At 45.2% G+C, this 72,089-nt stretch overlaps 2 protein-coding genes, 1 long non-coding RNA gene and 1 pseudogene across 6 annotated transcripts; all 4 read right to left on the reverse strand.

The window, feature by feature from the left end:
- Positions 1 to 21,771: 21,771 nt before the first annotated feature.
- Positions 21,772 to 22,351, reverse strand: LOC125555377 (annotated as a pseudogene).
- A 1,136-nt stretch (positions 22,352 to 23,487) lies between these two features.
- On the reverse strand, positions 23,488 to 25,820 carry LOC125556627 (tyrosine-sulfated glycopeptide receptor 1-like). The gene has a single exon (XM_048719314.1). It carries the CDS (start codon positions 24,754 to 24,756, stop codon positions 23,644 to 23,646), a length of 1,113 nt encoding a protein of 370 aa, XP_048575271.1. The 5' UTR covers positions 24,757 to 25,820; the 3' UTR covers positions 23,488 to 23,643.
- Positions 25,821 to 28,248: 2,428 nt separating this feature from the next.
- LOC125510469 (serine/threonine-protein kinase AFC2-like) lies at positions 28,249 to 32,754 on the reverse strand. Of its 3 annotated transcripts, XM_048675657.1 has the most exons (12): positions 32,547 to 32,754; positions 31,516 to 31,705; positions 30,886 to 30,912; positions 30,583 to 30,736; positions 30,400 to 30,448; positions 30,194 to 30,308; positions 29,805 to 29,896; positions 29,501 to 29,636; positions 29,346 to 29,410; positions 29,163 to 29,260; positions 28,947 to 29,049; positions 28,249 to 28,746 (listed from the first exon to the last, which is right to left on the reverse strand). In XM_048675657.1, the coding sequence occupies exons 1-12, from the start codon at positions 32,637 to 32,639 to the stop codon at positions 28,594 to 28,596; spliced, it is 1,275 nt and encodes a 424-aa protein (XP_048531614.1). In that variant the 5' UTR covers positions 32,640 to 32,754; the 3' UTR covers positions 28,249 to 28,593. The 3 variants fall into 3 exon arrangements, with proteins under 3 accessions (XP_048531614.1, XP_048531615.1, XP_048531616.1); XM_048675658.1 differs by lacking the exon at positions 31,516 to 31,705 and having other exon boundaries at positions 32,547 to 32,741; XM_048675659.1 differs by lacking the exons at positions 30,194 to 30,308; positions 30,400 to 30,448; positions 31,516 to 31,705; positions 32,547 to 32,754 and having other exon boundaries at positions 30,886 to 30,918.
- A 1,220-nt stretch (positions 32,755 to 33,974) lies between these two features.
- LOC125510470 lies at positions 33,975 to 39,230 on the reverse strand. Of its 2 annotated transcripts, XR_007284633.1 has the most exons (4): positions 38,975 to 39,230; positions 36,244 to 38,341; positions 35,718 to 36,123; positions 33,975 to 34,288 (listed from the first exon to the last, which is right to left on the reverse strand). It is a non-coding gene; the product is annotated as an uncharacterized LOC125510470 (long non-coding RNA). The 2 variants fall into 2 exon arrangements; XR_007284632.1 differs by having other exon boundaries at positions 33,975 to 36,123.
- Between the last annotated feature and the right edge of the window lie 32,859 nt (positions 39,231 to 72,089).

The raw sequence follows: 72,089 nt of genomic DNA on the forward strand, positions 1-72,089 counted from the left end.
TTTCTTTTTTCGTAAATGAGCGGATTCGTTTAAGATCCATGAAGGTTTTCTTCAAAACCCATGAACCTTTTTTCCAAAATCAATGAACTTTTATTCAAATTTGTGAATACTTTTTTTCAAAAAATGACGAATCTTTTTCAAATTTTTGAACTTTTCAAAAAAGATTGATGAATGTTTTTAAAGAAATCAATGAACTTTTTCAAATTTGATGATTATTTTTCAAATTCAATGAAATTTTTCAAATCGATTAACTTTTTCCAAATTGATGAACTTTTTTAAGTTCGTGAACTTTTTTAAAAATTGATAAACTTTTTTGCAAAAATCAATGAACTTTTTTTTTCAAATTTGATGAACTTTTCACGTTTGTGAATTTTTTTTTCAAAAATCAATGAACATTTTTTTTTCAAATTTGATGAATTTATTCAAGTTTGTGAACTTTTTTTTAAAATTGATGAACTTTTCTTCAAAAATGATGAACTTTTTCAAATCCATGAACTTCTTTTTGTCCAAAATCAATGAATATTTTTTCAAAATTCACCGACTTTTATCAAATCTGTGATCTTTTCCAAATTTTGAAAAGTTAGCCCGGTCAACTGCGACGATAAGGTCCAATGGTGAACTTTGTTTTCTAGGGAACGGGTCCAATGGTGAACTTGAATCCCGCAAGAATCGAACAAGCGAGTGATTTGGTATTTTTGTCGAGCGATCAAGCCAGCGATCGATTTGTGCTAAATGTGCCAGCCCAAAATGACCTTCACCTGAGCGCCACTAGGCCGAACTGGCACATAAAGCGCTGAACAGGAGCTCCACGGGAACGACAGCGGCGATATGCAGAGATGATCAGGGACAGTATATGGGTGGTTCTTCTCTGCTAATTTATGGCATGCAGGATCCGGCCACACTAGAGATCATTGCGTGTCGGGAGGCATTGGCGCTGGCTGAGGACCTGGGAGTCCAGAATATTGTCATCTCGTCAGATGCAAAACAAGCAGTACAAGATCTGAACAAAGCAAGCAGAGGCCGCGATGGGGCTATCATCGAGAAGATACACGCTAGAGCTTCTAACTTTACTTGCTCTTTTATGTTTGAAAGTCGGTCGGTCAATGTAGAGGCACACAAACTTGCTAGATTTTCTCTTTTTCTTGATCAGGGGCGCCATCTTTGGCTTGTCCAACCCCATGATTCGAATTGTATCCCACACGTTGTGGTTTATGATCAATAAAGCTTTTGCTTTACCGCTCAAAAAAAAGGAGCTCCCTTAGAGCATCTCCAATAGATGGGAAAAAAATCCTATGCGACCCGGGTCGCATACTCCTCCTCGTGAGACCATCTCCATCAGCTGACACGTGGAAAACTGAATCTCAAAGCAATCGAATCACTAATCCCCCATCCCGCTTCCTTCCCCACTATCGCTCCCGCCGTCGCCGCCGCCGCAATTTTTCTGTTTCTCCCGGCTCCATCGCCACCGCAACTCTTCTGCTTCATGATTTTAGCCGTTGTTCATGCACCGGCCGGCAGCTTGCGCTAGGCGTTTTGATCCGTGACAGGAGGGCACCTAGATCACTGCCGCTTCCACAACGTTGAGAAAGGGCACGAGATGCGACTCCCCTGTGGAGATGTCGCCGCCGTCACTACCGCTCATCCCCTTGCTCAGGCCATCTACTGGCACCATGGAGAGAGGTCTCAGCCATCACAAGTTTGGGGAGGAACTGCTATCAGAGTAACCGGGAGTCCGTCGTGCCGTGATTAGAGACGAGAGGAAGAGAGACGGGAGAGGATGAGCGAAGCGCCGGTGGTTCAGTGAAACAGAAAAGTTACGGCGGCGGCTACGGGAACGACGCTGGAGAAGGAAGCTGGATAGGGGATGAGTGGTTTGATTGCTTTGAGATTTGATTTTCCACGCATCAGCTGGTGGAGATGGTCTCACGAGGAGGAGTGTGCGACCCGGGTCGCATAGGATTTTTAACTTGAATATGGGAGGACTTGAATTCCGTGATCTTGAAATTTTTAACTTAGCTCTTTTGTCCAGGCAAGCATGGAGTCTCCTACATAGCCCTGATTCGTTGAGCGGAAGGATTTTGAAAGCAATTTTATTTCCCGAAGTGTGTGATACTACAAGCCGAGTTGGGACCTCACCAATCACAAATTTGGCGTGCAACCATTGATGGTAGAGATATATTGCAGCAGGGAGTCATAAGGAGAATAGGCACCGGAGAGAGAACACTCATATGGAAGCATAATTGGATTCCCAGGGGAGATATACCTCGTCCTATCACATCTATAGTGGCAGATCCACCGACTTATGTTTTTTGAGAGATATACCTCGTCCTATCACATCTATAGTGGCAGATCCACCGACTTATGTTTCTGAATTGACTGAGCCGACTGCCTCGGCATGGAAGGAGGATCTAATTCGATTTGTTTTCATACCCATTGATGCGGAAGCGGTACTCAAAATACCTCTTTGTATGAGGAGGGTGGACAATTTTGGGCCTGCAGCAGGGAAACACATGGTATTTTCAGTGTTTGGTCAGAATACAGGATACCAAATTAAATAGAGAAGAAAGCAATGGATGGACCTCCTTATGGCGAACGCAGGTCCCAACCAAAATACGCATCTTCCTCTGGCGCCTTGGTCAGAAGTCTATACCGACGGGTGAGCATCTTCACCACGGCAACATGGCAACATTGCCGGCATGCCCTTTCTACGGCGTTGTCGACTCGTGGCAGCATGCCTTGCTTGATTTTGTGATGTCCCACTATGTGTGGGCGCTTCCTCAGAGACACTAGTGGAGAAAATGTGTATGGACAGGAACCCGAAGGCCAGAGATTGGTTATTTCACATGCCTGTTACGTTATGGGCAGATGGGGATCTAGGAAAAAGGTGTTGCACGAGGAGATATTCCAGAATCTGTTCCATACTGATGTCGGGAACGCAGTAATTTCAAAATTTTCCTACGCACACGCAAGATCATGGTGATGCATAGCAACGAGAGGGGAGAGTGTTGTCTACGTACCCACGCAGACCGACTGCGGAAGCGTTGACGCAACGTAGAGGAAGTAGTCGTACGTCTTCCCGATCCGACCGATCCAAGCACCGTTACTCCGGCACCTCCGAGTTCTTAGCACACGTACAGCTCGATGACGATCCCCGGGCTCCGATCCAGCAAAGCGTCGGGGAGGAGTTTCGTCAGCACGATGGCGTGGTGACGATCTTGATGTTCTACCGTCGCAGGGCTTCGCCTAAGCACCGCTACAATATGATCGAGGTGGAATATGGTGGCAGGGGGCACCGCACACGGCTAAGGAACGATCTCAAGGATCAACTTGTGTGTCTAGAGGTGCCCCCTGTCCCCGTATATAAAGGATCCAAGGGGGAGGGGGCGGCCGGCCAGGAGGAGGGCGCAGGAGGAGTCCTACTCCTACCGAGAGTAGGACTCCCCCCCCCAATCATAGTTGGAATAGGATTCCCCGAGGGGGAAAGAGAGAGAGGGGGGCCGGCCACCTCTCCTTGTCCTAATAGGACTAGGGGAGGGGGGAGGCGCGCGGCCCACCTTGGGCTGCCCCTTTTCTCCTTTCCACTAAAGCCCACTAAGGCCCATATAGCTCCCGGGGGGTTCCGGTAACCTCCCGGTACTCCGGTAAAATCTCGATTTCACCCGGAACACTTCCGATATCCAAACATAGGCTTCCAATATATCAATCTTTATGTCTCGACCATTTCGAGACTCCTCGTCATGTCCGTGATCACATCCAGGACTCCGAACTAACTTCGGTACATCAAAATGCATAAACTCATAATAACTGTCATCGTAACGTTAAGCGTGCGGACCCTACGGTTCGAGAACAATGCAGACATGACTGAGACACATCTCCGGTCAATAACCAATAGCGGGACCTGGATGCCCATATTGGCTCCTACATATTCTACGAAGATCTTTATCGGTCAGACCGCATAACAACATACGTCGTTCCCTTTGTCATCGGTATGTTACTTGCCCGAGATTCGATCGTCGGTATCCAATACCTAGTTCAATCTCGTTACCGGCAAGTCTCTTTACTCGTTCCGTAATACATCATCTCACAACTAACATATTAGTTGTAGTGCTTGCAAGGCTTATGTGATGTGCATTACCGAGAGGGCCCAGAGATACCTCTCCGACAATCGGAGTGACAAATCCTAATCTCGAAATACGCCAACCCAACACGTACCTTTGGAGACACCTGTAATGCTCCTTTATAATCACCCAGTTACGTTGTGACGTTTGGTAGCACCCAAAGTGTTCCTCCGGCAAACGGGAGTTGCATAATCTCATAGTCATAGGAACATGTATAAGTCATGAAGAAAGCAATAGCAACATACTAAACGATCGGGTGCTAAGCTAATGGAATGAGTCATGTCAATCAGATCATTCAACTAATGATGTGACCTCGTTAATCAAATAACAACACTTTGTTCATGGTTAGGAAACATAACCATCTTTGATTAACGAGCTAGTCAAGTAGAGGCATACTAATGAGCACTCTGTGTTTGTCTATGTATTCACACATGTATTATGTTTCCGGTTAATACAATTCTAGCATGAATAATAAACCTTTATCATGATTATAAGGAAATAAATAATAACTTTATTATTGCCTCTAGGGCATATTTCCTTCAGTCTCCCACTTGCACTAGAGTCAATAATCTAGATTACACCGTAATGATTCTAACACCCATGGAGCCTTGGTGCTGATCATGTTTGGCTCGTGGTAGAGGCTTAGTCAACGGGTCTGCAACATTCAGATCCGTATGTATCTTGCAAATCTCTATGTCTCCCACCTGGACTAGATCCCGGATGGAATTGAAGTGTCTCTTGATGTGCTTGGTTCTCTTGTGAAATCTGGATTCCTTTGCCAAGGCAATTGCACCAGTATTGTCACAAAAGATTTTCATTGGACCCGATGCACTAGGTATGACACCTAGATCGGATATGAACTCCTTCATCCAGACTCCTTCGTTCGCTGCTTCCGAAGCAGCTATGTACTCCGCTTCACATGTAGATCCCGCTACGACGCTTTGTTTAGAACTGCACCAACTGACAGCTCCACCGTTTAATGTAAACACGTATCCGGTTTGCGATTTAGAATCATCCGGATCAGTGTCAAAGCTTGCATCAACGTAACCATTTACGACGAGCTCTTTGTCACCTCCATATATGAGAAACATATCCTTAGTCCTTTTCAGGTATTTCAGGATGTTCTTGACCGCTGTCCAGTGATCCACTCCTGGATTACTTTGGTACCTCCCTGCTAGACTTATAGCAAGGCACACATCGGGTCTGGTACACAGCATTGCATACATGATAGATCCTATGGCTGATGCATAAGGAACATCTTTCATATTCTCTCTATCTTCTGCAGTGGTCGGGCATTGAGTCTCACTCAACTTCACACCTTATAACACAGGCAAGAATCCTTTCTTTGCTTGATCCATTTTGAACTTCTTCAAAATCTTGTCAAGGTATGTGCTCTATGAAAGTCCAATTAAGCGTCTTGATCTATCTCTATAGATCTTTATGCCTAATATGTAAGCAGCTTCACCGAGGTCTTTCATTGAAAAACTCTTATTCAAGTATCCCTTTATGCTATCCAGAAATTCTATATCATTTCCAATTAGTAATATGTCATCCACATATAATATCAGAAATGCTACAGAGCTCCCACTCACTTTCTTGTAAATACAGGCTTCTCCGAAAGTCTGTATAAAACCAAATGCTTTGATCACACTATCAAAGCATTTATTCCAACTCCGAGAGGCTTGTACCAGTCCATAAATGGATCGCTGGAGCTTGCACACTTTGTTAGCTCCCTTTGGATCGACAAAACCTTCTGGTTGCATCATATACAACTCTTCTTCCAGAAATCCATTCAGGAATGCAGTTTTGACATCCATCTGCCAAATTTCATAATTATAAAATGCGGCAATTGCTAACATGATTCGGACAGACTTAAGCATTGCTACAGGTGAGAAGGTCTCATCGTAGTCAACCCCTTGAACTTGTCGAAAACCTTTTGCGACAAGTCGAGATTTGTAGACAGTAACATTACCGTCAGCGTCAGTCTTCTTCTTGAAGATCCATTTATTCTCAATTGCTTGCCGATCATCGGGCAAGTCAACCAAAGTCCATACTTTGTTCTCATACATGGATCCCATCTCAGATTTCATGGCTTCAAGCCATTTTGCGGAATCTGGGCTCACCATCGCTTCTTCATAGTTCGTAGGTTCATCATGATCTAGTAGCATGACTTCCAGAACAAGATTACCGTACCACTCTGGCGCGGATCTTACTCTGGTTGATCTACGAGGTTCAGTAGTATCTTGGTCTGAAGTTTCATGATCATTATCATTAGCTTCCACACTAACTGGTGTAGGTGTCACTGGAACAGTTTTCTGTGATGTACTACTTTCCAGTAAGGGAGCAGGTACAGTTACCTCGTCAAGTTCTACTTTCCTCCCACTCACTTCTTTCGAGAGAAACTCCTTCTCTAGAAAGTTTCCGAATTTAGCAACAAAAGTCTTGCCTTCGGATCTGTGATAGAAGGTGTATCCAATAGTTTCCTTTGGATATCCTATGAAGACACATTTCTCCGATTTGGGTTCGAGCTTATCAGGTTGAAGCTTTTTCACATAAGCATGGCAGCCCCAAACTTTCAGAAATGACAACTTTGGTTTCTTGCCAAACCATAGTTCATAAGGCGTCGTCTCAACGGATTTTGATGGTGCCCTATTTAACGTGAATGCGGCCGTCTCTAGAGCGTATCCCCAAAACGATAGCGGTAAATCAGTAAGAGACATCATAGATCGCACCATATCTAGTAAAGTACGATTACGACGTTCGGACACACCATTACGCTGTGGTGTTCCGGGTGGCGTGAGTTGCGAAACTATTCCACAATTTTTCAAATGTACACCAAACTCATAACTCAAATATTCTCCTCCACGATCAGATCGTAGAAACTTTATTTTCTTGTTACGATGATTTTCAACTTCACTCTGAAATTCCTTGAACTTTTCAAATGTTTCAGACTTATGTTTCATTAAGTAGATATACCCATATCTGCTTAAATCATCTGTGAAGGTGAGAAAATAACGATATCCACCACGAGCCTCAATATTCATTGGACCACATACATCTGTATGTATGATTTCCAACAAATCTGTTGCTCTCTCCATAGTACCGGAGAACGGTGTTTTGGTCATCTTGCCCATGAGGCACGGTTCACAAGTACCAAGTGATTCATAATCAAGTGGTTCCAAAAGTCCATCAGAATGGAGTTTCTTCATGCGCTTTATACCGATATGACCTAAACGGCAGTGCCACAAATAAGTTGCACTCTCATTATCAACTCTGCATCTTTTGGCTTCAACATTATGAATATGTGTGTTACTACTATCGAGATTCAACAAGAATAGACCACTCTTCAAGGGTGCATGACCATAAAAGATATTACTCATATAAATAGAACAACCATTATTCTGTGATTTAAATGAATAACCGTCTCGGATCAAACAAGATCCAGATATAATGTTCATGCTTAACGCTGGCAGCAAATAACAATTATTTAGGTCTAATACTAATCCCGAAGGTAGATGTAGAGGTAGCGTGCCGACCGCGATCACATCGACTTTGGAACCGTTTCCCACGCGCATCGTCACCTCGTCCTTAGCCAATCTTCGCTTAATCCGTAGTCCCTGTTTCGAGTTGCAAATATTAGCAACAGAACCAGTATCAAATACCTAGGTGCTACTGCGAGCATTAGTAAGGTACACATCAATAACATGTATATCACATATACCTTTGTTCACCTTGCCATCCTTCTTATCCGCCAAATACTTGGGGCAGTTCCGCTTCCAGTGACCAGTCTGCTTGCAATAGAAGCACTCAGTTTCAGGCTTAGGTCCAGGTTTGGGTTTCTTCTCTTGAGTAGCAACTTGCTTGCCGTTCTTTTTGAAGTTCCCCTTCTTCTTCCCTTTTCCCTTTTTCTTGAAACTAGTGGTCTTGTTGACCATCAACACTTGATGCTCCTTCTTGATTTCTACCTCCGCAGCTTTCAGCATTGCGAAGAGCTCGGGAATAGTCTTGTTCATCCCTTGCATATTATATTTCATCACGAAGCTCTTGTAGCTTGGTGGCAGTGATTGGAGAATTCTGTCAATGACGCAATCATCTGGAAGATTAACTCCCAATTGAATCAAGTGATTATTATACCCAGACATTTTGAGTATATGCTCACTGACAGAACTGTTCTCCTCCATCTTGCAGCTATAGAACTTATTGGAGACTTCATATCTCTCAATCCGGGCATTTGCTTGAAATATTAACTTCAACTCCTGGAACATCTCATATGCTCCATGACGTTCAAAACGTCGTTGAAGTCCCGATTCTAAGCCGTAAAGCATGGCACACTGAACTATCGAGTAGTCATCAGCTTTGCTCTGCCAGACGTTCATAACATCTGGTGTTCCTCCAGCAGCAGGCCTGGCACCTAGCGGTGCTTTCAGGACGTAATTCTTCTGTGCAGCAATGAGGATAATCCTCAAGTTACGGACCTAGTCCGTGTAATTGCTACCATCATCTTTCAACTTTGCTTTCTCAAGGAACGCATTAAAATTCAACGGAACAACAGCACGAGCCATCTATCTACAATCAACATAAACAAGCAAGATACTATCAGGGACTAAGTTCATGATAAATTTAAGTTCAATTAATCATATTACTTAAGAACTCCCACTTAGATAGACATCCCTCTAATCCTCTAAGTGATCACGTGATCCAAATCAACTAAACCATGTCCGATCATCACGTGAGATGGAGTAGTTTCATTGGTGAACATCACTATGTTGATCATATCTACTATATGATTCACGCTCGACCTTTCGGTCTCCGTGTTCCGAGGCCATATCTGTATATGCTTGGCTCGTCAAGTATAACCTGAGTATTCCGCGTGTGCAACTGTTTTGCACCCGTTGTATTTGAACGTAGAGCCTATCACACCCGATCATCACGTGGTGTCTCAGCACGAAGAACTTTCGCAACGGTGCATACTCAGGGAGAACACTTCTTGATAATTTAGTGAGAGATCATCTTATAATGCTACCGTCAATCAAAGCAAGATAAGATGCATAAAAGATAAACATCACATGCAATCAATATAAGTGATATGATATGGCCATCATCATCTTGTGCCTGTGATCTCCATCTCCGAAGCACCGTCATGATCACCATCATCACCGGCGTGACACCTTGATCTCCATCGTAGCATCGTTGTCGTCTCGCCAAGCTTATGCTTCTACGACTATCACTACCGCTTAGTAATAAAGTAAAGCATTACATCGCGATTGCATTGCATACAATAAAGCGACAACCATATGGCTCCTGCCAGTTGCCGATAACTCGGTTACAAAACATGATCATCTCATACAATAAAATTTAGCATCATGTCTTGGCCATATCACATCACAACATGCCCTGCAAAAACAAGTTAGACGTCCTCTACTTTGTTGTTGCAAGTTTTACGTGGCTGCTACGGGCTTAAGTAAGAACCAATCTCACCTACGCATCAAAACCACAACGATAGTTTATCAAATAGACTCCGTTTTAACCTTCGCAAGGACCGGGCGTAGCCACACTCGGTTCAACTAAAGTTGGAGAGACAGTCGCCCGCAAGCCACCTATGTGCAAAGCACGTCGGGAGAACCGGTCTCGCGTAAGCGTACGCGTAATGTTGGTCCAGGTCGTCTCGTCCAACAATACCGCCGAACCAAAGTATGACATGCTGGTAGGCAGTATGACTTATATCGCCCACAACTCACTTGTGTTCTACTCATGCATATAACATCAAACCATAAAACCTAGGCTCGGATGCCACTGTTGGGAACGCAGTAATTTCAAAATTTTCCTACGCACACGCAAGATCATGGTGATGCATAGCAACGAGAGGGGAGAGTGTTGTCTACGTACCCATGCAGACCGACTGCGGAAGCGTTGATGCAACGTAGAGGAAGTAGTCGTACGTCTTCCCGATCCGACCGATCCAAGCACCGTTACTCCGGCACCTCCGAGTTCTTAGCACACGTACAGCTCGATGACGATCCCCGTGCTCCGATCCAGCAAAGCGTCGGGGAGGAGTTTCGTCAGCACGACGGCGTGGTGACGATCTTGATGTTCTACCGTCGCAGGGCTTCGCCTAAGCACCGCTACAATATGATCGAGGTGGAATATGGTGGCAGGGGGCACCGCACACGGCTAAGGAACGATCTCAAGGATCAACTTGTGTGTCTAGAGGTGCCCCCCTGCCCCCGTATATAAAGGATCCAAGGGGGAGGGGGCGGCCGGCCAGGAGGAGGGCGCAGGAGGAGTCCTACTCCTACCGGGAGTAGGACTCCCCCCCAATCCTAGTTGGAATAGGATTCCCTGAGGGGGAAAGAGAGAGAGGGGGGCCGGCCACCTCTCCTTGTCCTAATAGGACTAGGGGAGGGGGGAGGCGCGCGGCCCACCTTGGGCTGCCCCTTTTCTCCTTTCCACTAAAGCCCACTAAGGCCCATATAGCTCCCGGGGGGTTCCGGTAACCTCCCGGTACTCCGGTAAAATCTCGATTTCACCCGGAACACTTCCGATATCCAAACATAGGCTTACAATATATCAATCTTTATGTCTTGACCATTTCGAGACTCCTCGTCATGTCCATGATCACATTCGGGACTCCGAACTAACTTCGGTACATCAAAATGCATAAACTCATAATAACTGTCATCGTAACGTTAAGCGTGCGGACCCTATGGTTCGAGAACAATGCAGACATGACTGAGACACATCTCCGGTCAATAACCAATAGCGGGACCTGGATGCCCATATTGGCTCCTACATATTCTACGAAGATCTTTATCGGTCAGACCGCATAACAACATACGTTGTTCCCTTTGTCATCGGTATGTTAGTTGCCCGAGATTCGATCGTCGGTATCTCAATACCTAGTTCAATATCGTTACCGGCAAGTCTCTTTACTCGTTCCGTAATACATCATCTCGCAACTAACTCATTAGTTGCAATGCTTGCAAGGCTTATGTGATGTGCATTACCGAGAGGGCCCAGAGATACCTCTCCGACAATCGGAGTGACAAATCCTAATCTTGAAATACGCCAACCCAACATGTACCTTTGGAGAGACCTGTAGTACTCCTTTATAATCATCCAGTTACGTTGTGACGTTTGGTAGCACCCAAAGTGTTCCTCCGGTAAACGGGAGTTGCATAATCTCATAGTCATAGGAACATGTATAAGTCATGAAGAAAGCAATAGCAACATACTAAACGATCGGGTGCTAAGCTAATGGAATGGGTCATGTCAATCAGATCATTCAACTAATGATGTGACCTCGTTAATCAAATAACAACACTTTGTTCATGGTTAGGAAACATAACCATCTTTGATTAACGAGCTAGTCAAGTAGAGGCATACTAGTGACACTCTGTTTGTCTATGTATTCACACATGTATTATGTTTCCGGTTAATACAATTCTAGCATGAATAATAAACATTTATCATGATATAAGGAAATAAATAATAACTTTATTATTGCCTCTAGGGCATATTTCCTTCAACTGATGGTTTTGTTAAAACTTTCATTTCTAAACTCCAAGTACTTCACAAACCAGCAGTGACTACATACGGTAATGCTCAGGCTAGGGCGAATCACTTGATTGCATCACCCCAAGACACATTTAAAATCAATGTTGGCGCTGCCCTTTTGTGTAATGGGTCAGTTGCAGTAGTGGCCGACGTATACAAGGATAGCAGTGGAATTTACATTGGAGCTTCAGCTATTACTCTAGTGGGAATTTCTTGTTGGAAATATTAGCACTTTTCCGATTAGACTTATGCACGAGTAAACAGTAAGCATGGCATAAAAGGTATGCATCTCATAGCGATACCTAAGCATATTAGCACGTACAGAACGTAGAATCGAACCATCTATGAGCAGCACATATACGGCTAGCATAAGTACAAGTAAACGAGGGATGAACAGATCATACCCTCCGGTTGGCCAGGCCAACGCGGCGGCGGCAGTAGCAGCCTCGGCGTCATCCGTGGGCTTCTTCTTGGAGGCGGCGTCGTCGGCCATGGTGTCGATGCAGGGGAAGTAGTGGAAGCAGAGGCGGCCGAAGTTGGGGACGGATCGGGAGCAGTCGAGACGCTCCCCAAAAACCTTATTTTAGGCACTTTTCGATTCAAGGCTTTGCTGCTACTCTGAAACCGGAAAAGTTTACCGGGACGCATTGGCAGACTAGGACCACCTTGTGGCTCACAGTGATGAACGTGTTCTGGGTTGGTGGTGTGTCCCTCACAGAAACGATTGCTCCTGAACAGGAGAAGGCGTTTAGGGAGGCAACCACAATCTTTCTGGGAGCAGTTCTGAGTGTGATTGGAGGCAAGTTGGTTGACGCCTATATTCATATGGGCGTTGCCAAAAACTTGTGGGATGCGCTCGAAGTCAAATTCGGCGCAACTGATGCTGGCAGTGAGCTGTATGCCATGGAGCAGTTCCATGATTACAGGATGGTTGATAACCGTTCTGTATTGGACCAGGCTCATGAGATACAGTGCATTGCTAAGGAGCTGGAGCTCCTGAAGTGTGAGTTACCGGACAAGTTTGTCGCGGGTTGCATTATTGCAAAACTCCCTCCTAGTTGGAGGAACTTTGCTACTTCTCTCAAGCACTTGAGACGTGAATTCTCTGTTGAGGATGTCATTGGTCATCTCAGTGTTGAGCAGAACTCGAGAGCAAAGGACTCGCACGTGAAAGGGGCAGAGGGTTCTTCTAGCGCCAATGTGGTGCAGAAGAACTTCCACAAGTTCAAGGGAAAGAACTCTGTCCAGTAGAATACTACCTTTAAGAAGAAGGGTAAGAAGAAAGACAAAAGAGAGATGGCTGCTTTACTTGTGGTTCAGATGAACATTGGGCGAACAAGTGCCCATACAAGTATAAGAAGCTAGCACAGGACTCCAAGTCTGTGAATGTCACTCTGAGCAACAATGATGCGGCATCTGGGTATGGTAATCTGTTTACCATACTTTCAGTCTGTCAGTCCACCGATTGGTGGATTGACACTGGGGCCAATATTCATGTGTGTGCTGATGTGTCTTTGTTTTCTTCTTACCAGGTCGCACGAGATTGTTCCATCCTGATGGGGAATGGCTCGCATGCTTTTGTTCATGGTGTTGGCATGGTAGATCTGAAGTTTACTTCGGGAAAGATCGTGCAACTGAAGAACGTGCAGCATGTCCTGGCCATAAAGAAGAATCTCGTTAGTGGCTCCCTTCTATGTAAAGAAGGGTTTAAGTTAGTATTTGAGTCTAACAAAGTAGTTGTATCTCGGTATGGACTATTTGTTGAAAAAGGGTATGATTGTGGTGGTTTGTTCCTCCTTTCCCTAGAGGATTTCTGTAATAAAGTCGTGAACCAAATTCATTCTAATGTGAACGAATCTGAGGTTTGGCATTCACGTCTTTGTCACATAAATTTCGGTTGTATGACGCGGCTAGCTAAAATGGATTTAATCCCGAGTTTCACTTTAGCCAAAGGCTCTAAGTGCCATGCGTGTGTGCAAGCTAAGCAACCTCGTAAGCCTCACAAGCCTGCGAAGGAGAGACACCTGGCACCATTAGAGCTCATACATTCAGATCTCTGTGAGATGAATGGTGTGTTGACTAAAGGTGGAAAGAAATACTTCATGACTCTGATTGATGATTCCACTAGATTCTGCTATGTGTATTTGTTAAATACTAAGGATGAGGCTCTACACTACTTTAATGTCTATAAGGCTGAAGTTGAGAACCAACTTGAGAAGAAAATAAAACGAGTCCGGTCTGATCGTGGTGGAGAGTACCTTTCTAATGAGTTTGATTTATTCTGTGCGGAACATGGTATTATTCATGAGAGGACGCCTCCCTACTCACCCAGTCAAACGGGGTTGCCAAACGGAAAAACCGTACTCTAACTGATTTGGTTAACGCCATGTTAGATACATCGGGTTTATCCAAGGCATGGTCGGGGGAGGCTGTATTGACATCTTGTCATGTCCTGAATAAAGTTCCCACAAAGGATAATGAGACTACTCCCTATGAGCAATGGGAAAAGAAAAGAACTACACTCTCTTACTTGCGCACTTGGGGCTGTTTGGCGAAAGTCAATGTGCCGATAATCAAAAAGCGCAAGTTGGGACCAAAGACCGTGGACTGTGTTTTTCTTGGCTATGCCAAGCATAGCGTTGGCTATAGATTTCTAGTGGTGAAATTTGAGGTACCTGACCAGAAGGTCGGTACAATTATAGAGTCTAGGGATGCTACATTCTTTGAGGATATTTTCCACATGAGAGATATGCAAAGCAATTCTAGACTGGAATCTGATAAGACTCCTGAACTTGCTATTCCGATGGAATATTATGAACATAAAAATGATAAGAGTTCCACGGAGGATGACGAGGAAGCTCCTGTTAGGAGCAAGAGACAGAGGACTGCAAAGTCCTTTGGTGATGATTTCCTCGTGTACCTCGTGGATGATGATACTCCCAGCTCCATTTCAGAAGCTTATGCATCTCCGGATGCTGACTACTGGAAGGATGCGGTCCGTAGTGAGATGGATTCCATCTTGGCTAACGGGACATGGGAGATCACTGATCGTCCTTATGGTTGTCGACCATTAGGATGTAAGTGGGTGTTCAAAAGGAAGCTTAGGCCCGATGGTACTGTTGAGAAGTACAAGGCTAGGCTTGTGGCCAAGGGTTATACCCAGAAAGAAGAAGATGATTTCTTTGACACTTATTCACCTGTGGCTAGACTGACAACCATTTGAGTGTTACTCGCTTTGGCTGCCTCGCATGGTCTTCTCGTTCATCAGATGGACGTTAAGACGGCTTTCCTTAACGGAGAGCTAGACGAGGAAATTTACATGCAACAGCCGGATGGCTTTGTAGTAAATGGTCAGGAAAGAAAGGTGTGTAAGCTAGTGAAATCTTTGTATGGCCTGAAACAAGCTCCTAAGCAATGGCATGAGAAGTTCAACACTACTCGGACATATGCTGGCTTTGTTGTGAACGAAGCTGACAAATGTGTATACTATCGCTATGGTGGGGGCGAAAGAGTTATACTGTGTCTGTATGTCGATGACATACTGATATTTGGGACCCACCTCAAGGTCATTGAGGAGGTCAAGTCTTTTCTATCTCACAACTTTGAGATGAAGGACCTGGGTGTGGCTGATGTTATCCTGAACATCAAGCTACTGAGAAATTCTGAGGGTGGAATTACACTTTTGCAATCTCACTATGTTGAGAAGATTTTGAGCCGTTTTGGATATTCGGACTGCAAACCTTCTGCAACACCATATGATCCTAGCGTGCGGATTCGAAAGTTCGAAGCCACGGCTGTAGATCAATTGAGATATTCTCAAGTGGTTGGTTCACTGATGTACCTAGCATGTGCTACTCGTCCTGACATCTCATTTGCTGTGTGAAAACTGAGCCGGTTTGTTTCCAATCCGGGAGATGTGCATTGGCATGTTGTAGAGCGAGTGATGCGTTATTTGCAAGGTACTGCGAACTATGGAATTCACTATTCTGGGTACCCGACGGTACTTGAGGGGTATAGTGATTCGAATTGGATATCTGATGCTGATGAGATGAAAGCCACAAGTGTACATGTGTTCACACTTGGTGGTGGTGTTGTTTCCTGGAAGTCTTGCAAGCAGACGATCTTAACCAGATCAACCATGGAAGCAGAACTCACAGCATTAGACACATCATGCGTCGAAGCAGAATGACTTCGAGAGTTGTTGATGGATTTGCCGGTGGTTGATAAACCAGTGCCGGCTGTCCTTATGAACTGTGACAATCAAACAGTGATTGCCAAGGCTAAGAGTTCAAAGGACAACATGAAATCCACAAAGCACATAAGAAGAAGATTGAAATCTGTCAGAAAATCAAGAAACTCCGGAGTAATAGCGTTGGATTAATCCAGACGGCTAAGAATCTGGCAGACCCTTTTACGAAAGGGCTATCACGGATTGTGATAGAAAATGCATCGAGGGAGATGGGTATGAGACCCGCGTAAGTAGCCATGGGGGTAACCCAACCTATGTGATCGGAGATCCCGTGAATTAGGACCTGGGAAAACAATCCAGCGGTCAACTGAGGAGAGTATCCTTAATAAACCCACTCCGTTGGAGATGCAGTAATACTCTCAATTCTGTAAGGCGGGCTGACTTTTTTCTTAATGTGTTCCAAAGATTATGTAAGCAAGATGCTAACCTACAGAGCATTCTTTGGAGGAACACACCTATGTGAGTCCGACTGCTGGTCACAGTCTATGAGATTGGGTAATCTCTAGTAAGCTCATGAGAAGGTACGGAGTATGACTAATAGGCTCCACCCGTGAGGTTTAGCCTTCGGCAGCCATGTATCAGCTAACAATAGGTGAAACTTCTGCACGCCAAACTGACAATTCAAGGCATAGTCCATTTTTCAGTTGTGAAGAAGTCTAATCCTGTTGCTCTAGGTGGAAGTTCAACTTAACAGTCTCGACTGTAAATTCTGGTATATCAAACATTGTTTGGAACAGTTGACAAACTTATGTGCCTCGAGATCTGGTGGGGATTGTTCGATTACGGATGGGCTTAGGCCCATATAAGACACTAATCCCTGGTTAATCTCTAAGGCCCATGCATGTGTACGGCAAGTGGTGGGAAGTGTGGGAAGTTTAGTCCCATACTGCTACAATAAGAAGAGTGAGACCCCTTTATAAGGGTTGCGCTACCACTTGCCATTGGGAGCTTGGGAAGAGGAGTGGTACACGCGTGCTCCTCCTCCTCCGCCGCTCGCCTCGCCTCGCCTCATCACGACGCGTGCGCACCGCGGGTTGCGGGAGTGAGACGAGCCGAAGCTTATTTTTGCCGCTCAGGAATGGTTAATTAATTGTTAATTAATTAACGAGTCGCTTACGGAAGCGCCACTGTCCAAGACGTTGGACCGTGGGTTGTTCGCGGACTCGGTCGTGGGCCTGGCCCAGGCCCATCTACCCGACGGCCTATATAAGAAGGCACTGGCCGGTGGAGTGAACCCTAACTCAGTTCACTCACTCCCTCTCGTACAACCCTAGCCGTCAGCTACTGTTCCTCTCTCTGTGTTGCTTCTGGCGATCCCATCCCGACGACCGCGTGCACGGTTGGTCGGGAAAGCAGGTGCCTCCAGAACCCTGTCGTTCGAGATCCTGCCCGGGAGAACGGCAATAAGGTTTTTGGGGAGCGTCTCGACACGACTGCTCCCGATCCGTCCCCAACTTCGTCCGCCTCTGCTTCCACTACTTCCCCTGCATCGACACCATGGCCGACGACGCCGCCTCCAAGAAGAAGGCCACAGACGACGCCGAGGCTGCTGCTGCCGCCGCCGCGTTGGCCTAGCCAACCGGAGGGTATGATCTGTTCATCCCTCGACTCGTACTTATGCTAGCCGTATATGTGCTGCTCATAGTTGGTTCGATTCTATGTTCTGTACGTGCTAGTATGCTTAGGTATCGCTATGAGATACATACCTTTTATGCCATGCTTACTGTTTACTCGTGCATAAGTCTAATCGGAAAAGTGCTAATATTTCCAACATTTCTAACCCTACAACACTCGAAGCACTTGCAGTCCGAGAAGCGATGGCCCTGGTTGATGACCTATATGAAAGGAGAATTTATGTTGCTTCAGACTGCAAGATCATCATCGCTGACATCAAGCAGAAGAGTGAGGCAGTTTGTGGCGCTATTGTCTGAGAAATTATTGATCGTTCTAGTCTTTGTACTAATTGCTCTTTTAGCTATGAATTTAGAAACTCGAATATCGAGGCTCATAATTTAGCGAAGCATGGTCTCTCACTGGGAGTTGGCCGTCATGCGTGGTTAGGCAACCCTGATGATCTTATTCTCGCTCTTGTACATTATGCCGAGTTAATAAAAGGCTTTGCGAGATTGTCTCAACAAAATAGATGATGTAGACATAAAAATAACCAAAATTTACATCGGGAAGGACCAAAAACGCCCCTCCAACAGATGATGTAGATGCAAAAAAAAAATCTTAGGTTTTACTCTAGATGTTAAATACATCACCAAGTGATGCAAATTTACATCACTTGGGCCTCCCAAGAAAATCCAAAGCAAAGTGTGACAAGCCTCAACCGCTGTCTGGAAGGCTCTCGCTGACTTCTCGATCCCCTTTCTGCTGCCGCCGTAGCCAACCGATTTCGGCCAACTCCGGCGTCTCCCTCTCGATGTCACCTCCCGTTGCGGCGACCCTTGTATCCCACCTTGTCACGGGCAACCACCTCCTTGGCCTCAAGCATGTCTTTACCTCCGCCGTCTTCCTGATGGCGAAGAGCACTCATGCTTCTCCCCTCCCTGAGGTTGCACTCGAGGCCCTCTTCTCCTCCCTCATCACGTCAGGCTCCACTTCCCCGGCGTTGGCCCTCGTAAACATCGTACCTATGATTACCAAACCCTCCAACATATGGTCAAATCACATCACAAATATATTGAAAAGGAAAATAAGTTCAATGGGATAAATTTGAAAGTTTACAAACATACAACCAAAATATATTCTGGAAAATGACTATTCTCAAGATCTTCATCAAAAGAAGGGCAAAAATCTAGTGCGGTAAAAGATCGATAAACTCATTCGCACTTAGTAAATATCGGAGACCTCTAGCAATCTCGTAATTATCCCAAAATATCATTAGTCTATACTTGTACTGCTACTAGTTAATATTTTTTTAACAATACTAATTAATTAGTTGACCTTCTCTAGTGAAAGTAATTTTTTTTTTGAAACGGAGGCAAAAGCTTTGCCTCATCTCATTAATAAAGAAGAAGAGAGTTGCCCGGTTAATTAACGGAAAACTGGGCAAAAACCGTTACAACATGCCCACACAGGACAAACAGGGCGACCTGGCCACCCGCACAAGAACGCACACACGCCGCCGAGGAGAAAAGTGCCGTCAAGGTTGCAACCCGGCGTCATCGTCATCACACCTCCGCGAGGGCGACTCCGACTCCACCATCGACGACCACCGAAGAAGCCCCCATCGCAAACAAGCGTCGAGGCCTGCGTCGGCCGATGCCAAACAATCATCCACACGCGCCGGCGACCAGACGACTCCGACTCTATTGACGAGCATCGCAGGGGAAAAGCGATGGGCTTGCGCCGAGCCAGCGCCAGAGCTGACCACCCGTCTCGTGTCATCGTCACCGCAAGGGACCCTCCTCAGCAGCTCCGACTTCAGGAAGACAAAGCAGGGCACAGCGACCCCTCGAACACGCAGGAAGAGACCGACTACCAAGACCCATCATCAAGCCTGCTCCGCTCGAAACTGCCATCGTTGCCACACAAGAAGTCGTGCAAATATCCACATCGCCGGACGGGCACCAGCCGACCGCAATGTCGCGAGCGTCCAGCCCATGGAGCGCGCAAACGGGAACCAAAACTCTTCAAGGCGACGCCCCCAAGGGGGAAGCGACGATGACGACGCCGTCGCCCGACCCGGCCGGGCCTTAGGCTTTCACCCGAAGAGCAAGGTCCGAGGGTGGCGGACACGGGGCTCCACGACGGCGCCTCCAAGGAGATGAAACGACGCCCACGGACGCCGACGCCGCCGGCCGGTAGGAACCCGGCAAAACTTTCGCCCGGAGCACCTGTCACCACCGGCACCCCCACGCACAGCACCTCCACTGGCCCACCCACCTCCACGAAGACGCCGCGCCAGCAACCCTCGGAGCAAGGTTGTCAGAATCGCGATCCTGTTATATGATTCTACGACTTTACGATCCAAACTAACCCCTATGATTCTACGATTTTAGTTCATAGAATCTACGTTTTTACGATCCTGATAGTGAAGATTCTATGATTTGCGATCCTACCATCGGAGCTCCGATCCGATTCAAAATCGCGATTCTGACAACCTTGCCTCGGAGAGCCACCACAACCCACTCCTCACCGGCAGCCAGAGTAGCACCGGCAAGCCAGATCTGGCCGCCTGCCAGATCCACATTCCCCCAAGCCAGACCGCATCCAGTACGCAGCCACCACGCAGACGAGTACACGCCCACGAGTAGGGGCAGGAGAGCCGCCACCCCTCCGCACCCGCGTCGGCCGGGCCCAGAAGCACGAGATCCGTGCCGGGAGCCGCCACCGCTGCACACTGGGAGCTGCCGCCACAGCACAAAGGGGCGTCCACAGAGGAGCACCACCAGGACGCCAATGTTGCAGGGCCGCCGAAGCCGCCGGGCTGCCCACGAGCAGGGGAAGGAGGGCCGCCACCCCTCCTCACCCGCGCTGGCCGGATCCGGCAACGCAAGCGCGAGATCCACGCAGGGAGCCACCGGCGCCGCACATGGGGAGCCGCTATGGCATCGCCGCCTAGCCGGGGGGAAAGAGCGCCTCCCACCACCGCGGAACCTTGTCGCTGCGCAGCGAACGCCCCGCCGCCGCCGTCCGCAGCGCGGGCTTAGCCCGGCCGCATCTTCTGGCGGTGGCGAGGGGGGGAGAGGGGTGCGGCGCCAGCCGACCGGAGAGAAGGGGATCCCCCGAGTCGCCTGGGGACGACGCGGGGGTCGGGGCTGTGCAACTGACTTAACAACAAAAGAATATTCTAGTGAAAGTATCATAGCTAGTATCATGCAATGTCAATTAGGCATGAAGCTGACATGGCATATCATTAAGTGAAGAGAGGGACACTTGTAGTATCATAATATGATACCATAGCATAGCATGTAAATGGAGAAACCTAGTATCTATATATTGTCCACATCTTCATATTAGGGTTATAGAAACAATTAAATAAGATACTCACTCTATAATATTGTGCATTATGAAGGTAGTATCACATGCATGATACTAGTTTTGGAGCACCACTGTGCGTCTCTTTGGGCATCTCCAACGCTCGGCGCTAAAGGAGGGCGCGAGGAAAATTTTCCCGCCCAAGCTACAGTTGCATCGTTAGGCCTTGTACAATGGGAGGTGCTTAGAGAAAATAAACCAGACTTTTTTTAAGCACCGGTGCTTATTTGTACAGGATATACGCTTAACTAAGCGTCTCTCCTTTAGAAATAGGCACCGATGCTTCAGAAAAACCCGATTTATTTTTCTAAGCATCTCTCTAAGCACCTCCCATTGTATAAGGCCTTAACTCTCCCGGCGTCGGGGTTGACATCTACTCAAAATATAGCAACGAGTGCTTAGCATTATTGTTTCCTGAGCCGTATTAAGCGTTGGTGGTTAGCGCCCTTTTTTTGCGGTTGCGCATTGGTTAGCGCCTTGCATTGCATTGGAAGAGATAACTCTTATGGCCTTTTCAATTTTCTGAAATTATTTTTTTCTTTTTTAAGCGCCTGGATAAGTGCTCACCATTGTAGATGCCCTTAGAGCATCTTCAATAGATGGTTTAAAATTTGAAGGTCCAAAATTAGAGATGTAAAATTTGAACCGTCAAAAAGTGCGTTTTGGAGCTTCGAAAAAAGCTCAACCCCAACAAATGATCCAAATTGATGGTCCAAAAGAGCAACTTCAATAGACGGTCCAAAATGAAGATGTAAATTTTTCAAAATGACAAACTACTAGTCCATTCAACATAGTTCAAACATCAAATTCAACATAGTTTCATACATGAACTTCAACTACTACTTATTCAAACTACTAGATAAACTACTCCTCATCGTCGGAGCTGCGGAACTGCGCCCAGAATTCCTCCTTCTCCGGGTCATCACACCCCTCCTCCTCCTCTGAGAAGTCTGCCCAGTCCTCCTCGGAAGAGGACTCGATGGGGATCACCGTCGAGGGACCGGCCTCGTCCTCCTTCTTCGCCCCTTCTTCTTCTGCTTCGCCTCACGCTTCCAGTAGTACTCCAGCTCGGCCTGGACGTACTCCGGATGCTCCCGAGGAAAACTTGGCATCGCCTCCTCATCAGTCTCGCCGGCACTGACGACAACCGTCGGCTTCTTCGTCGTCGTCTTCTTCGTCGGGATCTCCTTCATCTTGATGCCCTACGGCACAAGCATCTCTGTTTCCGCCCGACTCTCAATCTCTGGGAGTTGAGGTGCTCCCGAGGCCTCTCGGCATGCCACACCGCCACATCGTAGGCACGCGCGGCCACGTGGTAGGAGGGGTACGTGCCGATCCACCAACGCCTCCCGGCGTCGGAGAACTCCACTCCAAAGTTACCGGAGGGCTTCTGCCTCATGCCGAAGAAGGCCGACTTGCCCTTCGGCGTCTTCTTCGGTGCCATCGGAGAGCGGTGAGAGCGGTGGAGCGGCGGCGTTGCGGCCGGGGCGGTGGCGGACGGAGCCGGTCGGGGCGAAACTGAGGGGCGGTGGCGGACGGAGCCGGGCAGGGCGGCGGTGGCGGACGGAGCCGGGGCGGGTCGGAGCTACGGCGGGCGGGCCGGGGCCAGGCGGAGCTGCGGCGGGTCGGAGCTAAGGCAGGTCGAAGCTGCGGCGGACGGGGCGGCGGCGTGCGCTGCGGCCGTGGCAGGATCCGCGGCAGGCGGGCGGCGGGACGGCGTGGAAACAGCGGCGGGGGCGGGGCGGGGCCGGATCTGATGCGGGCAGCGTGCGGCGGGGTGTGGAGGCGGCAGGGCGGCGGCGGACGGGCGGGAGGTCGCGGGCGGGCGAACGGGAAAGGAAAGGAACTGGCGGTTGGGCGTTCGCGGGCGGCAGCTGGTTTTGGACCAGGTGCACCTCGTGATGTAAATTTGCACCGCGATGTGTTGTATTTTACATCACGAGAGGCCGCAGTCTATTTTTTTTACATATGAACCGTCTGTTGGAGCTGCATTTTTGGCTTGAGACAATCCAAAATTTAGTTACTTTTACATTTTGAACCATCTATTGAGGATGCTCTTAGCGTGCTTGTTGATGAAGGCGGCCACGCAGTTGTCCCTGATGATGCGGTGCTTGATATGACGGGAGTGGCTTCGACCTGCAGTTTGAGGCTGCTGCTGTGGAGGCAGCATTTGTCCGCAGCAGCTCTGAAGCTCATATGATGGATGGATATTAATATTGTTGGGAGTTTTCTCTTGTATCTATTCATTGGTTACTATTCTCTTCATCCTGAATTACTTGTGGCAGAAATAGATATAAATGGATGTATTTAAAACTAAAGTAAGTCTAGATACATCTAGGTAATTTGGAACAGAGAGAGTACGTACATGTGAGAATAATATGGAATGAGTGTAGTGTACTGCATTGCATGAAACAATAGAGATATGGCAGGCTGGCATGGATTTGCAGCAAAGCATAACCCAGGGAAAAGGACATGTGTTCTCAGCCTACGTGTAAGTAAAGTATCCTGTGAGATGAGTCAGGGGCATGTAGAGGGAATGGACACATCTCCTTTTCCTTTTACGTACCCACATACATACATAAGTTTTGGATATGTCATACAAGCTATTAAAACTCCTGATACATCAGTTTTGCCCTGAATACATGAGTCTCGTTATTTATTCTTTATCATACCCAAAAGTACATCTTCTGGCAACATGGACAGACGGATGCTGCAGCGCGTGTACAGTCATTAACCTCAGGTTACGACTTTGTTGTGCCCAGTCACGAAATGGTTCTTACCGGACACGGTATTGTGGCTCCCAGATACAACATTGTTGCTACCAGACACGATATTTTTGCTCCCACCTACGTCATTGTGGGTCCCGGATACAATATTGTGTTTTCCAATCACGACATGATGGCTCCCAGACGCGGCATGGTTGCTCCCAGATACGACATGGTTATCCCCAGTTACGACATGGTTATTACCATATACGACCTGGTAGCTCCCGGATACGGCGTTGTTATTCCCAAATATGATAGTGTTGTCGTTCCCAGCCACAACGTTGTTGCTCCCAGATTTGACAATGTTGTTGGTCCCAGCTATGACATTTGGGGCATGATTAAGTTGTCGGCGAAGTGTGCTTCTTCCGCCATGCTTCAGATACAATGACATGTTAGTGAAACTGATACCTGGTGAACACCCAGAGGTGTTGAGGCCCTTAGAACTCTTGGGTACCTCGCCAACCAATGTATTGTTGGAGAGATCCAAGTAGCAAAGGTGATCAAGCCTACCAATCCACGACGGGATGGTGCCGACCAGTTGGTTGTGGGACAAGTCAAGGACCTCCAAGTTCTTGCATTGAGATAACCATCCCGGAACCCTGCCCTTGAGAGCACAATCACCAAGGTCGAACATCACGAGGCTCTTGAACCCAATAAAGCCATCGCCTGGTAGCTCCTCGCCGCCGAAATTCTTGGTGAGAATTAACGTGGTGAGGTTCTGGCACCCACGCAGCATGGTGAGCGCCCCTGAGATGTTGTGCAAGCTGTTGTAGCCGAGGTCGAGTTCCTCCAGCCACGCGAGGCCTGCGAGGGAGGCTCCTGGGATGGACCCCACAAGGCCATGTCCAGGAAGGCACAACGACGTGACGCGGCCGTTGGCGGCGTCACAACCCACACCATCCCAGGCGCAGCACATGGCGCCGGACCACGCGGCGCGAAGGAGAACGGCCCCCCTGCTAAGGTTCCCGGCGAAGCCCCACAGCGCGTGTAGGTCATCGGAGTGGCACGAGGTCGCGCGCGCCTCAGGCAAGAGAACCGCCAAGAAGAGGAGGAGCAGCAGGCAGCATTTCACCATGGGATTCATTCAGCTCTAGTGAGTGATTCACAGGCGCTCTTGGTGTACAAACTGCTTGGGTGTTGCATCTATCGTTATTTATAGTTTCTACAACATGTGCGTTGTTGCAACTAGTAGAGAGTGAGTGGCCACCCCACGAACAAGCAAGTGCCTGCCATTGATTTGATTTTGATCTGTGTCTGTCGACTGGGCTGAAATTCGTGGGCGCCAACTCCTCCTCCTCGTCATCTATCTTTTACTTTACTTCCCATCAATCAAAAAGTGAAAGAAAAAAACCGTATACTTTACTTGTCGACAGAGAGCACCTGGCCTTCTTATAGTGCTCAGGCTTCTTGTCTTCTTTTTCCTTTTGTCGACACTTGTTTTCCACCCACATGATGTATCTTGTCAAACTTTGCTGAAGCATCCGGGGATAAAATACGTTTGAATTCCTCCAAATTCCTTGTTGAATGGATGCACCTCATCTTACTTTTCTCTAGCAAAGTGGAAATGTATCTCAATGTATATATGTCCAAGGGAAGGGATCCTATGCTATGCTCTTCATATTCGCCCTCTGTACTTGCCAAACTGACTGGTTGATTTTACTCTTGGTTTATATCCTTGAGCACTTCTGCCAGTTGTAGGCCCGCTCTCTTCATATGTGGAGAACATGTCTGGATAATATTCTAGAGCCCACGTCATCTACAAATAGCACACATGATCATTGATCAGTGTCAACAACCAGGGTCAATCTTTATTTGCAAAGCAGAGTTACAACTTAAAGAAACATAAAGTGCTGTTCCTCAAGACATGACAACCAGGGTCATAGTTGGCTGGCCTTTTACTGGACACCTCCTTTACACAGAACAGTTTGCAACAATGCTAATAACTAGCTAGCGCTTAAAAAATCCATGGATTCAACCCAACTATGATTGTTTACCAGTGGTAACCATCTTGACCCTTTTTGGCAGGCTGGTAATAGCATTCGTTTTATATTGTGGACACAAAAACAACCCTGGCCACACACAAAACAGTAGAAATATGCATTCTTTTTTTCTTTTCTTTTTGAGGTGAGAAATATGCATTCTGTTGGGTGGCTTCCGTGACTAAACCTGATTTTCAACACCTTTGAACAAAGTCGTGGTATAAATAAAGAGAATGAAAGAAAATATCTGAATATGACAACTAAAACATAGTGAAAGTGCAGTTGAACTACTGTGCTGAATTTGGTTCATAGATCACCCGCAAGATTTAGGATTCTCAAACAGAAAACACCAGAAGATATAGTATTCAGCACAAACTTTGATCTTTTACCATACCATTTCTAGGGGCGTAAACATACACAGCTTCGACGGTTTGTTCGAATTTTCCCCAGCTTCCGCTGTGAGGGAACATACCAGAGTTTGAATACAAGACTCATCTATCTTTTACTTTACTTCCCATCAATCAAAAAAAGAGAGAAAAAACATATACTTCACTTGTCGACAGAGAGCACTTGGCCTTCTTGTAGTGCTCATGCTTCTTGTCTTCTTTTTCCTTTTGTCAACACCTGTTTTCTACCGACAGGATGTATCTTGTCAAACTTTGTCGAAGCGTCCGGCCATAAAATACGTTTGAACTCTCCTCCACTCCTGGCCCACCTAATTTTTTGTTGTTGAGAGCCTTGCCAAGACGCCCGCGTCGCCCCCGCTCGTGCGACTCGGGTGGGGATGAAACCCTAGCCATCGAGGGCTCTCCCTACTTCCCTCCCTCCCTCTGCTGCCGCCGAAGGACGACGCTGGCCTACAGCCCGGGGGGGGGGGGGGGGGGGGGGGGGGGGGGGGGGCGATGGCGATGGCCGGAGGGCTCCCTCTCTCCTGCGCCATGGGGATGGTGCGGAGCCCTGCTGTGTGAGGAGGCGCGGCCGATCTGCCTTGGCGGCGCGGCGAGCGTCCCTGCCTTGACCGCCGGCGGCGCCTCGGGCGTTGATGGCTGCGGGCGCGGCGGCATGCCTTGCTTTGGGCTGCGGCGTTGGCTGCGTTAGGCGGCAACATGGAGGGCCTGGTGGACGTGTCGGCGCAATGAGTGGTCTGGCCTCCTGACAGATCTGATCTGGCCGGTATGGCCTGCTTGCTGCGCGGCGGCTCAGATCAGTTGCAAGTCGTGCACACGATGGTTGATGGAGGTTCATCGAGCGGATCCGGGTGAAAACCTCGTTCTCAGCTTGTTGCCAAGACCGGCGATGGCAGCACTCTTTTGTGTCATTACCTTCTTGAAGGCATCGCTGTGGAGAAGCTTTGGACCTCTATATGCTACCTCCGGGGAAACCCTAAATCGGTAGATCGGATGACGGCAGCCCTCTATGTTGTTTCCTCCTTGGGGGCGTCATTCTTGGAGGTGTACGCGGGCTCGAGGGAGCAGTGGATGGCTTCTTTGGTGGAGCAGTGCCTAATCTTACACATTGATGGCAGCAGATCTCGGCAGCGTGGCGCAGTGGAGACTCGGCGTCCGATGCGCGGAGATGGACTCGCGCGGGAGGAGGACACTGTCTGCGTCATGGTGGCGTCGATGGCAGAGAGGCCTGGCAAGGTCGGTGCGTTATTTTCTGCTCTGGAGATGGATTGGTGGAAGACGGCGGCGATGACACATGAGAGTGCGTCGGACCGGTTTGAGTATGTGGCTTGGTTGGGGCCTCCGGCTTTAGATGTTAGGTTTTGGTGCGATGTTTGTTTGGTATTAGGCTCGGACTATCGATATCCCTTCATCATGTGGATAGGAGTAGCGGTAGTTGTTGCTTAGATGGTGGCTTCAGACTACCCGGTACTACTTCGATGTCCAAGGGAAGGGATCCTATGCTATGCTCTTCATATTCGCCCTTTTGCGTAGAATATGATTTCACTCTTGGTTTATATCCTTGAGCACTTCTGCCAGTTGCAGGCCCGCTCTCTTTTCATATGTGGACAACATGACAGGATCATATTCTAGAGCCACGTCATCTACAAATAGCAAACATGATCATTGATCAGTGTTCAACAACCAGGGTCAATCTTTATCTGCAAAGCAGAGTTAAAACTTGAAGAAATATGAAGTGTTGTTCCTTAAGACATGATAACCAGGGTCGTAGTTGCTGGCCTTTTACTGGACACCTCCTTTACACAGAACAGTTTGCAACAATGCTAATAACTAGCTAGCGCTTTAAAATCCATGGATTCAACCCAACAAATCTTGTGTGTGATTGCCTACCAGTGGTAACCATCTTTACCGTTTTTGGTTGGCTGGTAATACCATTCGTTTATTTTGTGGACACAAAACAACCCTGACCATACAAAAAACAGCAAGTAGGAGATATGCAATCTGTTGAATGGCTTCCGTGACTAAACCTGGGTTTTAACAACCTCAAAAAAGTCATGGTATCATTAAAGATAACGGAAGAAAATATCTGAATATGGCATCTAAGACATAGTGAAAGCGCATTTGAATTTGGTCCATAGACCACCCGCAAGATTTAGGATTCTCAAACAGAAACCACCAGAAGATATAGTATTCAGCACAAACTTTGATCTTTTACCATACCATTTCTAGGGGCGTAAACATACACAGCTTCGACGGTTTGTTTTAATTTGCCCCAGCTTCCGCTGCGAGGGAACATGCCAGAGTTTGAATACAAGACAGTGAGACTTTTGAATTCTCTTTCAGCTATATAGTACATAAAGCCACAACACACGAAGCCTCTTCTGAACTTTTAACTATGGCTACTGCTCCCTGTCCTGTTATATCCAGGGAGATTCAGATACAACTCAAGCTTGTTATTTCCTTGCTGCAAGCCTGCAAATCCTCATAGGTTTCTGTCAGTGTTTGTTTGGGTCAGCCGCGGACATTGTTGCTTGGTCATAGCGACCGCCTTTCACGGTGCCTCCTGAAGAAGCGGTGGCTCAGGGCTTCCTGAGCGGTCAGCCTGGCCGAAGGCTCGTACGCCAGGAGGCCCTGCAGCAGCCCGATCAGGTCCCCAGCAGAGTGATCCACATGCTGCATCACCAGGTTCTGCATTCCCGGATTGGATGAAGGTGGTTATTAAACAATCCGACAAACTTAAGCAAATACCATGTCACTGCAGCAGAGAAACACAAATACATCTTGAATCCAAACAAGGAAACTTAAGAGCCACTGGCACTAGATTTCAGGGCCAGAAAAAAATTGAAATGCCCCAGAAACTAATAGGGAAGCTCGTCCTGTTTGCGTACCTGGAGGCGAGGCAGCTTGAGAACAGCTCTCATGCTCTCCCGTGTCGTTGCACCTTCTGGCCAGTTCAACCTTCCTCTTCTGATGTACTTCTGCGCATGGTGGCTGAATTTACACAAGGCAAAAAGGTCAACCATCAAAACTAATCGCATAGGTGGCAATGGCATTAGATCATAATAGTGGCAATAACACAGGTAGCGGATAATTAATAAACATACTCGGCTCTTTCCAGCATGTGCCGTGGGAGAGGACCTAGAACCCTCTCCATCATTGCCAAGTGCTCCAAGTTTTCATGGGTCTGGAATAATGTCTCACCCTGTAAAACATAAGAGGCCAGTTCAATCATACATGCACATGAACCTTTCCCAAGACAAAGACAGACAAGATATACAAACACATACCGAGCAAAGCTCAACGAGTATACAACCAATGCTCCATATATCACATGGATAGCTCCACCCATGCCCTAACACAAGACCAGGGAAAGTCAGTTCCAGTATTTGATAAACAATCAAAAGTATGTGCACCTAATAGCCAGTCATGTCCAAATTCATACCCAAAATAACCTCAGGAGCACGGTAGTGCCTAGTAGAGACAATGTAGCTACAGTCTTGATGATCATATGCTGTGCTACCAAAGTCGATTAACTTGATCGCACTTGATTTTGGCACCTTCTTTGAGAATGATCCATCCTAGATTTTAAACATTATACAATTAGGAAAAATAATGCAGCATGCTGTATTTAACACAGAACTATACTGAACACGACTTTTATCTGCTTTGGACATGGTGCAAATTTTAAGGAAAAAAATTTCCTGCAACTTAACAGTTATTCGGTGTTATGCAATGGTAATACATACCTTGTTTTCAGCTAACTTAGCATCCTCTGAAGAAACAAGGAGAATGTTCTCTGGTTTTAGATCAGTATGAATTAACTTCAGGCCATGCATAACTGCAATGAGGTAAGATACATATCAAGATACATGACACAGAAGCATATGAACCAAATTATGAGCACCCAAATACACACAAAAGCAGATAGCCTAAAAATCAGGAACAAAAGAGAATAGAAAAATGTATGTGGGTCTACTCATTTTTTTCCGAAAATGACAGAAAGAACCCAGTCCAAGATAAGATATAGAAGAATAAGCGCACTGAGAAAAAGAAAAGCAAACAAATAGAGAATCTTAATAGAAAACAAAGCAAGTACAAAATATATGAGGTTTGCAAAAGTACTGTCTCTACACACATGCGACAGATTCCAAAAGTTGCTCTCCAAGCTCACGAACTAGGTCGATTGGAAATGGGCGGTAGGCAGTTTTCCGCAGAAAGTCATACAAGCTTGGGCCAAGCTTCTCGCAAACCTGTTGAGTCATTGAAATTTATTGACTAACTGGACCCCAAGTCTAACAAACAAGTTGGGGAAATTCTATGAATCAAAGCATATAAACTTACAATACAAATATGGTTACGATAGTCAAACCAGTTCCGTATTTGCACACAGCTGCAAAAACACTCAGGAGTATGTAACTTATTTCTTTAGCAACATGACACGAAAAATAAATACACAATTTACTCCATACCGTACTTATTTATTTAGCTCCTTGTGGAGGTAGAAGAGTTAGATGTATAACTTACTGTTTTCCTGTGGCGTCATTTCTTGCGAGCTTCTGCAGCACATCAATCTCTATCATTGCTGCGTCACTGTATTTGTTTACAGCACGAACAATTTTAATAGCTACCATTTCTTTTCTTTCCCTGTCCCAACATTCCAGCACCTGACCAAAAGTACCTAAACAGACAAAGACATTCCAATATTATTGCAAATATAAAATGGTAGTTACTAGACAATATCAGGTGGATCTGAGCAACATTGGTGTCACAAATTCATTGACTTAAGAATTCACAAAACTATACTCGTGACCATAAGAAAATACTAACCTTCGCCCATCTTTCTGTATATTTTATCTGCAAAAATAGTGAGAAGAGGTATGAGAACAGAGCCTTCCAAGGAGCTCAATAATTTAAGACAATTTGTGCAAACAAAGATAACTAGCATGCACTTTGCAAAAAGACATGTTTGTGTTAACACTAAGAAATAACAGTAACATCATCTGGTGCAGCTACAAAATAGGCCAGCATGTAAAACCTTGTAGACTTCAAACCACCCGAAACCAAGGAAATAAAGTCAAATGTAAAAACCCTACACAAGAAAAGGGGAAATCCAAAAACTATTTGAAAATTCGAAGATGGAAAACGAATTTGAGTTAACGTGAAACTAACTATATCAACCTGTTTTTTTTTGTAAAAGAAGTTAAATCATGGATTTAAAGATATTTGTTGACAGAACATTAGATGAGTAACCAAGGAACATAAGCAGGTACCATATGTCTGCAAAATGAACAAATTCAACATATTGATACATCTCTAGTTTTCTGTAGTGCAGTTTAACCAATGCTAAAACATTTTTTATTAAAAAGGAAAAAGGGAAATGGAAAAAGAAGTTTCCTGCATGCTAAGGGTCACAAACACAGTCATTATACTCAAATAATGATGGTCAAGTGTAATTACAGCGAGAGGTCAAATTCTCTCCAACAGCAAATACATAATGGCCATCTTTATCGTCTTCTCTCCGAGGAGGGGAAGCATTTCGAGCAACACCCTTTGAGAGCAGAGAGAAGCAAGTATAGTCCGGAGGATGTGACGGCAATACCAGGGTGGTCATATCGCCAACTTCTTGCCCACAAAATGTTATCTGAGCCTACACACATCGATCACTCAAGTTTTTCATGCAGAAAAGAAAATATAATACCCATCTGATGTTAATGTTCTCAAGTGGAACACAAAATAAACAAAGCACAGACACAGTAATAAACCTATAGCATTTATAGCATCATGCAAAAATAGCTTACCTGAAAGCACTCGTGTTAACAAAGAAAATGACACTTAGTATGCTACACGCTATTCGTACGCGTAAATTTGAGCCACCGAATATTCTGAAAATGCCACCCATAGTTCTCACCAGATGAAGCGATTTATGTTAGACAATAATAATGTAGAACCACCCAGGTATTTCACATATATTTTAGGCGGTGAACACAGGTGTATCAAGTTAAACATGAATTGTACTAAATTCAACAACATCATGATAAGCTGAAAGTTGTACAAAACTAAGCACCCGAACCCCAAGCAAACAAGGCCCGAGGGAGAACCACAGACAAAAGAAAATTACAGGGGTAATTTGGTCCAACATCCTAATTTGACCGACGATGGCCTGTAACAGCTCTACACAATCGCAGAGCCAACGGTATCTGCAGTTCAATCAATCAATCGCAGCCTAAGCAGGTCTAGCATCAGACACACGACACTCTAAACGTTGGATTCTGCGCCAAAATTCCCGCTAAGCACGACCCGCGCGAGCTAGATCTACACGGACCGCGCCTCGTCCAGCTCATGCTACACCTCTGAACAGACACAAAATGCCCTGATCATGCTAGGGCTAACGAAACCGCGGACGAATTTCGTCGAACCGCGCCCCGAATCGGCGGATCGGGCGAGGGCGGGGTGCGTAGAAGGGAGGGGAAATGGGGGCGTCTGTTTACCTTGGTCGCTGGCGCGACGTCCCATCCGTGCCGGGCCCGCTTGCGGGGGCGGCCGGCGGGCAGATCGGCCGCGGCGGCGCACCTGGTCGCCATTGATGGGTTCGAATTGCGGGGGATTTGGTGGGAGCACGGGAGGAGAGGTGGGGGAAACGCGCCAAAGGGGAAAGTGTGAGGCCGGTTGCTATGTAGGGGGGGGGGGGGGGGGGTTGGGTTGGGTTGGGGGGGGGATCGGATGCTGCCGGGTTTGACTTTTGACCCGACCAGCGGCGCCAAGATTCGTGCCAGGCCTGATGTCAGGGAGTACTTAGGAGCTGTTCGGCAGCCCTCCGGCTCCCTGAAATCTCATAATGTGGAGCTTCTTTTTCTTTGCTCCGTCGTTTTTAGTTACAACTCCATCAACTTCTGAAACGGATTTGGAAAACGGAGAGTTTCTAAACAGGCCCTTACTACAAAGTTGGGAATTTTTGTAAACCTGGTTTTTATGGAATTTGCAGCGTTTAGCCATTTTCCTCAATGGACAATGGCACAAACGGCACAAACTATATCAGGCGCATACGAAACCGACGGAGGGTTTATACAAGTTTTCATCTGACGTGTGCATGTATGCTAGTACATTTGATGTGCCATATTGTGGGTTGAACTTGTCTCTCGTCTTTTGTCGGCATGACAATGAATTTCTTCCTTCGGGACCTAAATCAAAAATACAATTCTAGGCAAAAATGTGATAGTTTTTGTCATGCTTATCACATGCACACGTTATTGGCTTTTTGGCTTGAACTCTAAACATATAATCATATCCAGAATGTTTATCAATTTGCGAGGGTTCCAACAATAATCATGTCCATGCATGGATCGGCGAGACACTCGGAAACTTATGTGATCATTGACGAAATACAGATGCACACCCACCAATTATATACCTTCAAGGACAAGAATGATGAAAGATTTGTTAGTGGAAAGGATGAAGCAAAAAAGTGGTGCCAGCTTCTAAGGGAAGGGGCGGAAATCAGGGAGAAAACACTAGATAACACATATACTCTAGAATTTCCTATTGGTCACAACTAATCTATAAAATCTTACTCTAGAAACTCTATTAGGGTATTTCTTGCATTTGTGGATATATCAAAATTCTTAAATTTAGATGGGATTCTGATTAACTAAGATATTTTTGTACTACCTTTGAGATAAAATAACATAACCCACATGGCTAATAACACTATACTTATACACTTCGTACTTGAAAGCACGAACATTTGGATTGTATAACATCACACTTTGAGTTACAATGTGTGTTGTGGTTATTATTACTAGATCCATGATGGCGCGCGTTGCCGCACCCGTCTATTTTGACAATATAGTGATAATAAGTTCCATAAGTATATAAGGGAGTTCTTGATCACCAAATTGGAAAGTAAAGTCATTTTTATCCGAGACAAAATTTTGCATTACTCATTAGAAATTAGCAAGGTAAAATAATTGGCATCACTTGTCCAATAGTCAACATCCATCAATTCACCATCATAAAATTAGACATACAAAGCAAGAAGATATAACATCATTCATCCACATCACATACTGATATGTGGACTTTACAACCACTGGTAGCAATACTTCCATGACATGTGCTTGTACCTTGGAACTGTGTCCTCCTAATATGGATCTTTTGGTCCTTCCATTACTTGTGCTTGTCAAAGAAATGTGCCTTTCCCAACCTGGATCTTTCGATCAAATACAACCACATCCTACATTAGTACAACACAAATAATTAATATGCAGCAATATGATATAAGAAAGCATGTAGATTTACTGATTATGTATCTTTGATCTTATAATAAAATGAAGATATCTTAGCTTGGGCTGTAACGAAATACACGAAATGTTATACTCATAATTGCATGTAATCGTACACATGGTCAAATAGTTTGCCAACTTTCTACTTTGTGGAATAAGAGGAACGCATAGATTAACTAAATCTCACAAAATGAGGGAGCTCAGCAGCTAGAGAAGAGCACTGTAGCAAAACTTCAGAGTGCCGAAGTTGGTTAAGTCAGAGTCTATCCTAAACAGGCAGAACAAAGAGAGTTATTCCATGGGATAACAACCTAACCAGGAAAGTCAAGAGCTACAAATAGTTCCAATTGTAACATTGTGTCCTCTTGGTACTTCTCACGGAATTAGTAAACTACATTACCCATACGAACGATAAGTCCACTACAAATATAGTAAAAAAGGAGAAATATTCAATTTATTATTGTCATAGATGGTCATGATGATCGAAGCTGGCCAAGCTTCAGAAACGATAAGCTCATAACCTAAAGAATATTATTCTTTACTTATTTTCTCCGAGCCTAAATATTTTCCTAGTACAATAAAAGTAATGTTTAGTGGGCTCAGGCTGCGCTAGCGGGACGAAATCTTAGTCATGGACCCAGGCTCACCTATGAAATAGTCTGCAGTCATGTTAATGGTTCAACTAATTGATGGACAACAGAAAATGAAAAAAACCATAAAACTGCAAGGAAAAGGGCTCACATATGGCTCATAGTAAGTATTGTAACACATATATCAATGGTTATCTCTGCTTAGAAATTTTACCTAGAGGCAGCAGACAAGTGCAGAGTCACAAAAATATGTGATACAAAAAGTTTGAGAATGGTAAGTCAGTAATGGGTAAAGCAACTATGACACCAATTTAAAAGAGTTCTAGATATCAATCGTTACAGTGCTAAACTCACAAATCAGGTAGACTCAAAAAATAAGAAGAAAACAATCTGTAACAATATCTATTGAGTTAAACCTCCCCTCAAATATCCAGTATAAGCATTACTCTTTACAAAAAGAGCTTTCAAGAAGCAATCTATCATCATGTAAGCCAGAGCAATCAACATTTAACATACTATATGTTCCACTGTTATTGACTTTGCCCTATCTCAGAAGTTAAAATTTGACTATTTATTTTGTGCGAATTCATTTATTAAATGGGAAGGAAATGCATGGTGACCAAAAACATGTAGGAAACCTGTAACCACACAACTTTTTTTAAATACCATCAGCGGAAGCTTTCAGGGTTTGATTAGTCGGACACTGGGGGAGCACTTTATGAGGTTTGTAGGTTGAATCCACCGCAAGATGTATAAACCTTATTACTTATAAGCAACTAAAGCCTCTTACCTTTAAGATTATATGTGCCGTCATTTATGACAAAGCTTCATCCAAGCTGAAAGCAAAATTTCCCAAACTACATGGGCACCGCCATCACAATACCTCCGAGAAATTCCAAGTTTTCCCACCTTCCAATTTTTTTCGAAATCTTTTATTTTGCTAGATGAGCAAGATTCCTGTCATCCCATGGAAGGCATTCAAGAATTATGCGAGCCAAATAAAATGTTACGTAAAAAACTTGACTATTTTGGAATGTAAAAATTTAAATTGAGATGCTCACTAACATCATTTTTCAAAGATGGAATTCCACTTTTTTTACCAAATTAGTACAAAGAAAAGAATTAATGTAACACTGGATAACTTAAAAGAGGCACGTAACCATCCTCGTTGTACATCCCAGCTTCTAGTATAGTTGCTGCACAACAAATCAGAGAGTGGATTAGTTACTGTACTAATTTCAAGAGATGAAGAGAGAAATTAAAAATAGTAATGAATGCACAAAATAAATAAGAGAAACACATAGATGTTGGTAAACCTGGTTATACAACTGATTCTTGAATTTTTCTGCATGTGGTTTCCCCTCAGATTTAAATGCATAAGAAACTTGAGCATCAACTCCTGTGACAGAATTGAAGTATTTTCCAAGTACGAACCTTTCATTGTTAAAGCAAACAAAAAATCATATTCTTTTCTTTCTGCTCAATTCTGTAAAAGAGAAAGAACCAATTAAAAAAGTATCACCAACATAAATTTTACACTTCAGAAAACGATCAAACTGTACATAAAAGAATTAAGAGAAATTTGAGTTTATTTGGAATATCTTGAACAAGTAGAAAAAAATGATTAAATAGATACAATGGAACTCACATGATTCAATTGAGTGTATCAGTGATAATTGTCAGGGGCCTTGTATCATGTCAAAGCTCTCGCGTAAAGCAGATATTCTAAGACCTAGCAAGCTGCATGAGAGTGTCTACAGCCATTTCTTTTGGGATGATTCTCGTGTTTTCATCGTCTGAAGCATGGCATTCCCCTGTGGCCTAGGCATATGGCATAAGGGGGAAGGAGAACTGTACCTGTAGGCAAGCGACTACCAACGTGGAGCAAGTGCAGCAGGGCGGCGGCCATCTTGAGATGTACCTGTATGCAAGGACGACCAGCGTGTAGTAAGTGCAGCAGGGCAGAGGCCATCTTGGAACTTGGATGGCAACGCACATGTGGCTGACGACCTACTTGACAAGCAGGAAGAGATTCAGATCGGGTCCGAAGGACCAGAACGGTGAAGTCGGTGCCTAGCCTAGGTTTTCCCCGAGAGGTGTCCGCTGCAACCACATAGTAGCCCTTGCGAGTTCAACCAACGCGCCACGACAGCCGCTTCCAAACCCCTCTCCTTCCCCGCATCGGCTGCCTACATCGCCTCGCCCTGCATCGATCGGTGAAGCCCTACATCGCCTCGCCCCGCATCGATCGGTGAAGCACGCATGGCTTCGTGTCGCTTCGCATCAGGCGATCACTCGCACACGAGGGATTGGAATGAGACTGGGTTGGTCGGTGACGGAGGATGCACAGAAGTAGGAGAGATACACAGACCTGTAGAGGACGGATGGAGGAAGTGACTCCGGCCGCCTCCTTCGCCATGATCTCCTTTTTTCGTGCGAGATTTGGAGGCTCGGTCTAGAAGGGCAGCGATCTGAGTAGCTCCACTCCGCATGATGTGCTTGGCGATCCGTTTGGCCCGCCGTTGACATTTTCACCACACCTCTCTCTATTTCTCTCTGCGGATACGACCACAGCGGCGGCGCACCTGGAGGGATCGGGTGGAGTGGAGGGTGCGGGGAGGGGATTCTTCCTGTTGCATCTTGAGGGTAAAAACGTGAGAAGGAGGATGGCGGCGGCTGGGCGAAGAAGAGGCGTCCTTCCACGGATGGGGATGGGGATTTCGGCAGTGGCTGCGCAACTGAATCCCAGACGAGAGACGAGAGACGAGAGGTCAGGCCGTCAGGGAGTGGGGGCGAGGGGAGGACTGCTCATGCATGTAGTGGGAGCATCGGTCCGGCAGGCCCAAACAACAGCAGATCGCTGATTTTGTTGCGGGAGCATCGGCCCAGTCCGTTTAGGGCTCCCAGCGGGGTGGAAGGTGCATCCAACGGCCAAAAACGCCTAGAAGTGCAGATCCGACGGTTGAGATACTAATAGCCTGAGAGGGCTGGAAAAGTGCTCGGTTGTAATGTTTCTAAATAATATAATTGCAAGTTAATGCATGTACCATCAAAAATTAAAGTTAATATTTAGCGAACAAATGATCTATGAAAAGATAAAAATATTTAGTATAAATAGATGATGGTTTGTTCACCATTTTACCTTCTGCGGTCTTTGATTTGTTGAAGTAGTGTGACCTCACTGGCGAAGCTATGTGGGGACAATTTCGGGATGTGGCCACCCCTTCGTCTTTGGTTCGGGGAGAGCAGGCTGAGCCCTTAGTTTCTCACAGCATCCCCTACTCCCCTCACTCTCCTCCGGTTTTCCCCATGGCAATTGTGGAGTCTTCTTCCTCCTCCCAGCTGCTCCCACTCCCTGAATCCTTGAAAGTGGTGTTTGGCTTGAGGGCGGCGAGGGATTGGCTGGTGATATCCCTAGCCACATGGTTGGAGACAACTTATTTTGCTTGTTTGATTATAAGGATGGGAGATAGAAAAATAGACATGTTTTTTTGTTTGGTTGCATTGATAAAAAGTGGATGGATGGCTACGATTACTTTTTCTTTTTGGAAATAATGAGATTACCTCTTCACACACAAATTTAATTATTATTTCTTTAAAATAATTAATTCTCACATTGACACATGAGTTGTGAAACAATATGACTATATGTATTAAGAAAATAAGCTACATAAATTTGCGTGCATCAATTATATCACACATGTATGAACATATTTGCCAAAGAAATATGATGTCCATTTTACACCTCAAGCTCATAGCCCGACGACTCAAACATATGGACACATCAGGCTTCACTGCTCTAGAACATGCAACCGATGTGAGCAGAAGCACTTTGAGAACGGGATGGCATCGCAGGGGCACCAGTGACCGGCGGTGGAGGAGATCTAGCCGGTGGCCACCACCTCTCATGCAAATTAGCACGGCTCGCCCATCATGCACTGTGGTTCGTTGTTCCCTGCCGCACTAGTTCACCATCTCACAATAGAGAGCTTGGGATAGTGAGAGAGGACCGGAGGAAGGTGAAAGGAGAAGGGAGAGCGGCTGTACCTTGACCGCGTCGCGGCCCAAGATCGAATACACCATCGCCGATCAAAAACATGCCTGCCTTCCCGCGCTCTTTGGCTGGCGCCTCCACCGTGACATGGCTAGCTCTACCCCCACACGCCCTGGAAGCAGTCACCGCCGCTTAAATCCGGCCACCAATCTCGCCCTTGATGTGTCGCCGCCGTGACCTACGCCGCCGCACGAGGCCAGAGAAAGAGATGAGATGGGGAACTTAGATAGGTGAGAGAGAGAGAGAGAGAGAGAGAGAGAGAGAGAGAGAGAGAGAGAGAGAGAGACGAAGAAAACGTTTCGCGAGCGGGGTGGTTGGCTATATCCACCAAATTATCGCGGATGGGCTCAGCCACATTTTAAGAGCATAATCTAGGAATCTTGGCTGCCCATATCCCTAGCCATCTCTCAACCAAACGCTTGGCAACTACCTGAAAAGTGGCTATCCCTAAGTGACCATGGTGGAACCTTTCATGTCTTCTTCCTTCTCATTGTTTCGCCTAAGCAACTGCACTAAGCCGCCTTTAAATCTAAATCCCATGTCCCCATCTTCTTAACTGGTGTGCCCCTTTTTTCTCCTAAATTCTTTCTCAAATCAAGCAATGAACTGAATCTACAGGCTATAGCTACAAATTCGTGGGGGTGGTGATTTTTTTTTTGCAAGTTGCAAGCTGGGAGATCAACTCGAAAAGCCATTGTAATTATGTTGTATAGTATGTCATATGATTCCGAATAGCTGATACAGGCAAAAACTTGCATTTTTCTTCTTGTTGCTTGGTAGTAAATCTGAAAAAATTGCCCCCCTCTCATTTTTGCTTCACGCCCCGCCACCGAGTGACCTTGTAATGTATTCCTACTTACTTGTCGACATCTTATTTGTCGAAGATGCCAAGCTGAAACTTGCTAAATATTTAAGAAAACAATTGTCCATAGTCATAGAATCGAGTTTTGCAAAATACATTGGAGCAACCAGACCGTAAATAAAAGCACCTTGGCCCTTGTGTTGCTCGATCAGGTGAGACTCGCATTCAAATTCATGTCACCTCCAAATCCTACATACTCAGCGACGCTACACACGTACTCAACATCAATGTCAAGAGATCGGTCTGGTTGATCGTATAGAGTACTGGAGCGGAAGGACACATGAATGAGCTAACAACAGAGACATGCCAACTTAGACTATGTGCATGTCCTAATGTTATGAGTTGGGTTATTTATGTACTACCATGCATGCCAAAACTCCACTACTTGATGCATACTTTCACATGTCATCATTACTTCTAGGCATCCGGCGAGAAGTGACAGACAACAACTTAAACAAAGTAAAAAAACAAAGAAGAACAAATTCGTTTGTAAGGAAAAATGAATCATGAGAGTAGATTAACAAATACAAATTTAAAAATAAAAATAATACAATGCAACTATGTGTAACATAACAGAACACAAAAACTTCTAGTTTCTCTAGCCTTCTCATTCCCCATATACCAAGCTAATATACTAAAATAAGAAATAACAACAAACAAAGTTTTCCTAAGGAAGAATGAATTTACTAGCATTGGTAAGAAAATGGAAAGAACTAAAACAAATAATGATGAAATCTGCACACAATTTACACGGAAATTATGCTTTTTATAATATGCAGAAATAAATACTATTCCCTCCGTCCCAAAATTATTATCTTAGATTTGTCTAAATACGGATGTATCTAGTTATACAAGAATTTTGGGACAAAGGGAGTATATAACAGTGAAATTGTTGCAAAAAATAAGTTTTCTAAAAAAATAATGAATTAGTGGCATCGGTATTTGATCCATGTCTTCCGTACTACTCAAAAATAAAATAATGAAGTTTTCTAACAAAATAAAAACTAAAACAAAATCAAATTAATGAATTTTTCTAAAGAAACAATGAATTAGTGACATTGGTATTACCCTTTAAGAAAAAATAAATAAAATAAAAACTAAAACAAAATCAAAATAATGAAGTTTTGTAATGAAGAAGGAATTAGTGCCATTGGTAGAGTTCCCCTCATGCATGGTTGTGATCACATCCATATTATTGGAATTGATCTCAATTTTATTGCAGCCAATCAGGCAATCTACATTCAAACCAAACCTCAAAGAGATAGCCTCCACTGTGAATGCATCATAACACACCTCAAATCTTTCATTTGCAGCTGTAATAAACTTCCCTTTACTGTCTCTAAAACAGCACCAACCAACACCTTGCATCGAAACGGTTGCTGCCATGAATAAGGTATGACGTGGGTTTCTGTGGTGCCGAAAAGCGGAGGCAAATGGCGGCAACTGTGCGGTGGCATGGGATCTTGTGTGTGCCCCAAAATGGGCAGGGGGTTGATATGTCTCCGTCGTATCTACTTTTCCAAACACTTTTGCCCTTGTTTTGGACTCTAACTTGCATGATTTGAATGGAACTAACCCGGACTGACGATGTTTTCAGCAGAATTACCATGGTGTTATTTATGTGCAGAAACAAACGTTCTCGGAATGACCTGAAACTTCATGGAGCAACTTTTTGGAAAATATAAAAAATACCTGCAAAAGATGAAGGCCAGGGGGCCCACCACCTTCCACGAGGGTGGGGGCGCGCACCCCTACCTAGTGGGCCCCCTGGAGCTCCTCCGACTCCAACTCCAACTCTATATATTGTGTTTCGGGGAGAAAAAAACCAGAGAGAAGAATTCATCATGTTTTACGATACGAAGCCGCTGCCAAGCCCTAAAACCTCTTGGGAGGGCTGATCTGGAGTCCGTTCGGGGCTCCGGAGAGGGGAATCCGTCGCCATCGTCATCATCAACCATCCTCCATCACCAATTTCATGGTGCTCACCGCCGTGCGTGAGTAATTCCATCGTAGGCTTGCTGGACGGTGATGGGTTGGATGGGATCTATCATGTAATCGAGTTAATTTTGTTAGGGTTTGATCCCTAGTGTCCACTATGTTCTGAGATTGATATTGCTATGACTTTGCTATGCTTAATGCTTGTCACTAGGGCCCGAGTGCCATGATTTCAGATCTGAACCTATTATGTTTTCATCAATATATGAGAGTTCTTGATCCTATCTTGCAAGTCTATAGTCACCTATTATGTGTTATGATCCATTAACCCCGAAATGACAATAATCGGGATACTTACCGGTGATGACCGTAGTTTGAGGAGTTCATGTATTCACTATGTGTTAATGCTTTGTTCCGGTACTCTATTAAAAGGAGGCCTTAATATCCCTTAGTTTCCGTAAGGACCCCGCTGCCACTGGAGGGTAGGACAAAAGATGTCATGCAAGTTCTTTTTCATAAGCACGTATGACTATATTCGGAATACATGCCTATATTACATTGATGAACTGGAGCTAGTTCGGTGTCACCCTAGGTTATGACTGTTACATGATGAACCGCATCCGACATAATTCTCCATCACCGATCCATTGCCTACGAGCTTTCCATATATTGTTCTTCGCTTATTTACTTTCCCGTTGCTATTGCTATCATCACTACAAAATACCAAAAACATTACTTTTACTACTGTTACCTTTTGCTACCGTTACCACTACTATCATATTACTTTGCTACTAAATACTTTGCTGCAGATACTAAGTTTCCAGGTGTGGTTGAATTGACAACTCAGCTGCTAATACTTGTCCCCTTGTGTCGAATCAATAAATTTGGGTTGAATACTTTACCCTCGAAAACTGTTGCGATCCCCTATACTTGTGGGTTATCAAGACTATTTTCTGGCGCCGTTGCCGGGGAGCATAGCTCTATTCTTTGAGTCACTTGGGATTTATATCTGCTTATCATTATGAAGAACTTGAAAGATCCGAGAACTAAGATTTATCCCTCAACTACGAGGGGAGGTAAGGAACTGTCATCTAGCTCTGCACTTGATTCACCTTCTGTTTTAAGTAAGCTTGTAACACCTAAACCTGCTTCTGCTATTCGTTCTGATATGTTGCATGTTATTGATGATGCCACTTCTGCTATACATGATACTTATGATGAAACTACTTATATGCTTGATACTACTGTGCCACTTGGTGAATTTCTTGATGAACAACTTGCTAGGGCTAGAGAGATTGAAAATATTAAATCTGATAATACTGATGAAATTGATGATGAAGACTTGCCTGTTATTCCTGAGGGTTATGTTTTTGATAAAGAAGCTTCTTTGGCTATTTTAGCTTGCAAAGATAGATACAAACTCAAGAGGTTATTAGCTAAATGGAATAAGCACTACTGGAATCAGCTACTTTGCCATCTGCCAGCTCTTTGCCGTCTGCTAGCTGACGGCAAAGAAGCTCTTTGCCATCAGCTACCAAAAAGCAGACGGCAAAGAACTGGCTAATGGCAAAGACATAATTTGCCATCAGCCAGTTCTTTGCCGTCGGCTAGCAGACGGCAAAGATTCTTTGCCGTCGGCTAGTGGACGGCAAAGAGGGAGGGGGCCCCACTGACGAGCTGCAAAAAAACCTAACGGCCCCCCCCTCTTTGCCGTCCGCTAGCGGACGACAAAGAGCAAAAAGGCGGACGGCAAAGGGGGGCAGACGACAAAGAGGGAGGGCCCCACTAACGTTAACGGCCGCCCCACCCCGCCCCTCTCTCTCTTTCTCTCCCCTCCCCGCCGCCCCGTCGCCCCCCCCGCCGCCGCCCCAGCGCCCCCCGCCCCCCGCCCCCCGCCGCCCCCGGCGCCCCCCGCCCCGTCGCCCCCGCCGCCCCCGCCGCCCTGCCCCTGGGCCGCCGCACGCCCCGGCCCCGGCCCGCGGCCCGGCGCCGCCGCCCCAGGCCGCCCCGCCCCCCTCCTCCGCCGCCCCAGGCCGCACCGCCCCCCTCAGGCCGCCCCGCCCCCCTCCTCCACCCAGGTGAGCTCTCTCTCTCCTTTTTTTTTTTTTTCTGTTTTTTTAGTTTTAGGTTTATGTTTAGTTTAGATTTAGTTTTAGTTTTAGGATTAGTTTTAGGTTTATAGGTTTAGTTTTAGTTTAGTTTTAGGTTTAGATTTAGTTTTTTCCTTTTTCTGTTTTTTTAGTTTTAGGTTTAGGTTTAGTTTAGTTTTAGGAAAGAAGAAGAAGAGAAAAAGAGGAGAGAGAAGAAGAAGAAGAAGGAGGAGGAGAAGAAAAAAGAAGAAGAGGAAGAAGAAGAAGAAAAAAGAGGAGAGGAGGAGAAGAAGAAGAGGAAAAAGGAAAGGAGGAAGAAGAAGAAGAAGAAGAAGGAAAAAAAGGAAGAAAAGGAAGAAGAGGAAGAAGAAGAAAAGGAAAAAAAGGAAAAAAACCCGACCCGACACGGTACCCAGACCCCGACCCGGCACCCGACACGACACCCCGACCCCGAGACCCCGACCCCGACACCCCGACCCCGACCCCGACCCCGACCCCGACGACCCCCTCGACCCCGACACCCCGACCCCCCGAGCCTGACCCGACACCCCGACCCCGAGCCTGACCCGACACCCTGACCCCGACACCACACCCCGACCCCGAAACAACACCCCGACACCGACACGGCACTACCCCGACATCGACACGACACCCCGACCCGACACGGTACCCAGACCCCGACCCGGCACCCCGACACGACAGGCCACCCCGACCCCCGACACCTCCCGAAAAGGTGTTCTTTGGCCTTCCAAAGGCCGACGGGGTCATATATTTGTGAATTACTAGTTAGGTCATATATTTTTCGATTTTGTTATGAAAAACATCATATATAATTGTGTTGATCGTGTAGTTTTAAATGTGTAGTTGTTTCATCGCTGCGAGGTTTGGTGTTCGACGACCTCGTCGTGCGTTTGACGAGCTCTGCCCCTTCGTTCATGGGTGAGCACAAATGACAAGTCCTCCTCCCCCATTAATTATTTGATCTATTCTGATGAAACTTGATAGCTAGCTATATATGTGTCTTGAATCATCAGTATGCGTAATCAATATGTGTCTCCCGTTCGAAAGCGTCATAGTTATAAATATGCATGCATTTGCATATTTATAACCTTGATTCTTTCGAATTGTCCAATGCTATCCATGGACAGCCCGAGTATGTGTAGATTGGGTTCGTTTTCCCATATGCTTTGCTCCGGATCCGACGCATAAATTTCGCCAGTGCCTCCCCTGTTGTTCTCCGGGTACACATCCTCTCTGTTTATTGCAGAGACGTGTATCAGGAGAACAGCGGGGAGGTGCTGCCGAAATTTTGCGTCGGATCCGGGGCATAGCATGGGAAAACGAACCCAAGCTACACATACACGGGTGGGATTAGGACCTATCATTACCTATTAGAGTGTAGGTTGCATGGACGTAATAAAATTGACAAAGTAGATCAACTGATGAATATATACATGGTGAATTACATATATAATTGTTGTGTGTCCAGTAGCTCTAAAAGTCAAGATGAGTGACCGTGCGTGAATGTATACCGGTCACACTGGTCAGAACAAATGGAGCGCTGAATGGTTCACAAAAACCAAGGGGTTTGTGCAAGCCGCATTTGCAAATGGCCAAAAGAAAACCTCGTGCCCCTGTTTCCGATGCGGCAATTGGGAAAAGAAGACAGAGGCTGAAATGGGTAAACACCTGCAGAAGAGTGGTTTTACGCCCGATTATACGGTGTGGACATTTCATGGTGAGTCTGCCCAACGTGACCGAGCTGAGGTGGATCATCGTCGCACCAACGAGCATGGTATCGGGATGGAAAACATGGTGCAAGACTATGATGATGCTCGGGATTCGGACGAGGAGATGGAGGAATCTGCAAAGGCCTTCAATGAAATGTTGGAGTCTTCAAAACGTCCGCTCCACGAGCACACTGAGCTTTGTCAGTTGGATGCCATCTCACAAGTAATGGCTCTGAAGGCTCAGTTCAACTTGGGCAGAGAATGCTATGACGCAATTATGACAGTATTTGGACGCTTTCTACCCAAAGGCCATGTAATGCCTGCAAACCTGTACCAGTCGGACAAAATCCTCCGTGCACTGAAGATGCCCTATGAGAAGATACATGCCTGTGAGAAAGGATGTGCCTTATTTAGGCTTGACTATGCGGACTTGAACTATTGTCCCATTTGCAAGTCTTCTAGGTATATTGTGGTAGACAACGGTATGGGTGAGAAGACACAGACCAAAATCCCCGTTAGTGTTCTTCGGTATATGCCAATCGTACCAAGACTTCAACGTCTTTTCATGGTCGAAGAGACGGCTAGACAGATGACATGGCACAAAACAAGCAAAAGAACCGAACTAGATGCAGATGGGAATCTGATGATGGTACACACATCAGATGGTGTTGCGTGGAAAAAGTTTGATGAATTACATGCTGACAAAGCGGCAGATCCGAGGCATCCTCGAGTCGGCATCAGCACAGATGGGTTCACGGTGTTTGGTATGACGGCAGCCCAATACAGTTGTTGGCCCGTATTTGTCTTTCCACTCAATCTCCCCCCGGACAGATTGTGCAAAGAAAGAACATTTTCCTGACGTTGATAATTCCAGGACCCAACTATCCGGGGAAAAATATGAATGTGTACATGCAGCCGCTTAAGGACGAATTGCAAGAAGCCTGGGATAATGGGTTCAAGACATACGACGCCTTTAGCAAACGGAACTTCATAATGCGTGTCTGGTACATGTACTCGACGCATGACTTGCCGGCGTATGCGCTATTCGTTGGCTGGTGTGTGCATGGAAGGTTCCCATGCCCCACATGCAAGGGAGCTCTTGAGTTTCGTTGGCTTCAGGCCGGTCGCAAGTTTTCTTGCTTCGACATGCATAGACAGTTCCTGGATCCTTGCCATAAGTTCATGAAAGACAAGAAGAACTTCATCAGGGGTAGAGTTGTCAAAAACTCTGCACCACCTACATTGACAGGCCAACAGACCCTGGAACAGTTAAACGCTCTCGAGCCAGATCCACAACGTCCAGGGTACTTCAAGGGGTATAATACTAAGCACGCGTGGACTCACAAAACATGCTTATGGGATCTGCCTTACTTCAAAGACCTCCTTTACCCACACAACATCGACGTGATGCACACTGAGAAGAATATCGCCGAGGCACTTTTTGGTACATTGTTCGGCATAGATGGGAAGTCAAAGGATAATACTAAGGCTAGAGTCGATCTGGAGGCGCTATGTGATAGGCCGTTACAAAACATGAAAGAACCGAAAGGAAAGCAGAACTGGACGAAGCCAAAGGCATGGTTCAATCTTGGAAGGCCAGCTATGAGGGAAATTCTCTTTTGGGTGCAGCAATAGTTGATGTTCCCCGATGGGTATGCAACGAATCTAAAGAGGGGAGCGAATCTTGATAAACTGAAGATATTTGGTCTCAAGAGTTATGATTGGCACATATGGATTGAGCGGGTAATGCCGGTGATGTTGCGTGGCTTCATCCCTGAGGATGAATGGCTAGTACTGGCAGAACTCAGCTATTTCTTCCGTGTTCTTTGTGCGAAAGAACTATCGCCTGGCGTGCTAGAAGAAATGAAAGAGTTGGCCCCGGAGTTGATCTGCAAGTTAGAGAAGATCTTTCCACCGGGCTTCTTTAATCCAATGCAGCATTTGATTTTGCATCTCCCGACCGAGGCAAGATTGGGGGGGCGTGCAAAATCATTGGTGCTACCCAACTGAGAGGATGCAGAAGACGCTTCGAGAAAAATGTAAAAATAAACGTAGAATTGAAGCATCGATGGCTGAGGCATTCATCACAGAGGAGGCGGCAAACTTCGTAACAGCGCACTATGAAGCCAAAAATCGTCATTTGCATAATCCGAAGCCTCGGTACAATGCTGACGAGCCTAAAAAGGGTGGATCCAACCTCAGCCTATTCAAAGGGAATCTCGCACCAGCTAGTGTTTCACATCCAGTATCTTTGGATAACGAAGAATGGCGGACCATTTCGTTGTATATCTTCAACAACCTGATAGAAGTGCGGCCGTACATCGAGTAAGTTCTCGGTACATTGTTTCGCAACTTCTATTTCCTTTGAACTGCTCTTATTCCTGGATATGTCATACAGTCGATACGTTACCATATTCTCGTATGGAGCGGAGATCCAAAAGGATTCCGTCGAAGAGTATGAGCTTCTCGCAAAGCAAGGAGGCGGCTATCCCGGTTTCATCTCTTGGTTCAAACAAACGGTAATTTCTATTAGACAATTTCATTTCATTCACTAATTTGTGCATAATGCAACAATCCTTTCATATTAAACTTGTAGGCTAATTCAGAGTCTATGGATGCCGAATTGAGACAAGTCGCTAATGGTTTTGACTATAAGGTCCGTTCATTTGACAAGTACGACATCAACGGGTATCGCTTTCGTACCTATGGCAAAGAGCTATCTATGGCCGACCGTAAGTCTACAAATTGTTGTGTATCTTCTATCGGCGAAGGAGGTACCAAGTATTATGGGAGAGTTGAAGCAATTTATGAACTTCTGTTCTATGGTGAAAACCCACCGAATGTCGTAGTCTTCAAATTTTATTGGTTTCAGCCGAAGGAGACTAGAAGGACTCATGAACATATAGGGCTAGTTGAAATCAACCAAAGCACCCATTTAGATGTTCCTGATGTCTATATTACGGCTCAACAGGCGACCCAAGTATTCTATCTACCGTGGGCCTGCCAAACTAATCCAAATCTGAAAGGTTGGGATGTCGTTTATGAAGTGCCGCCACGTGCTAGACTTTCTCCCCCAAAGGAAGAGGATTATGAACCTCACATTAACCCAGACACATATGAAGGAGAATTCTTCCAAGAGACATGTCTTTCCAAAAAGCGTTTCAAGAACCGCTATACTTCACCCCAAAACATTGAAGTAGACAGCGACAATGAATCCGACATCACCCCAGAGGAGGAACAAGAAGAGCCGTTACAAGAAGAGGTTACTGCTGCGGATGACCTGTCAATGCTTGACCGATTACGTCAAGGTGGCCTTGCACATGTTGATGCCAATGAACCCTATGAGCCCATCATTGATTATAGTGATGATGATGATGATGATGCATTTATTGATGATACTGATCGAGATTATTAGTAGTGTCAGGTATTCAATTTTTTTATGTTGTACTTGATGATGATACACTTAAGTGATATACATATTATTATTCATGTCGGTACTTTTTTTATGTTGTACTAATTTCGTTTATTCTTTTTCATGGCAGGTGTTGAAAGATGGTGGGGGCTGGCCGGGAGTGCGCCGAGGCCCCTTCTTCGTCGGCGCGTGGTGCGAGGTCTTCCATTCCACACGCACCTCTCCGCCGAGCGTTGCTGGACAGTATGGCGACACCACCGGGCCCTTCTTCGTCGATCGCGATGCCCAGCAGGGGACGAGGTAAAAAGAAGAGAGGAGGTGGAGCACGTGGTCGCGGGAGAGGAGGTAGGGTGACTCTTACGGCGCCTTCCTCGCCGCCGCCCCCAGTTGTTTCACCCGAGCACGTGACTGCTAGGGTGGACTCGTCTGAGGAGGAGGCTGCACGGACTCCGGTCCATGAGCCTTCGGTCCACGGGTCTTCGGCCCACGAGCCTCGAGTCGATGGGCCTTCGACCCATGAGACCCCCGAGGAGCACACATCTGGATGGGGTACCTGGCCTGAGGAGCCGAGTGGCCACGCTGATGATGGTGGGGAGCCGAGTGGCCATGCTGATGATGGCGGGGAGCCGACTGATGAGGAGGGGGAGGAGGGGGGGCAACGTCTACCAGCGTGGTGCTACACGGCTCCTGTCCGTGCCGGCGACCCGCGAGCAGAGGTGGTTGATTTTCCCCGATGGGGAGAGGTAAGTGCATTTAATCTTTTTGTACCTTCTGCATTCACGTTTCTTCAAATAACTGATGTGTTGGCCTTGTCATGCTGCAGGGGTTGGGACCACCATGAAAGTGTCCGTCGGCCCAACTCCGTCCTTGGAGTTCTGATTTGGCAAAACTTCCCGGGGTTTGTCACGTTGCCTGGTGAGGGTCGGCTTCCAGAGGTTGGATTGACTTGGGAGCACTACTTGGCTGCCCCGGCCCCGCCGGGTGAGATTATCGACGGTGTCTTGTGCAAGACGAGGGCAGACATCGTGATCAGAAAGTTCTGGGTAATTGCTCCTTTACACAATTAAAAATCTTCAACTAGCTAGTTATTAATTGTACTAATCAATATTGTCTCATTTGATTGCAGACATTCTACAGGTGTGAGGAGGGATACGAGGAGGAGGCGGATCATGTTATCCACAAGGAGTGCAAGCGCCTACTTCAGAACTTACGTCATGAGGTTTGGGTGCAGGCTGTTCGAGACTACTACGCCGGGCGTGGTATCAAGAAGCCCAAGCAGGAGTGCCGCGATAAGTTCTTGAGTAAGGAGAAGTACATGAAGGTAATTCTTAAGGCCTTGTACTTACTTCCTTCATTTAGTAATTCATAGCCGTAGCGCTCAAGTTTCTATTTGCTAACTTAGGCCCCTCCGAGATGGTGTGCGGATCGGATGGATTGTTGGGAGGTGTTGGTGAAGGAAATATGCCCTAGAGGCAATAATAAAGTTATTATTTATTTCCTTATAATCATGATAAAGGTTTATTATTCATGCTAGAATTGTATTAACCGGAAACATAATACATGTGTGAATACATAGACAAACAAAGTGTCACTAGTATGCCTCTACTTGACTAGCTCGTTAATCGAAGATGGTTATGTTTCCTAACCATAAACAAAAGAGTTGTTATTTGATTAACGGGATCACGTCATTGGGAGAATGATGTGATTGACATGACCCATTCCATTAGCTTAGCACCCGATCGTTTAGTATGTTGCTATTGCTTTCTTCATGACTTATACATGTTCCTATAACTATGAGATTATGCAACTCCCGTTTACCGGAGGAACACTTTCGGTACTACCAAACGTCACAACGTAACTGGGTGATTATAAAGGAGTACTACAGGTGTCTCCAAAGGTACATGTTGGGTTGGCGTATTTCGAGATTAGGTTTTGTCACTCTGATTGTCGGAGAGGTATCTCTGGGCCCTCTCGGTAATGCACATCACATAAGCCTTGCAAGCATTGCAACTAATGAGTTAGTTGCGGGATGATGTATTACAGAACGAGTAAAGAGACTTTCCGGTAACGAGATTGAACTAGGTATTGGATACCGACGATCGAATCTCGGGCAAGTAACATACCGATGACAAAGGGAACAACGTATGTTGTTATGCGGTCTGACCGATAAAGATCTTCGTATAATATGTAGGAGCCAATATGGGCATCCAGGTCCCGCTATTGGTTATTGACCGGAGACGTGTCTCGGTCATGTCTACATTGTTCTCGAACCCGTAGGGTCCGCACGCTTAAGGTTACGATGACAGTTATATTATGAGTTTATGCATTTTGATGTACCGAAGGTTGTTCGGAGTCCTGGATGTGATCACGGACATGACGAGGAGTCTCGAAATGGTCGAGACATAAAGATTGATATATTGGAAGCCTATATTTGGACATCGGAAGTGTTCCGGGTGAAATCGGGATTTTACTGGAGTACCGGGAGGTTACCGGAACCCCCCGGGAGCTATATGGGCCTTAGTGGGCTTTAGTGGAAAGGAGAAAGGGGCAGCCCAAGGTGGTTGTGCGCCTCCCCCCTTCCCCTAGTCCTATTAGGACTAGGAGAGGTGGCCGGCCCCCTCTCTCTCTTTCCCCCCTCAAGGAGTCCTATTCCAACTAGGATTGGGGGGGGGGGGGATCCTACTCCCAGAGGGAGTAGGACTCTCCTGGCGCGCCACACTTGGCCGGCCAGCCTCCCCCCCTCTAGTCCTTTATATACGGAGGCAGGGGCACCCCAGAAACACACAAGTTGATCCACGTGATCTATTCCTTAGCAGTGTGCGGTGCCCCCAGCCACCATAGTCCTCAATAATACTGTAGCGGAGTTTAGGCGAAGCCCTGCTGCTGTAGTACATCAAGATCGTCACCACGCCGTCGTGCTGACGGAACTCTTCCCCGACACTTTGCGAACTCTTCCCCGAACTTTGCTAGATCGGAGTCCGGGGATCGTCATCGAGCTGAACGTGTGCTAAAACTCGGAGGTGCCATAGTTTCGGTGCTTGATCGGTCGGGCCGTGAAGACGTACGACTACATCAACCAAACGCTTCCGTTGTCGATCTACAAGGGTATTAGATCACACTCTCCCCTCTCGTTGCTATGCATCACCATGATCTTGCGTGTGCGTAGGAAATTTTTTGAAATTACTACGTTCCCCAACAGTGGCATCCGAGCCTAGGTTTTATGTGTTGATGTTATATGCACGAGTAGAACACAAGTGAGTTGTGGGCGATATAAGTCATACTGCTTACCAGCATGTCATACTTTGGTTCGGCGGTATTGTTGGATGAAGCGTCCCGGACCGACATTACGCGTACGCTTACGCGAGACCGGTTCTCCCGACGTGCTTTGCACAAAGGTGGCTAGCGGGTGACAGTTTCTCCAACTTTAGTTGAGCCGAGTGTGGCTACGCTCGGTCCTTGCGAAGGTTAAAACAGCACCAACTTGACAAACTATCGTTGTGGTTTTGATGCGTAGGTAAGATTGGTTCTTGCTTAAGCCCGTAGCAGCCACGTAAAACTTGCAACAACAAAGTAGAGGACGTCTAACTTGTTTTTGCAGGGCATGTTGTGATGTGATATGGTCAAAACGTGATGAGATATAAGTTGTTTGTATGAGATGATCATGTTTTGTTAAAGTTATCGGCAACTGGCAAAAGCCTTATGGTTGTCTCTATTATTGCATAAGATGCAAGCGCCAAATAATTGCTTTACTTTATCGCTATGCGATAGCAATAGTTGCAAGAGCAATAGTTGGCGAGACGACCGTGTGACGACACATTGATATAGATCAAGATGATGGAGATCATGGTGTCATGCCGGTGACGATAGAGATCATGACAGTACTTTGGAGATGGAAATCAAAGGCGCAAGATGATGATGGCCATATCATGTCACATATTTTGATTGCATATGATGTTTATCTTTTATACATCTTATTTTTCTTAGTTTGACGGTAGCATTTTAAGATGTCTCTCACTAATTATCAACAAGTCTTCTCCCTGAGTATGCACCGTTGCGAAAGTTCTTTGTGCTGAGACACCACGTGATGATCGGGTGTGATAGGCTCTATGTTCAAATACAACGGGTGCAAAATAGTTGCACACGCGGAATACTCAGGTTAAACTTGACGAGCCTAACATATACAGATATGGCCTCGGAACACGGAGACCGAAAGGTCGAACGTGAATCATATAGTAGATATGATCAACATAGTGATGTTCACCAATGAAACTACTCCATCTCACGTGATGATCGGACATGGTTAGTTGATTTGGATCACGTGATCACTTAGAGGATTAGAGGGATGTCTACTAAGTGGGAGTTCTTAAGTAATATGATTAAATTGAACTTAAATTTATCATGAACTTAGTCCTAGTAGTATTTTGCAAATTAATGTTGTAGATCAATAGCTCGTCGTTGTTGCTTCCCTGTGTTTATTTTGATATGTTCCTAGAGAAAACTTGTGTTGAAAGATGTTAGTAGCAATGATGCAGATTGGATCCGTGATCTGAGGTTATCCTCATTGCTGCATAGAAGAATTATGTCCTTGATGCACTGCTAGGTAACAATCTATTGCAGGAGCAGATGCAGATGTTATGAATGTTTGGCCAGCTCAATATGATGACTACTTGATAGTTTAGTGCACCATGCTTAAACGACTTAGAATCGGGACTTCAAAGACGTTTTGAACGTCATGGACCATATGAGATGTTCCAGGAGTTGAAGTTAATATTTCAAGCAAATACCCGACTTGAGAGATATGAAGTCTCCAACAAGTTCTATAGCTAAAAGATGGAGGAGAATAGCTCAAGTAGTGAGCATGTGCTCACATTGTCTGGGTACTACAATCGCTTGAATCAAGTGGAAGTTAATCTTCCAGATAAAATAGTGATTGACAGAATTCTCTAGTCACCATCACCAAGTTAGTAGAACTCCGTGATGAACTATAATATGCAAGGGATAACGGAAACGATTCCCATGATCTTTGTGATGCTGAAATCGACGAAGGTAGAAATCAAGAAAAACATCAAGTGTTGATGGTAAATAAAACCACTAGTTTCAAGTAAAGGGACAAAGGGAAGAAAGGGGAACTTCAAGAAGACAGCAAGCAAGTTGCTGCTCAAGTGAAGAAGCCCAAGTCTGGTCCTAAGCCTGAGACTAAGTGTTTCTACTGCAAAGGGACTGGTCACTGGAAGCGGAACTACCCCAAGTGATTGGCAGATAAGAAGGATGGCAAAGTGAACATAAGTATATTTGATATACATGTTATTGATGTGTACTTTACTAGTGTTTATAGCAACCCCTCAGTATTTGATACTAGTTCAGTTGCTCATATTAGTAACTCGAAATGGGAGTTGCAGAATAAACAGAGACTAGTTAAGGGTGAAGTGATGATGTGTGTTGGAAGTGGTTCCAAGATTGATATGATCATCATCGCACACTCCCTATACTTTCGGGATTAGTGTTAAACCAAAATAAATGTTATTTGGTGTTTGCGTTGAGCATGAATATGATTTGATCATGTTTATTGCAAAACGGTTATTCATTTAAGTTAGAGAATAATTGTTGTTCTATTTACATGAATAAAACCTTCTATGGTCATACACCCAATGAGAATGGTTCATTGGATCTCGATCGTAGTGATACACATATTCATAATATTGAAACCAAAAGATGCAAAGTTAATAATGATAGTGCAACTTATTTGTGGCACTGCCGTTTAGGTCATATTGGTGTAAAGCGCATGAAGAAACTCCATATTGATGGGCTTTTGGAATCACTTGATTATGAAATCAGTTGATGCTTGCGAACCATGCCTCATGGGCAAGATGACTAAGACTCCGTTCTCCGGAACAATGGAGAGGAGCACAGATTTGTGAAATCATACATACTGATGTATGTGGTCCGATGAATATTGAGGCTCGGGCGGGTATCATTATTTTCTGATCTTCACAGATGATTTGAGCAGATATGAGTATATCTACTTGATGAAACATAAGTCTGAAACATTTGAAAAGTTCAAAGAATTTCAGAGTGAAGTGAAAAATCATCGTAACAAGAAAATAAAGTTTCTACGATCTGATCGTAGAGAAGAGTATTTGAGTTACGAGTTTGGCCTTCAGTTAAAAACAATGTGAAATAGTTTCACTACTCACGCCACCTGGAACACCACAATGTAATGGTGTGTCCGAACGTCATAACCGTACTTTATTAGATATGGTGCGATCTATGATGTCTCTTACCGATTTACCACTATCGTTTTGGGGTTATGCATTAGAGACAGCTGCATTCACGTTAAAAAGGGCACCATCTAAATCTGTTGAGACGACACCGTATGAACTATGGTTTGGCAAGAAACAAAGTTGTCGTTTCTTAAAGTTTGGGGTTGCGATGCTTATATGAAAAAGTTTCATCCTGATAAGCTCAAACTCAAATCGGAGAAGTGCGTCTTCATAGGATACCCAAAAGAAAATGTTGGGTACACCTTCTATCATAGATCCGAAGGCAAGATATTCGTTGCTTAGAATGGATCCTTTCCAGAGAAGGAGTTTCTCTCGAAAGAAGTGAGTGGGAGGAAAGTAGAACTTGATAAGGTAATTGTACCTTCTCCCTTATTGGAAAGTAGTTCATCACAGAAATCTGTTCCTGTGACTACTACACCAATTAGTGAGGAAGCTAATGATGATGATCATGTAACTTCAGATCAAGTTACTACCGAATCTCGTAGGTAAACCAGAGTGAGATCCGCACCAGAGTGGTACGGTAATCCTGTTTCTGGAGGTCATGCTACTTGACCATGACGAACCTACGAACTATGAGAAGCGATGATGAGCCCAGATTCCGCAAAATGGCTTGAGGCCATGAAATCTGAGATGGGTCCATGTATGAGAACAAAGTATGGACTTTGGTTGACTTGCCCGATGATCGGCAAGCAATTGAGAATAAATGGATCTTCAAGAGGAAGACGGACGCTGATAGTAAGTGTTACTATCTACAAAGCTAGAATTGTCGCAAAAGGTTTTCGACAAGTTCAAGGTGTTGACTACGATGAGAGTTTCTCACTCGTATCTATGCTTAAGTCTGTCCGAATCATGTTAGCAATTGCCGCATTTTATGAAATCTGGCAAATGGATAAACAAAACTGCATTCCTTAATGGATTTATTAAAGAAGAGTTGTATATGATACAACCAGAAGGTTTTGTCAATCCTAAAGGTGCTAACAAAATGTGCAAGCTCCAGCGATCCATCTTATGGACTGGTGCAAACATCTCGGAGTTGGAAATATACGCTTTGATAAAGTTGATCAAAGCATATAGTTTTATACCAGACTGCGGTGAGCCTGTATTTACAGAAAGTGAGTGGGAGCACTACAACATTTCTGATAAGTATATGTATGACATATTGTTGATCGGAGATGATGTAGAATTATTCTGCAAAGCATAAAGGAATGTTTGAAAGGAGTTTTTTTCAAAGAAAGACCTTAGTGAAGCTACTTACATTGAGCATCAAGATCTATAAAGATAGATCAAGACGCTTGATAAGTTTTTCAATGAGTAACATACCTTGACCAAGATTTTGAAAGTAGTTCAAAATGGAAACAGTCAAAGAAAGAGTTCTTTGCCTGTGTTACAAGGTGTGAAATTAAGTAAGACTCAAAGCCCGACCACGGCAGAGATAGAAAGAGAATGAAAGTCATTCCTATGTGCTCAGCCATAGGTTTCTATAAAGTATGCCATGCTGTGTACCAGATATTGTATACCCTACACTGATGTTTGGCAAGGAGTACAATAGTGATCTAGAGTAGATCACTGGACAGGGGTCAAAATTATCCTTAGTGGAATAAGGAAATATTTCTCAATTATGGAGGTGACAAAAAGGTTCGTCGTAAAAAGTTACGTCGATGCAAGTTTTGACACAGATCTGGATGACTCTAAGTCTCGATCTAGATACATATTGAAAGTGGGAGCAATAAGCTAGAGTAGCTCCGTGCAGAGCATTGTTGACATAGAAATTCGCAAAATACTTACGGATCTGAATGTGACAGACCCGTTGACTAAAATTATCTCACAAGCAAAACATGATCACACCTTAGTACTCTTTGGGTGTTAATCACATAGCGATGTGAACTAGATTACTGACTCTAGTAAACCCTTTGGGTGTTGATCACATATCGATGTGAACTATGGGTGTTAATCACATGGTGATGTGAACTATTGCTGTTAAATCACATGGCGATGTGAACTAGATTATTGACTCTAGTGCAAGTGGGAGACTGAAGGAAATATGCCCTAGAGGCAATAATAAAGTTATTATTTATTTCCTTATTTCATGATAAATGTTTATTATTCATGCTAGAATTGTATTAACCGGAAACATAATACATGTGTGAATACATAGACAAACAAAGTGTCACTAGTATGCCTCTACTTGACTAGCTCGTTAATCAAAGATGGTTATGTTTCCTAACCATGAACAATGAGTTGTTATTTGATTAACGGGATCACATCATTAGGTGAATGATCTGATTGACATGACCCATTCCATTAGCTTAGCACCCGATCGTTTAGTATGTTGCTATTGCTTTCTTCATGACTTATACATGTTCCTATGACTATGAGATTATGCAACTCCCGTTTGCCGGAGGAACACTTTGTGTGCTACCAAACGTCACAACGTAACTGGGTGATTATAAAGTGCTCTACAGGTGTCTCCAAAGGTACATGTTGGGTTGGCGTATTTCGAGATTAGGATTTGTCACTCCGATTGTCGGAGAGGTATCTCTGGGCCCTCTCGGTAATGCACATCACATAAGCCTTGCAAGCATTGCAACTAATGAGTTAGTTGTGAGATGATGTATTACAGAACGAGTAAAGAGACTTGCCGGTAACGAGATTGAACTAGGTATTGGATACCGACGATCGAATCTCGGGCAAGTAACATACCGATGACAAAGGGAACAACGTATGTTGTTATGCGGTCTGACCGATAAAGATCTTCGTAGAATATGTAGGAGCCAATATGGGCATCCAGGTCCCGCTATTGGTTATTGACCGGAGACATGTCTCGGTCATGTCTGCATTGTTCTCGAACCCGTAGGGTCCGCACGCTTAAGGTTACGATGCCAGTTATATTATGAGTTTGTGCATTTTAATGTACCGAAGGATGTTCGGAGTCCCGGATGTGATCACGGACATGACGAGGAGCCTCGAAATGGTTGAGACATAAATATTGATATATTGGAAGCCTATGTTTGGATATCGGGAGTGTTCCGGGTGAAATCGGGATTTTACCGGAGTACCAGGAGGTTACCGGAACCCCCCGGGGAGCTAGATGGGCCTTAATGGGCCTTGGTGGAAAAGAGAAGATGCAGCCCATAGTGGGCCGCACGCCCCTCCCCTTCCTTGGTCCGAATTGGACAAGGAGAGGGGGCCGGCCCCTCTCTCTCTTTTCCCCCCTCCGCGAGTCCTATTCCAACTAGGATTGGGGGGGGGGGAATCCTACTCCCAAAGGGAGTAGGACTCTCCTGGCGCGCCCTATGTGCCCGGCCAGCCTCCCCCCTTTGATCCTTTATATATTGAGGCAGAGGCACCCTAGAGACACACAAGTTGATCCACGTGATCATATTCTTAGCCGTGTGCGGCGCCCCCAGCCACCATAGTCCTCGATAATATTATAGCGGAGTTTAGGCGAAGCCCTGCTGCAGTAGTACATCAAGATCGTCACCACGCCGTCGTGCTGACAGAACTCTTCCCCGACTTTGCTGCCCTGACACTTTGCTGGATCGGAGTCCGGGGATCGTCATCGAGCTGAATGTGTGCTCGAACTCGGAGGTGTCATAGTTTCGGTGCTTGATCGGTTGGATCGTGAAGACGTACGACTACTTCCTCTACGTTGTGTCAACGCTTCCGCAGTCGGTCTGCGTGGGTATGTAGACAACACTCTCCCCTCTCGTTGCTATGCATCACATGATCTTGCGTGTGCGTAGGAAATTTTTTGAAATTACTACGAAACCCAACACTGATGGCAAAGACTTTGCCTTTTCCGTCCGCCGGGCGAACGGCAAAAAAGAGCGGGCGCTGACGTATAGCTGACGTCGTCTGGCGGACGGCGAAGAGGCGCTCAAATTTGCCGTCCGCTGGCGGACAGCAAATGCCGCCGTTAGCCGCCTAACGGAGTGACGCTGGCGGACGTGCAACATGTTGCCGTCCCCCCTCTTTGCCGTCAGCCGCTGTAGGCAAAGGGCTCTTTGCCGTCCGCCATAAAAAGCCGATGGCAAAGGACCTGTTTGCCGACCCTATCTTTGCCGTCACTGTTTGCCGTCCGCGGCGGACGGCAAAGTGCTTTGCCGTCAGCCGTCCCTGCCTTTGCCGTCCGCCATGGCAGACGGCAAAGTACTGGATTCCTGTAGTGAGCAATCTCTAAATGCTAGAATGAAACCCTTTGCTACTTCACCTATCTGTGTTACCGATAAGGATTATGAATTCTCTGTTGATCCTGATATAATTACTTTGGTTGAATCTGATCCTTTTCATGGCTATGAATCTGAAACTGTTGTGGCACATATTTCTAAATTAAATGATATAGCTACCATATTCACTAATGATGAGAGAACTCGCTACTTTTATATCCTTAAAATATTTTCGTTCTCATTAAAGGGTGATGCTAAGATATGGTTTAATTCTATTGATCCTGGTTGTGTGCGTAGTCCCCAGGATATGATTTATTACTTCTCTGCTAAATATTCCCCTGCTCATAAGAAACAAGCTGCTTTAAGGGATATATATAATTTTGTGCAAATTGAAGAAGAGAGTCTCCCACAAGCTTGGGGGAGGCTTCTCCAATTACTTAATGCTTTGCCTGATCATCCTCTTAAGAAAAAATGAAATACTTGATATCTTTTATAATGGACTAACCGATGCCTCCAGAGATTACCTGGATAGTTGTGCTGGTTCTATTTTCAGGGAAAGAACACCGGATGAAGCTGAAATTCTATTGAATAACATGTTGACAAATGAAAATAATTGGACACCTCCGGAGCCAATTCCTGAGCCTATTCCTAAACCAACTTCGAAGAAGAGGGGTATTCTATTTCTCAGTCCTGAAGATATGCAAGAGGCAAATAAAATCTATGAAAGAAAAAGGTATTAAAGCTGAAGATGTTAAGAATTTACCTCCTATTGAAGAAATACATGGTCTTAATTTACCGCCCGTTGAAGAAACATATGACCTTAATCCATTACCTATTGAAGAAACTTATGGTCTTGATAACCCAACACAGGTAGTAAAGGTAAATTCTCTCTATAGATATGATAAAGCTGAAATCCCATTTACTAAGTTTGCTAGCCCATGCTTAGATGAGTTTGATAAATTTATGGTTAAGCAAGAAGATTTTAATGCTTATTTTGGTAGACATTTGAAATACAATTCAAATATGCTTGAACACTTGGGTGATTTATATGGCTAATGTCAAAGGTGAACTTAAACTTATTAGTAAACATGCTTCTATGGTTACCACTTAAGTAGAACAAGTACTTAAAGCTCAAAATGATTTGCTCAATGAATTGAATAGTAAGGATAATGATAATGCTGTTAGAGTTATGACTCAAGGTGGTAGAATGACTCGGGAACCTTTGTATCCTGAAGGCCACCCTAAGAGAATTGAGCAAGATTCTCAGAGAAATAATATAGATGCACCTAGTCCTTCTAAAAGGAAGAAAAAGAAAAATGATAGGACTTTGCATGTTTCTAGTGAACCTGTTATTGAAACACCTGAGAATCCAAATGATATTTCTATTTCTGATGCCGAAACTCTATCTGGTAATGAACCTAAAACTAGTAATAATGTTAATGATAATGTTCATGATGATGCCCAACCTAGTAATGATAATGATATAGAAATTGAACCTGTTGTTGATCTTGATAACCCACAATCAAAGAATCAATGTTATGATAAGAAAGACTTTGTTACTAGGAAACATGGTAAAGAAAGAGAACCATGGGTTCAAAAACCCATGCCTTTTCCTCCCAAACCATCCAAGAAAAAGGATGATGAGGATTTTGAGCGCTTTGCTGAAATGATTAGACCTATCTTTTTGCGTATGCGATTAACTGATATGCTCAAAATGAATCCTTATGCTAAGTATATGAAAGATATTGTTACAAATAAAAGAAAGATACCAGAAGATGAAATTTCCACCATGCTTGCTAATTATACTTTTAAGGGTGGAATACCAAAGAAACTTGGAGATCCAGGAGTACCCACTATACCATGCTCCATTAAAAGAAACTATGTTAAAACTGCTTTATGTGATCTGGGAGCCGGTGTTAGTGTTATGCCTCTCTCTTTATATCGTAGACTTGATTTGAATAAGTTGACACCGAATGAAATATCTTTGCAAATGGCTGATAAATCGACTGCTATACCTATCGGTATTTGTGAGGATGTGCCTATTGTAGTTGCAAATGTTACTATTTTAACAGACTTTGTTATTCTTGATATTCCCGAGGACGATAGTATGTCTATTATTCTTGGAAGACCCTTTTTGAATACTGCAGGGGCTGTTATTGATTGCACTAAAGGCAATGTCACTTTTCATGTTAATGGTAATGAGCATATGGTACACTTTCCGAGGAAACAACCTCAAGTTCATAGTATCAACTCTACTGGAAAAATTCCATCGATTATATTTGGAGGTTTTGAATTTCCTCTTCCTACTATCAAGAAGAAATATGATATTCTTATTATTGGGGATGTGCATATCCCCGTTGAGGTAACATAGTGTTTTTCGAAATTTCTCCGGTTCCATGTTATTCTGAATGAGTTCGTTAACAAGACTTGATCAACCTTGTTAGTGGATTCCTTTTGATGATCATGAAATGGATGAAACTAGAAGGCACAACCTTCTATACCCTGCTTTTACTTTCTGTTATTTATATTAAATAAATAAGTATTTTCTGTCTGTTATCTGATTATTCGTGCAATATAAAAATACCCCAAAAATAGAAGTTCTCCAAATGCCCTGAAATTTAAATATGTTTTTTTCTGAAATATTTGAGAATATTTGGCACTGGGAACACAGCAGGGGGGTCAACCACCTGCCCACGAGGGTGGAGGGCGCGCCCTACCCCTGATAACCCACAAGTATAGGGGATCGCAACAGTTTTCGATAAGTAAGAGTGTCGAACCCAACGAGGATCTAAAGGTAGAACAAATATTCCCTCAAGTTCTATCGACCACCGATACAACTCTACGCACGCTTGACGTTCGCTTTACCTAGAACAAGTATGAAACTAGAAGTACTTTGTAGGTGTTGTTGGATAGGTTTGCAAGATAATAAAGAGTACGTAAATAAAAAGTAGGGGCTGTTTAGATAAAGAAACAATAAAGTAAATATAGCGAGTGTGGAAAAGTGGTGGTAGGAGTTGCGAAATTGCCCCTAAGCAATTGACTAGTTTACTAGACCGATAGCAAGTATTATGTGGGAGAGGCTATTGCTAGCATGTCATCCCTGACTTGGAATTCTATGCACTTATGATTGGAACTATTAGCAAGCATCCGCAACTACTAATGTTCATTAAGGTAAAACCCAACCATAGCATTAAGATATATTGGTCCCCCTTCAATCTCGTATGCATCAATTTCTATGCTAGGTTGAAGCTTCTGTCACTCTTGCCCTCCAATACATAGTCCTATCAACATGCAACTAACCCTAGGGTGTGATCCACGCGCGCAATCATATGATGGGCACCAAAGGATAGCAACATAACCACAAGCAAATTTAATCAATCATAGCAATTCATCAACCACCGATAGGACAACAAAAATCTACTCAGACATCATAGGATGGCAACACATCATTGGATAATAATATGAAGCATAAAGCACCATGTTCAAGTAGAGGGTACAGCGGGTTGCGGGAGAGTGGACCGCTGTAGATAGAGGGGGGAAGGTGATGGAGATGTTGGTGAAGATGGCAGAGGTGTTGGTGTAGATCGCGGTGATGATGATGGCCCCGGTGGCACTCTGGTGCCACCGGAAGCGAGGGAAGAGAGCCCCCCTCCTTCTTCTTCTTCCTTGACCTCCTCCCTAGATGGGAGAAGGGTTTCCCCTCTGGTCCATGGCCTCCATGGCACGGGAGGGGCGAGAGCCCCTCCAAGATTAGATCTGTCTCTCTGTCTCTCTCTGTTTCTGCGTTCCCAGATTCTTCCCTTTCACCATTTCTTATATTCCCGGAGATCCGTAACTCCGATTGGGCTGAAATTTTGACACGATCTCTATCCGGAAATTAGCTTTCTTGCAGCGAAAGAAGGGCATCAACCGCCTTACGGGTGGCCCACGAGGGTCAGGGGCGCGCCCCTGCCTCGTGGCCACCTCGGGCACCGTCTCGCGTGGATTTTCTTCCCAAAAATCATATATATTCCAAAAAAATCTCCGTCGGTTTTTATCCCGTTTGGACTCCGTTTGATATGGATATTCTGCGAAACAAAAAACATGCAACAAACAGGAACTGACACTGGGCACTAGATCAATATGTTAGTCAAAATAGTATAAAAAGTTGCCAAAAGTATATGAAAGTTGAATAATATTGGCATGGAACAATCAAAAATTATAGATACGACGGAGACGTATCAGCATCCCCAAGCTTAATTCCTGCTCGTCCTCGAGTAGGTAAATGATAAAAAAAAATTTGATGTGGAATGCTACCTAGCATAATCTTGATCATGTAATCTAATCATGGCATGAATATTAAGATACGAGTGATTCAAAGCAATAGTCTATCATTTGACATAAAAACAATAATACTTCAAGCCCACTAATAAAGCAATCATGTCTTTTCAAAATAACAAGGCCAAAGAAAGTTATCCCTACAAAATCATATAGTCTGGCTATGCTCCATCTTCTTCACACAAAATACTCACATCATGCACAACCCCGATGACAAGCCAAGCAATTGTTTCATACTTTTGACGTTCTCAAACCTTTTCAACTTTCACGCAATACATGAGCGTGAGCCATAGACATAGCACTATAGGTGGAATAGAATGGTGGTTGTGGAGAAGACAAAAAGGAGAAGATAGTCTCACATCAACTAGGCGTATCAACGGGCTATGGAGATGCCCATCAATAGATATCAATGTGAGTGAGTAGGGATTGCCATGCAACGGATGCACTAGAGCTATAAGTATATGAAAGCTCAAACTGAAACTAAGTGGGTGTGCATCCAACTTGCTTGCTCATGAAGACCTAGGGCATTTGAGGAAGCCCATCGTTGGAATATACAAGCCAAGTTCTATAATGAAAATTCCCACTAGTATATGAAAGTGATAACTCAAGAGACTCTCTATATGAAGAACATGGTGTTGGGGAATGTAGCAGAATTTTAAAATTTTCTACGCATCACCAAGATCAATCTATGGAGTCATCTAGCAACGAGGGAGAGAGGAGTGCATCTACATACCCTTGTAGATCGCGCGCGGAAGCGTTCAAGAGAACGGGGTTGATGGAGTCGTACTCGTCGTGATCCAAATCACCGATGACCTAGCGCCGAACAGATGGCACCTCTGTGTTCAACACACGTATGGTTGGGAAGACGTCTCCTCCAACTTGATCCAGCAAGGGGGAAGGAGAGGTTGATAAAGATCCAACAGCATGACGGCGTGGTGGTGGAAGCAACGGTGATCTCGGCAGGGCTTCGCCAAGCTCAGGGAGAGGGAGGAGTGTCACGGGAGGGAGAGGGAGGTGCCAGGGGCTAGGGTGCGGCTTCCCTCCCTCCCCCCACTATATATAGGACCCCTAGGGGGGCGCCGGCCCTAGGAGATTGAATCTCCAAGGGGGTGGCGGCCAAGGGGGGTGGAGTGCCCCCCAAGCCAAGTGGGGCGCCCCCACCCCTAGGGTTTCCAACCCTAGGTGCAGGGGAGGCCCATGGGGGGCGCACCAGCCCACTAGGGGCTGGTTCCCCTCCCACTTCAGCCCATGGGGCCCTCCGGGATAGGTGGCCCCACCCGGTAGTCCCGGTACAATACCGATTACCTCTGAAACCTTCCCGATGGCCGAAACTTGACTTCCTATATATAAATCTTCACCTCCGGACCATTCCGAAACTCCTCGTGACGTCCGGGATCTCATCCAGGACTCCGAACAACTTTCGGGTTACCGTATGCTAATATCTCAACAACCCTAGCGTCACCGAACCTTAAGTGTGTAGACCCTACGGGTTCGGGAGACACGCAGACATGACCGAGACGACTCTCCGGTCAATAACCAACAGCGGGATCTAGATACCCATGTTGGCTCCCACATGCTCCTCAATGATCTCATCGGATGAACCATGATGTCGAGGATTCAATCAATCCCATATACAATTCCCTTTGTCAATCGGTACGTTACTTGCCCGAGACTCGATCGTCGCTATCCCAATACCTCGTTCAATCTCGTTACCGGCAAGTCACTTTACTCGTACCGTAATGCATGATCCCGTGATCAACCACTTGGTCACATTGAGCTCATTATGATGATGCATTACCGAGTGGGCCCAGAGATACCTCTCCGTCATACGGAGTGACAAATCCCAATCTCGATTCGTGCCAACCCAACAGACACTTTAGGAGATACCTGTAGTGTACCTTTATAGTCACCCAGTTACATTGTGACGTTTGGCACACCCAAAGCACTCCTACGGTATCCGGGAGTTGCACAATCTCATGGTCTAAGGAAATGATACTTGACATTCGGAAAAGCTATAGCAAATGAACCACATGATCTTTGAGCTATGCTTAGGATTGGGTCTTGTCCATCACATCATTCTCCTAATGATGTGATCCCGTTATCAATAACATCCAATGTCCATAGTCAGGAAACCATGACTATCTTTTGATCAACGAGCTAGTCAACTAGAGGCTCACTAGGGACGTGTTGTGGTCTATGTATTCACACATGTATTATGATTTCCGAATAACACAATTATAGCATGAACAATAGACAATTATCATGAACAAAGAAATATAATAATAACCATTTTATTATTGCATCTAGGGCATATTTCCAACAGTCTCCCACTTGCACTAGAGTCAATAGTCTAGTTACATTGTGATGAATCGAACACCCATGCAGTTCTGGTGTTGATCATGTTTTGCTCTAGGGAGAGGTTTAGTCAACGGATCTACCACATTCAGGTCTGTATGTACTTTACAAATATCTATGTCTCCATTTTGATCACTTTCACGAATGGAGTTGAAGCGACGCTTGATATGCCTGGTATTCTTGTGAAACCTGGGCTCCTTGGCAAGGGCAATAGCTCCAGTGTTGTCACAGAAGAGAGTCATCGGGCCCGACGCATTGGGTATGACTCCTAGGTCGGTAATGAACTCCTTCACCCAGATTGCCTCTTGTGCTGCATCCGATGCTGCCATGTACTCCACTTCACATGTAGATCCCGCCACAACGCTTTGCTTGCAACTGCACCAGCTTACTGCCCCACCATTCAAAATATACACGTATCCGGTTTGTGACTTAGAGTCATCCAGATCTGTGTCGAAGCTAGCATCGACGTAACCCTTTACGACGAGCTCTTCGTCACCTCCATAAACGAGAAACATATCCTTAGTCCTCTTCAGGTACTTCAGGATATTCTTGACCGCTGTCCAGTGTTCCATGCCGGGATTACTTTGGTACCTTCCTACCAAACTTACAGCAAGGTTTACATCAGGTCTGGTACACAGCATAGCATACATGATAGACCCTATGGCCGAGGCATAGGGGACGACACTCATCTTTTCTCTATCTTCTGTCGTGGTCGGGCATTGAGCCGTGCTCAATCTCGTACCTTGCAATACAGGCAAGAACCCCTTCTTTGACTGATCCATTTTGAACTTCTTCAATATCTTGTCAAGGTACGTACTCTGTGAAAGACCAATGAGGCGTCTCGATCTATCTCTACAGATCTTGATGCCTAATATGTAAGGAGCTTCTCCAAGATCCTTCATTGAAAAACACTTGTTCAAGTAGGCCTTTATGCTTTCCAAGAATTCTATATCATTTCCCATCAACAGTATGTCATCCACATACAATATGAGAAATGCTACAGAGCTCCCACTCACTTTCTTGTAAATGTAGGCTTCTCCATAAGTCTGCGTAAACCCAAACGCTTTGATCATCTCATCAAAACGAATGTTCCAACTCCGAGATGCTTGCACCAGCCCATAAATCGAGCGTTGGAGCTTGCACACCTTGTCAGCATTCTTAGGATCGACAAAACCTTCCGGCTGCATCATATACAATTCTTCCTTAAGGAAACCATTAAGGAATGCCGTTTTCACATCCATTTGCCATATCTCATAATCATAGAATGCGGGAATTGCTAACATGATTCGGACGGACTTCAGCTTCGCTACGGGTGAGAAAGTCTCATCGTAGTCAACCCCTTGAACTTGTCGATAACCCTTAGCGACAAGCCGAGCTTTATAGATGGTTACATTACCATCCGCGTCTGTCTTCTTCTTAAAGATCCATTTATTTTCTATGGCTCGCCGATCATCGGGAAAGTCAGTCAAAGTACATACTTTGTTTCCATACATGGATCCTATCTCGGATTTCATGGCTTCCAGCCATTTGTCGGAATCTGGGTCCGCCATCACTTCTTCATAGTTCGAAGGTTCACCGTTTTCTAACAACATGATTTCCAAGACAGGGTTGCCGTACCAGTCTGGTGCGGAACGTGTCCTTGTGGACCTACGAAGTTCAGTAGCAACTTGATCTGAAGTTTCATGATCATCATCATTAACTTCCTCTCTAGTCGGTGCAGGCTGTTGGAAATATGCCCTATAGGCAATAATAAATTGGTTATTATTATATTTCCTTGTTCATGATAATCGTTTATTATCCATGCTAGAATTGTATTGATAGGAAACTCAGATACATGTGTGGATACATAGACAACACCATGTCCCTACTAAGCCTCTAGTTGACTAGCTCGTTGATCAATAGATGGTTACAGTTTCCTGACCATGGACATTGGATGTCGTTGATAACGGGATCACATCATTAGGAGAATGATGTAATGGACAAGACCCAATCCTAAGCCTAGCACAAAGACCGTGTAGTTCGTATGCTAAAGCTTTTCTAATGTCAAGTATCATTTCCTTAGACCATGAGATTGTGCAACTCCCTGATATCGAGTGCTTTGGGTGTGCCAAACGTCACAACGTAATTGGGTGGCTATAAAGGTTCACTACAGGTATCTCCGAAAGTGTCTGTTGGGTTGGCACGAATCGAGACTGGGATTTGTCACTCCGTGTAACGGAGAGGTATCTCTGGGCCCACTCGGTAGGACATCATCATAATGTGCACAATGTGACCAAGGAGTTGATCACGGGATGATGTGTTACGGAACGAGGAAAGAGACTTGCCGGTAACGAGATTGAACAAGGTATCGGGATACCGACGATCGAATCTCGGGCAAGTACAATACCGCTGGACAAAGGGAATTGAATACGGGATTGATTGAATCCTCGACATCGTGGTTCATCCGATGAGATCATCGTGGAACATGTGGGAGCCAACATGGGTATCCAGATCCCGCTGTTGGTTATTGGCCGGAGAGTTGTCTCGGTCATGTCTGCATGGTTCCCGAACCCGTAGGGTCTACACACTTAAGGTTCGATGATGCTAGGGTTATTAGGATGACTTGTATGTGATTACCGAATGTTGTTCGGAGTCCCGGATGAGATCCCGGACGTCACGAGGAGTTCCGGAATGGTCCGGAGGTAATGATTTATATATGGAAAGTTGTTGTTCGGGTTCCGGGAAAAGTTCGGTTTTTTCTGGTATAGTACCGGGAAGCTTCCGGAAAGTTCCGGAGGATTCTGGAGGGGTCCGGAGGTCCGGAAAATGTTCCACCACGTCCAATACAGCAGCATGGGCTGTAGGGGGGTGCCCTAACCTTAATGGGCCAAGGGCACCAGCCCCCCCCCCCAAGGCCCATGCGCATGGGGGAGGGGAAACCCTAAGGGGGAGGGCCTCCACTTGACTTGGAAGGCACTCCTCCCCCCCTTGGCCGCCGCCCCAACCCTAGATGGGATCTAAAGGGGGGCGTCCCCCTCTCTCCCCACCTATAAATAGTGGAGGGGTGGGAGAGCGGCCACACCCTTGAACCTGGCGCATCCCCTCCCCTCCAATACCTCTCCTCCTCCGCATGAGCTTGGCGAAGCCCTGCCGGAGAACTGCCACTCCATCACCACCATGCCGTCGTGCTGCTGTTGGACTCTCTTCCTCAACCTCTCCCTCCTCCTTGCTGGAACAAGGCGTGGGAGACGTCTCCGTTCCGTACGTGTGTTGAACGCGGAGGTGTCGTCTGTTCAGCGCTAGGATCATCGGTGATTTGGATCACGACGAGTACAACTCCATCAACCCCGTTCACTTGAACGCTTCCGCTTAGCAATCTACAAGGGTATGCAGATGCACTCTCCTTCCCCTCGTTGCTAGATTACTCCATAGATTGATCTTGGTGATGCGTAGAAAATTTTAAATTTTTGCTACGATCCCCAACAGTGGCATCATGAGCTAGGTCTATGCGTAGTTTCTATGCACGAGTAGAACACAAAGCAGTTGTGGGCGTCGATATTGTCAATTTACTTGCCGTTACTAGTCTTATCTTGATTCGGCGGCATCGTGGGATGAAGCGTCCCGGACCGACCTTACACGTACGCTTACGTGAGACTGGTTCCACCGACTGACATGCACTAGTTGCATAAGGTGGCTAGCGGGTGTCTGTCTCTCCCACTTTAGTCGGATCGGATTAGATGAAAAGGGTCCTTATGAAGGGTAAATAGAAATTGGCATATCACGTTGTGGTTTTCGCGTAGGTAAGAAACGTTCTTGCTAGAAACCTATAGCAGCCACGTAAAAACTTGCAACAACAATTAGAGGACGTCTAACTTGTTTTTGCAGCATATGCCTTCTGATGTGATATGGCCAAAAGGATGTGATGAATGATATATGTGATGTATGAGATTGATCATGTTCTTGTAATAGGAATCACAACTTGCATGTCGATGAGTATGACAACCGGCAGGAGCCATATGAGTTGTCTTAATTTATTTATGACCTACGTGTCAACATAAACGTCATGTAATTACTTTACTTTATTGCTAAAGCATTAGCCATAGTAGTAGAAGTAACAGATGACGAGACAACTTCAAGAAGACATGATGATGGAGATCATGGTGTCATGCGGTGACAATGATGATCATGGAGCCCCGAAGATGGAGATCAAAAGGAGCAAAATGATATTGGCCATATCATGTCACTATTTGATAGCATGTGATGTTTATCATGTTTTACATCTTATTTGCTTAGAACGAAGGTAGCTTAAATAAGATGATCCCTCACTAAAATTTAAAGAAAAGTGTTCTCCCTAACTGTGCACCGTTGCGAAGGTATGTTGTTTCGAAGCACCACGTGATGATCGGGTGTGATAGATTCTAACGTTCGAATACAACGGGTGTTGACGAGCCTAGCATGTACAGACATGGCCTCGGAACACATGCGAAACACTTAGGTTGACTTAACGAGCCTAGCATGTACAGACATGACCTCGGAACATGGAAGACCGAAAGGTCGAGCATGAGTCGTATAGAGGATATGATCAACATGAAGATGTTCACCGATGTTGACTAGTCCGTCTCACGTGATGATCGGACACGGCCTAGTTGACTCGGATCATGTTTCACTTAGATGACTAGAGGGATGTCTATCTGAGTGGGAGTTCATTAAATAATTTGATTAGATGAACTCAATTATCATGAATATAGTCTAAATTGTCTTTGCAAATATTTTGTAGATGAATAGCTCACGGTGTAGCTCCCTATTTCAATACGTTCCTAGAGAAAGACCAAGTTGAAAGATATTGTAAGCAATGATGCGGACTAGGTCCGTAGTCCGAGGAGTGTCCTCACTGCTACACAGAAGGCTTACGTCTTTGATGCACCGCTCGATGTGCAAACCCCTACAACGTCGTCTGTGGATGTTGTGAACACCTGACAGACACATCCTGATGACTACTTGATAGTTTAGTGCACCATACTTTACGGCTTAGAATCGGGATTCCGATGACGTTTTGAACGCCATAAGACATATGAGATGTTCCAAGAGCTGAAATTGGGATTTCAGGCTCATGCCTGTGTTGAGAGGTATGAGACCTCTGACAAGTTCTTTTGCCAACAAGATGGAGGAGAATAGCTCAGCTAGTGAGCATGTGCTCAGAATGTCTGGGTGCTACAATCACTTAAATCAAGTGGGAGTTAAACTTCCAGATAAGATAGTGATTGATAGAGTTCTCTAGCCACTATCACTAAGCTACTAGATCTTCGTGATGAACTATGACATGCAAGGGATGGAGTTGATCCCGGAGCTGTTCGCGGTGCTTAAGACCGCAAAAGGTAGAAATCAAGAAGGAGCATCAAGTGTTGATGGTTTAACAAGACCACTGGTTTCAAGAAGGGCAAGGGCTAGAAGGGAAACTTCATGGATGGCAAACTAGTTGCCGCTCCAGTGAAGGAACCCAAGGTTGAACCCAAACCCGAGACTAAATGCTTCTATTAGGGGAACGGTCACTGGTAGCGGAATTACCCCAAATGCATGGTAGATAAGAAGGCTGGCAACTTCAAAGTATATACGTGTTATTAATGTGTACCTCACTAGTACTCCTGGTAGCACCTGGGTATTGGATACCGGTTCAGTTACTATTATTATTGACTTGAAGCAAAAGCTACGGACTAAACGGAGACTGGCTAAGGGCGAGGTGACGATGTGTGTTGGAAGTGTTTCCAAAGTTGATGAGATCACCATGGCACGCTCCATCTGCCTTCGGGATTAGTATTGAACCTAGATAAATGTTATTAGGTGTCTACGTTGAGCATGAATATGATTAGATCATGTTCATTGCAATACGGTCATTCATTTAAGTTAGAGAATAATGGTTATTCTGTTTACATGAATGATACCTTTCATGGTCATGCACCCTATGTGAATGGTTCACTGAATCT

Source organism: Triticum urartu, chromosome 5, assembly GCF_003073215.2.
Source record: "Triticum urartu cultivar G1812 chromosome 5, Tu2.1, whole genome shotgun sequence".
NCBI classification, from domain to species: domain Eukaryota; kingdom Viridiplantae; phylum Streptophyta; class Magnoliopsida; order Poales; family Poaceae; genus Triticum; species Triticum urartu.

Coding starts and splice junctions, on each gene's coding strand:
- LOC125556627 (XM_048719314.1), bottom strand. CDS start 24,756: ATGAATCCCATGGTGAAATGCTGCCTGCTGCTCCTCCTCTTCTTGGCG.
- LOC125510469 (XM_048675657.1), bottom strand. CDS start 32,639: ATGGCGACCAGGTGCGCCGCCGCGGCCGATCTGCCCGCCGGCCGCCCC. Junction 30,913..31,515: donor AGAGAATTTGACCTCTCGCT/GTAATTACACTT, acceptor CTATTTTTGCAG/ATAAAATATACAGAAAGATG. Junction 30,309..30,399: donor ATCGTAACCATATTTGTATT/GTAAGTTTATAT, acceptor ATGACTCAACAG/GTTTGCGAGAAGCTTGGCCC.